The sequence below is a fragment of the Coregonus clupeaformis genome, unplaced genomic scaffold (genome assembly GCF_020615455.1).
Source record: "Coregonus clupeaformis isolate EN_2021a unplaced genomic scaffold, ASM2061545v1 scaf0959, whole genome shotgun sequence".
Lineage (NCBI taxonomy): Eukaryota > Metazoa > Chordata > Actinopteri > Salmoniformes > Salmonidae > Coregonus > Coregonus clupeaformis.
Window position 1 is genome coordinate 24,227 of NW_025534413.1, and position 72,089 is coordinate 96,315.

Below are 72,089 nucleotides of genomic sequence, written 5' to 3' on the forward strand. Positions count from 1 at the left end.
TCAGTACCTGTATAAGTGTTCCCTCTGCCCCCTTGTCTTTGTGTGTGTGATTGTTTATTGTGGAGGTTAGTTTAGCTCGGTGGAGCTCCTTGTATTTTGTATCGCCGGGATATTTCACCTGTGTGCCTTGTTGTTTACCAGTGCGCCTGATTACGCACTGGAGTGTTTGACACATTGCTGCGTACTGCTGTGTTTTCGGAATAAGACCTTTTATTCTGTGATTTACCCTCCTGCGCCTGACTCCTTCAAAATCACTCACCACACCATGTGTATGGCGTTGTGTAGGCGAGTGGTTTGCTGATGTCAACGTTGTGAACAGAGTGCCCCATGGTGGTAGTGGGGTTATGGTATGGACAGGCATAAGCTACAGACAACGAACACAATTGCATTTTATCGATGGCAATTTGAATGCACAAAAATACAGTGATGAGAACCTAAGGCCCATTGTGAGGCCCTTTTTTTTAAAGGTATCTGTGACCAACAGATGCATATCTGTATTCCCAGTCATGTGAAATCCATAGATTAGGGGGTAATATATTTATTTCAATTGACTGATTTCCTCATATGAACTGTAACTCAGTGAAATCTTTGAAATTGTTGCATGTTGCGTTTATATTTTTGTTCAGTATAAATGGATTTATGTTATTTCTCTATCTTTTCAAGTTCCATGGTCTGTTCCTGTTAAATGAGATACAATAAAACATTGTCCACATTTGTGGCTTTTGTTCTTTTTGTGCATTCAGAATGCACACTGTATCTTTGAAATTGTAAAATCTCTGCTTAATGACATTCTGTTTTCAAGACCAGAAAATAATATTATGTACGCAGTCATGTGATCAAACACACCATTGTGTGGTCACAGTCATGTGATCAAACACACCACTGTGTGGTCACAGTCATGTGATCAAACACACCATTGTGTGGTCACAGTCATGTGATCAAACACACCATTGTGTGGTCACAGTCATGTGATCAAACACACCATTGTGTGGTCACAGTCATGTGATCAAACACACCATTGTGTGGTCACAGTCATGTGATCAGACACACCATTGTGTGGTCACAGTCATGTGATCAGACACACCATTGTGTGGTCACAGTCATGTGATCAGACACACCATTGTGTGGTCACAGTCATGTGATCAGACACACCGTTGTGTGGTCCACTTGCAATAAGAAGCAATAAGCAAGCTGTAATTGTCGACATATTTATTGATTAGTCTGTCACTAGTTTTATGATTATCTTTTTAATTTCATGAGATATAACAATTCCAAAATGATACAGTATTCCAATGTAAAGACAATTACCACCGTATACAAGGAAAGCAAGATTATGGGTCAGTGAAGTCAGTCTCGGAAGAGTACACAAGTATTGTCACATTTACTGTTCAAAAGTATTATCTTTGACAAGTTAAACCAAAGACAAATGATCAAAATTCAAAGTAACAAAATGTAGAACACAATGACATAGTTGTCTCTGTATCTATTTATTTAACCTTTATTTTTGCAGGGAATTCCCTTTGAGACCAAAGTCTATTTTTCAAAGGAGCTTCAGAAAAATGCAGCAAATACAAAGTACATCATAAGGAACATTTTTTACATTTACATTTCAGTCTTATCCAGAGCTACAAGGAACCATTGATGAATTACAGCAAACAAAGGCAGGAGAAACAAAACAATAACAAAATGATAAAAAACATTTGTATGAGAACAGGTAATGAGGTAATTTACAAAGACCCTAAAATGCCCCAAAGACACTAATGTTAGTGCAATTGTTGACATACATCAGTATTTGAAAACTGTGGCCAGGTAAACAAAAACCAAAGCATGGATTGCTGACATACCTTGTCCATTACAGGGTAAAGAAACCAATGTGCCATTTTGTAATTTGTGTTGGCTATCCTTAATGGACATAGTTGTGTTGTTCCCAATACAACCACAGGATGTATTTGCAACACAATCTCCTACGACTCATCCATGGGCTCATCATCATTATTTTTCAACAATAACTCTTTCAAAGCTTCATTTCCTGCTGTATTCATTTTTTCCCTTACTGACTCTGAATTTAGCAATTTTTTAACCTTTTTTTGCAATATGAGATGGTTCTCATTTTCCTCAACTGTTTCCCAGACTGCTGTCAAGGCTTCACTGTATGAGGGCTTCCATTCCATTACCAGGTAGTGGATAAAACTGGAAATGAAATCAAACAACAGTGAGCATTTCAAGGCTTTGCTGGTGAACTTGGTCAGTATTTCAACTTTGTTTCTGTCCTTCATTTTGATCAGAAAGTCCTCCAGTATGGTGAAGAGTGGGATGGCATACTCAATCACACTCTTCACTCCTTCATCTAAATAGGGAAACCCTCCAGTGTGCATGGCTATCACCTGGCAGGATTCATCAAAGACTGGGGAGCCAGAAGCTCCATGGAAGAGGCAGGTGTCATAGGTCACTTCAGTGCTGCCTGGCTTCAGGAGCGTGTCATACATCTCTTTGTTCTTTTTATGGAATTATTGATCAGCATATCCATTCTGTCATTTTCCCCAGTCTCTCTTTTGAAAGCCTCGCCTCTACTTTCTCTCTCAATAATGGTGGTGAAATCTGTTTTTTTCACTCCTCCAGCTGGGTGTCCAATGAGACAGACTCCACCTTTCTTTGGAACTGGGCTATAGCTACAGAGAAGACTGGTGGAGGTAGGAACGTCCTGAAGCTCTAGTACAGCAAAGTCCACATATCGATTTAAGTAATCTAATCCATATTGAAAGTCAATGACTTCTGGTTTCACCTCTATACCCTTCGGATGTGACTCGATGGAACGTTCTTTGTTGAATGTGGCAGTTACATTGACTGAAATCTGGTAATCATCAACATAGCAGATGCCATTATTAACAAACAAATGTGCATTTGTCAGAATGTAATGATCAAACAGCAGGAAGCCAGTGCCTTGCCCGACCTTCTCGACATTGATCAGACAGACTGAGTCACTCAGTTCCATCAGCTTCTTTATTGTGTGGACTTCAGAGAACCCCTGGACGCTCTTTCCAAATTCCCCGCTTAAATGACTTAGAACGCCTGAATATTTTCTTTTTTTGTACCTTTTCTTCATCTGCTCAACCAAAACAGCAAACTGGTGGCGAAGAATCTTCAAAATTTCAGCAGAATCTGGTACTGGATGTTTCTGTTTTCCGGGGGGTTCCCCTGCAGCTGATGTTTCATTGCTTCTGTTAGACATGGGGAGTTGTATGGAGTTGGCCTCATCTTCTTTCTTTAGGCTAGAACCAGCTTGTGGATGGGCAGTTGCAGCCTGTGTGGTCTTTTTATCTTCCAAGATCATTTCGAAGGTTCGTTTATTCAGATTGTCAACTAGTACATTCATCTCAACACGCCGCGGTGGATCTGATTCCGTTTCAACAAGAGTGCAAGTTTTAATGAACACATTGTCATGGAAGCGTCCATCTCTTTTTAGTGCTGTCTCCACTGTCTCTCCGCAGATGGCGTAGATGCATAGAGGGCCAAACTTTTTAAGTTTGTTGTTTTTCAGCAGTTGCTTGGTTATGGTTTCCGTACCACCTTTAGATTCAATGTAAAAAATGACATATTTCTCATTTTCTTTATAAATCTGTGTGGGTTCAGTTGTGGCCTCTTTACTATCATTGAAAATGATTGATATGGTGAGCGGGTCATCCTCCTCAATCAGATGACAAGGGAAGTGTGTTGCTATTGGTTTCTTTCCTTTCACTGTTTGGATAACAAGGTCTTGTCTTATCGTTGTGTTCTTTTGTTTTCTTGTCTTCATCCTCTGTTTCTCAGTCTTTTCCTTTAGCTCAAGGAATTTGGGACTTGTTTGAAGAGCCTGTAACACGCTGCCAAGGCTTTTACAGGTGATTTCATACCGGTCTTCTTTTTGGAATTTGAAGACAATGTGGTGAAGATGTCCCTTCTGTGGGGAAATCTATGAAAATGGCAATATGAATACACATACACATTAATATGAATACACATACACATTAATATGAATACACATACACATTAATATGAATACACATACACATTAATATGAATACACATACACATTAATATGAATACACATACACATTAATATGAATGCACATACACATTAATATGAATACACATACACGTATGTCACTTACAATGACACAGGTGTACACTGAACATACAGTGCATACGGAAAGTATTCAGACCCCATCCCTTTTTCAATTTCGAGTCTGATAGCAAAGGTTCTGAAATACTTACAGTGGGGAGAACAAGTATTTGATACACTGCGGATTTTGCAGGTGTTCCTACGTACAAAGCATGTAGAGGTCTGTAATTTTTATCATAGGCACACTTCAACTGTGAGAGACGGAATCTAAAACAAAAATCCAGAAAATCACATTGTATGATTTTTAAGTAATTAATTTGCATTTTATTGCATGACATTAGTATTTGATACATCAGAAAAGCAGAACTTAATATTTGGTACAGAAACCTTTGTTTACAATTACAGAGATCATACGTTTCCTGTAGGTCTTGACCAGGTTTGCAGACACTGCAGCAGGGATTTTGGCCCACTCCTCCATACAGACCTTCTCCAGATCCTTCAGGTTTCGGGGCTGTCGCTGGGCAATACGGACTTTCAGCTCCCTCCAAAGATTTTCTATTGGGTTCAGGTCTGGAGACTGGCTAGGCCACTCCAGGACCTTGAGATGCTTCTTACGGAGCCACTCCTTAGTTGCCCTGGCTGTGTGTTTTGGGTCGTTGTCATGCTGGAAGACCCAGCCACGACCCATCTTCAATGCTCTTACTGAGGGAAGGAGGTTGTTGGCCAAGATCTCGCGATACATGGCCCAATCATCCTACCCTCAATACGGTGCAGTCGTCCTGTCCCCTTTGCAGAAAAGCATCCCCAAAGAATGATGTTTCCACCTCCATGCTTCACGATTGGGATGGTGTTCTTGGGATTGTACTCATCCTTCTTCTTCCTCCAAACACGGCAAGTGGAGTTTAGACCAAAAAGCTATATTTTTGTCTCATCAGACCACATGACCTTCTCCCATTCCTCCTCTGGATCATCCAGATGGTCATTGGCAAACTTCAGACGGGCCTGGACATGCGCTGGCTTGAGCAGGGGGACCTTGCGTGCACTGCAGGATTTTAATCCATGACGGCGTAGTGTGTTACTAATAGTTTTCTTTGAGACTGTGGTCCCAGCTCTCTTCAGGTCATTGACCAGGTCCTGCCGTGTAGTTCTGGGCTGATCCCTCACCTTCCTCATGATCATTGCTGCACCACGAGGTGAGATCTTGCATGGAGCCCCAGACCGAGGGTGACTGACCGTCATGTTGAACTTCTTCCAATTTCTAATAATTGCGCCAACAGTTGTTGCCTTCTCACCAAGCTGCTTGCCTATTGTCCTGTAGCCCATCCCAGCCTTGTGCAGGTCTACAATTTTATCCCTGATGTCCTTACACAGCTCTCTGGTCTTGGCCATTGTGGAGAGGTTGGAGTCTGTTTGATTGAGTGTGTGGACAGGTGTCTTTTATACAGGTAACGAGTTCAAACAGGTGCAGTTAATACAGGTAATGAGTGGAGAACAGGAGGGCTTCTTAAAGAAAAACTAACAGGTCTGTGAGAGCCGGAATTCTTACTGGTTGGTAGGTGATCAAATACTTATGTCATGCAATAAAATGCAAATTAATTACTTAAAAATCATACAATGTGATTTTCTGGATTTTTGTTTTAGATTCCGTCTCTCACAGTTGAAGTGTACCTATGATAAAAATTACAGACCTCTACATGCTTTGTAAGTAGGAAAACCTGCAAAATTGTCACGCCCTGGCTCTGGGGACTATGTTATGTTGAGCCAGGGTGTGTGGTTCTATGTTTGTTTTTCTATGTTTGCCGGTGTGACTCCCAATCAGAGGCAACGAGTGTCAGCTGTCGGCTGGTTGTCTCTGATTGGGAGCCATATTTAATCTGTCGGTTTTTCCTTTGGTTTTGTGGGTTCTTGTTTCAAGTCTGTGTATGTTTTTACCGTGAACTGTCACGTATCGTTTTATTGTTTTGATCGTGTCTCTATTAAAGAGTATGTTTGCATTCAACGCTGCGCCTTGGTCCTCATCTATTGTAGACGATCGTGACAAAAATCGGCAGTGTATCAAATACTTGTTCTCCCCACTGTATGTAAAGAAGGTATCTGTTGTTGTTTTTTAAGAAATTTCAAAACATTTCTAAAAACCTGTTTTCGCTTTGTCACTATGGGTGTAGATTGATAAGGAAAAAAAGTTATTTAATCCATTTTAGAATAAGGCTGTAACATAACAAAATGTTGGTTAGAACAGGTTTTTAGAAATGAAATATTTCTTAAAAATAAAAAACAGATACCTTATTTACATAAGTATTCAGACCCTTTGCTATGAGACTCGATATAGAGCTCAAGTGCGTCCTGTTTCCATTGATCACCCTTGAGATGGACTCCAATCTTCAACTTGATTGGAGTCCACCTGTGGTAAATTCAATTGATTGGACATGATTTGGAAAGGCACACACCTGTCTATATAAGGTCCCACAGTTGACAGTGCATGTCAGAACAAACACCAAGCCATGAGGTCGAAGGAATTGTCCGTAGAGCTCAGAGACAGGATTGTGTCGAGGCACAGATCTGGGGAAGGGTACCAAAAAATTTCTGCAGCATTGAAGGTCCCCAAGAACACAGTGGCCTCCATCATTCTTAAATGGAAGAAGTTTGTAACCACCAAGACTCTTCTTAGAGATGGCCGCCCGGCCAAACTGAGCAATCGGGTGAGAAGGGCCTTGGTCAGGGAGGTGACCAAGAACCCGATGGTCACTCTGACAGAGCTCCAGAGTTCCTCTGTGGAGATGGGAGAACCTTCCAGAAGGACAACCATCTCTGCAGCACTCCACCAATCAGGCCTTTATGGTAGAGTGGGCAGACGGAAGCCACTCCTCAGTAAAAGGCACATGACAGCCCGCTTGGAGTCTGCCAAAAGGCACCTAAAGACTCTCAGACCATGAGATACAAATTCTCTGTTGATGAAACCAAGATTGAACTCTTTGGCCTGAATGCCAAGCGTCATGTCTGGAGGAAACCTGGTACCATCCTTACGGTGAATCATGGTGGTGGCAGCATCATGCTGTGGGGATGTTTTTCAGAGGCAGGGACTGGGAGACTAGTCAGGATCAAGGGAAAGATGAACAGAGCAAAGTACAGAGAAATCCTTGATGAAAACCTTCTCCAGAGCGCTCAGGACATCAGACTGGGTGAAGGTTCACCTTCCAACAGTACAATGACCCTTAGCACACAGCCAAGACAACACAGGAGTGGCTTTGGGACAATTCTCTGAATGTCCTTGAATGGCCCAGCCAGAGCCCGGACTTGAACCCAATCGAACATCTCTGGAGATACCTGAAAATAGCTGTGCAGCAACGTTCCCAATCCAACCTGACAGAGCTTGAGAAGATCTACAGAGAAAAATGGGAGAAACTCCCCAAATACAGGTGTGCCAAGCTTGTAGCGTCATACCCAAGAAGACTCGAGGCTGTAATCGCTGCCAAAGGTGCTTCAACAAAGTACTGAGTAAAGGGTCTGAATACTTATGTAAATGTGATATTTCAGTGTTTTAAAAATAAATAAATGTGTAAACGTTTCAAAAATCCAGTTTTTGCTTTGTCATTATGGGGTATTGTGTGTAGATTGATGAGGGGAAAACAACTATTTAATCCATTTTAGAATAAGGCTGTAACAAAATGTGGGAAAAGTCAAGGGGTCTGAATACTTTCCGAATGCACTGTACATGACTATACAGAAATAATCTCATTGCAATGCACTTATTTGAACTCATATCTATAGTATTTATCTATAGTATTTGTTTTGTAGATTTGCAATAAACATCTTATTTTTTTATATGACTTCAAAGCAATATACTCAACAAATAGCTTATTTTGTATTGCCCTCATACATACTATTTGTACTCATGGTGGAATCCTTTAGAGCTGCAGCGCTTTCAGAAAATATTCATACCTCTTGATTTATTCCACATTTTGTTGTGTTACAGCCTTAATTCAAAATGGATTAAATTGATGTTTTTTCTCACCAATCTACACACAATACCCCATAATGCAAATGTATTGAAAATGAAATACAGAAATATCTCATTTACATAAGTATTCACACCCCTGAGTCAATACTTTGTAGAAGCACCTTTGGCGGTGATTACAGCTTTGAGTCGTCTTGGGTATGTCTGTATCAGCTTTGCACATCTGGAATTGGGGATTTAATCTCATTCTTCCTTGCAAATTTTCTCAAACTCTGTTAAATTAGATGGTGAGCAGAGGTGAACAGCAATCTTCAAGTCTTTCCACCGATTTTCAATGGGATTCAAGTCTGGGCTTTGGCAGGGCCACTGTCACGAGAATTTCTATCTCTAATTCAACCTAAGCTTGAATCATTACCAGCGGTTGTAAGGCTCTGGTTTTAATCATAAATGATTCAAGGTCCACAACCAGCAAGAATGATCTGTATGTTTAATCATGGAGAGCTCTGGCGCCAAAAAACATACATACAGCTGTTATATCCCTTGACACACAAAGGCACTTTGCTCCGCCCACCTTTAAACAGTTTCTCAGTCCCCTTCACCCTGGAATGCTTTCTCAACAGTTTCTAACTCCCCCCTACAATATAACTCTAACACCGTTCACACATTTATACTGTATTTGGGGTGAAATCCTTTAGTCATTATTCTTAAAATACAAATTAATCTATCAGCCACTTAAGGACTTTCACATTCTTGTTGTGAAGCCATTCCAGCGTTGCTTCCAGCGTTGGCTGTATGATTGGGGACATTGTCTATTGGAATGTAAATCTTCGCCCCAGTGTAAGGTGCACTCTGAAGCAGGTTCTCATCAGGCCAAAGAGGAAAATGTTTGTCTCATCAGACCACAGAATCTTTTGCCTTATGATCTCAGAGTCTTTCACGTGCCTTTTTGCCAACTCCAGGCGTGCTCTCATGTGCGTTTTTCTCAGGAGTGGCTTCTGTTTGGCACCCCTCCCATAAAGCCCAGGTTGGTGTCGCGCTGTAGAGACTATTGTCCTTCTGGCAGGTTCTCCCTTCTCAGCCAAGGAACTCTGTAGTTCTGGCAGAGTGGTCATTGGGTTCTTGGTCACCTCAATTTCCATATGATGGAGCCTGTGCTCTTGGAAACTTTCAACATTCTAGCAATTGTTTTATACCCTTCCCCAGATAGATATATGCCTCATTACAATTCTAACTCGGAGATCTACGGACAGTTCCATGGACTTCCTGGTATAGTTTCTGCTCTGAGATGCACTATCAACTGTGGGAACTTACAGTACCAGTCAAGAGTTTGGACACACCTACTAATTCAAGGATTTTTCTTTATTTTTTACTATTTTCTACATTGTAGAATAATAGTGAAGACATCAAAACTATGAAATAACACATATGGAATCATGTAGTAACCAAAAAAGTGTTCAACAAATCTAAATATATTTTAGATTTTATATTCTTCAAAGTAGCCACCCTTTGCCTTGATGACAGCTTTGCACACTCTTGGCATTCTCCCAACCAGCTTCATGAGGTAGTCACCTGGAATGCATTTCAATTAACAGGTGTGCCTTCTTAAAAGTTAATTTGTGGAATTTCTTTCCTTCTTAATATGTTTGAGCCAATCAGTTGTGTTGTGACAACGTATACAGAAGATAGCCTTATTTCTTTGTAAGGACGCTGGGAGACGAGAAGCAAGAATGGACGGAAGACGATGGACAAAACAACATCAAACTGAGGAACAGACAGATATAGGAGAGGTAATTAAACAGTGATGAAGTCCCGGTGAGTCCCATAATTAAGTTCAGGTGCACGTAACGATGGTGGCAGGTATGCGTAACGATGGTGGCAGGTATGCGTAATGATGAGTGAACTGGTGACAACGAGCGCCAGAGAGGGGGAGCGGGAGTAGACGTGACACTCTAGGCATTCTCTCAACCAGCTTCACCTGGAATGATTTTTTTAACAGTCTTGAAGGAGTTCCCACATATGCTGAGCACTTGTTGGCTGCTTTTCCTTCACTCAGGTCCAACTCATCCCAAACCATCTCAATTGGGTTGAGGTCAGGGGATTGTGGAGGCCAGGTCATCTGATGCAGCACTCCATCACTCTCCTTCTTGGTCAAATAGCCCTTACACAGCCTGGAGGTGTGTTTTGGGTCATTGTCCTGTTGAAAAACAAATGATAGTCCCACTAAGCGCAAACCAGATGGGATGGCATATCGCTGCAGAATGCTGTGGTAGCCATGCTGGTTAAGTGTGCCTTGAATTCTAAATAAACACTGACAGTGTCACCAGCAAAGCACCCCCACACCATCACACCTCCTCCTCCATGCTTCACGGTGGGAACCAAACATGCAGAGATCATCCGTACACCTACTCTGCGTCTCACAAAGACACAGCGGTTGGAACCAAAAATCTCACATTTGGACTCCAGACCAAAGGACAGATTTCCACTGGTCTAATGTCCATTGCTCATGTTTCTTGGCCCAAGCAGGTCTCTTCTTATTATTGGTGTCCTTTAGTAGTGGTTTCTTTGCAGCAATTCGACCATGAAGGCCTGATTCACGCATTCTCCTCTGAACAGTTGATGTTGAGATGTGTCTGTTACTTGAACTCTGTGAAGCATTTATTTGGGCTGCAATTTCTGAGGCTGGTAACTCTAATGAATTTATGCTCTGCTGCAGATGTAACTCTGGGTCTTCCTTTCCTGTGGCGGTCCTCATGAGAGCCAGTTTCATCATAGCGCTTGATGGTTTTTGCGACTGCACTTGAAGAAACATTTAAAGTTCTTGAAATGTTCCGTATTGACTGACCTTCATGTCTTATAGTAATGATGGACTGTCATTTCTCTTTGCTTATTTGAGCTGTTCTTGCAATAATATGGACTTGGTCTTTCACCAAATAGAGCTATCTTCTGTATACCACCCCTACCTTTTCACAACACAACTGATCGGCTCAAACACATTAAGAAGGAAAGAAATTCCACAAATTAACTTTTAAGAAGGCACACCTGTTAATTGAAATCCATTCCAGGTGACTACCTCTTGAACCTGGTTGAGAGAATGCCAAGAGTGAGCAAAGCTGTCATCAAGGCAAAGGGTGGCTATTTGAAGAATCTCAAATATGAAATATATTTTGATTTGTTTAACACTTTTTTGTTACTACATGATTCCATATGTGTTATTTCATAGTTTTGACGTATTCACTATTATTCTACAATGTAGAAAATAGTACAAATAAAGAAAAACCCTGGAATGAGTGGGTGTGTCCAAACTTTTGACTGGTACTGTATATAGACATGTGTTTCTTTCTAAATCATTTTCAAACAATTGAATTGGCCACAGGTGGACTCCAATCAAGTTCTAGTGATCTCAAGGATGATCAAAGGAAATTGGATGCACCTGAGCTCAATTTGGAGTGTCATAGCAAATGGTCTGAATACTTTCTGAAGGCTCTGTATATGTTTCCAGCTCATGCATAGCGATATAGCATGTGCTTTTATAATATAATATATGCCATTTAGCAGACACTTTTATCCACAAAAGATACATTTCTCTCATTTAAAAAATAATGCATAAAGCTGTCAATAATTATCTATTACTTGTATTATTAGCTGAAAACAAAACATGTATTGATCAATACTTAAAATGAATGTGTTATAAACATTATTACTGACCATGCTATCGTTAGGCTCAGGCATCTTCATCTTCTCCATCTTTGGAGCCATTTGGTCTGACGGTGAATCACTCTGAAACAGAAAAATAACAGGAATTTGAAGGTTCTAAAGAAAATAAAATATTGACTTTTAGAACATGAAATACCATGTTTATCATGATAATATGGATACACATTCGCTATATATACAAAAATATGTGAACACCCCTTCAAATGAGTGGATTTGGGCTATGCCCGGTCAACTGTAAGCGCTATTATTGTGAAGTGGAAACGTCTAGGAGCAACAACGGCTCAGCAGCGAAGTTGTAGGCCACAAAAGCTCACAGAACGGGATCGCTGAGTGCTGAAGCACGTAGCACGTAAAAATAATCTGTCCTCGGTTGCACCACTCACTACAGAGTTTCAAACTGCCTCTGGAAGCAACGTCAGCATAAGAACTGTTCGTCGGGAGCTTCATGAAATGGGTTTCCATGGCCGAGCAGCCGTACACAAGCCTAAGATCACATTTTAGTCATTTAGCAGACGCTCTTATCCAGAGCGACTTACAGTTAGTGAGTGCATACATTTTTTCATACTGGCCCCCCGTGGGAAACGAACCCACAACCCTGGCGTTGCAAGTGCCATGCTCTACCAACTGAGCTACAGGGGATGCACCATGTGCAATGTCAAGCGTCGGCTGGAGTGGTGTAAAGCTTGCCGCCATTGGACTCTGGAGCAGTGGAAACGCGTTCTTTGGAGTGATGAATCACGCTTCACCATCTGGTAGTCTGGACAAATCTGGGTTTAGTGGATGCCAGGAGAACGCTATCTGCCCGAATGCATAATGCTAACTGTAAAGTTTGGTGGTGGAGGAGGAATAATGGTCTGGGGCTGGTTTTCATGGTTCGGGCTAGGCCACTTAGTTCCAGTGAAGGGAAATCTTAACGCTACAGCATACAATGACATTCTAGACGATTCTGTGCTTCCAACTTTGTGGCAACAGTTCGGGAAGGACCTTTCCTGTTTCAGCATGACAATGCCCCCGTGCACAAAGCCAGGTCCATACAGAAATGGTTTGTTGAGATAGGTGTGGAAGAACTTGACTGGCCTGCACAGAGCCCTGACCTCAACCCCATCGAACACCTTTGGAATGAATTGGAATGCCGACTGCGAGCCAGCGCCTAATCGCCCAACATCAGTGCCCGACCTCACTAATGCTCTTGTGGCTGAATGGAAGCAAGTCCCCGCAGCAATGTTCCAACATCTAGTGGAAAGACTTCCCAGAAGAGTGGAGGCTGTTTTAGCAGCAAAGGGGGGGGGGGACCAACTCCATATTAATGCCCATGATTATGGAATGAGATGTTTGATGAGCAGGTGTCCACATACTTTTGATCATCTTCACAACACTGTCCTATCAAAACTCCTCTTCACAACACTGTCCTATCAAAACTCCTCTTCACAACACTGTCCTATCAAAACTCCTCTTCACAACACTGTCCTATCAAAACTCCTCTTCACAACACTGTCCTATCAAAACTCATCTTCACAACACTGTCCTATCAAAACTCCTCTTCACAACACTGTCCTATCAAAACTCATCTTCACAACACTGTCCTATCAAAACTCCTCTTCACAACACTGTCCTATCAAAACTCACCTTCACAACACTGTCCTATCAAAACTCCTCTTCACAACACTGTCCTATCAAAACTCATCTTCACAACACTGTCCTATCAAAACTCCTCTTCACAACACTGTCCTATCAAAACTCATCTTCACAACACTGTCCTATCAAAACTCCTCTTCACAACACTGTCCTATCAAAACTCCTCTTCAGATCACTGTCTTGTCAAAACTGCAGGTGAAATCTGTGATGACTCCGTCTCTGCACATTGTGACTTATCATTGATATTTAACTTAAATTGTATTTTATTTTACCAGTCCTTGTTTTGTGCGGTATTTGATGTGTGTAAGTAATGAAGCTCATATCTGGGGTTGTAATTCTGCACCAGAGGAGAACAACCTAATTGCAGCCAGGCTTGTCATCATCAGCCAACACAGTAGGCCCAAGCTATGAGGGCTTTTCTCTTAGTCAGAAATTAATATGAAACAACAAACAATCTGAAATGCAAAAATACATTCATGTAGCACTTTATTTTGGTGATAGATTTTCAAAAGAGATAGCCCTTCATCTAAAATACTTAGATTATGTAAAGTCTGACTTGATGTTTGAATTCTTGCTATTAAATAACGTATTCTTACCAATCATGTTTGGCTCTATTCTGTCTATGAAGCTTCATGACACATGTATGCATGATGTGTTAAACTAAACAGCTAACACAGGAGATATGAATAGCATATAAAGTATGTACCACTGTCTGTCTGTCTCACCCTGCACTGTTTAGAGTTGAGCCTCCTCTGTCTGTCTGTCTGTCTGTCTGTCTGTCTGTCTGTCTGTCTGTCTGTCTGTCTGTCTGTCTGTCTGTCTGTCTAACCCTGTACTGTTTAGAGCTGACCACCCATCTTATGTCAAAGAGAGGGTTGCTTCTTCTGTTGTAGTCTAGTGGTAAATCACCACTTCTATAGCTATCATTCATTCCTGCCATAGAAATCCATTCATTAAAATTCATGAAATATAGAAAATACATTCATGAAAACTTTTATGTAATCTTTCATTCTTGAATTTCATTACACTTTGACTCGTGTCTACTCTTGAAAAAAAAAAGTATTTTTCAAATAGCTGTTATTTCATGGCCTGTTTGATTAAATTAAAGATGACATAAACGTTTGTTCACATTTGTGGGTAATGTTATTTTTCCTTTGAATTTACTGAATCGTATTCACAATATCCAACTGATATTTATGTACTGCAGTGAACATAATGTGAAGGTATGTCTTCTCCATAAGAAAAGTATTTCTCAGTAAGAAAGATTCAAACAACAACAAGCTACAAGTAAGCAGTGTTTATTTCTCAAACGCACACAGAGCTCACAGGATACACTTCATAGGTTGTGTTTACACAAGCAGACCAATTCGGATCTTTTAACTAATTATTTTGCAAAAGAGCTGATCTGATTGGTCAAAAGACCAATTAGTGAATAAAAAGATCAGAATTGGGCTGACTGTGTAAACACAGCTTAATAAACCCAAGCAGATGATCTAACACCTTATTGTTTCCCCACTTATACCCCACAATCTCAATGTAAAGTTTTATAGTCTAAACAACCTATAGTGCTTGGGCTCAACAACAAGGTCTAGAGGGAGAGAGGGCAGTCCTGCTCCTAACAACAAGGTCTAGAGAGAGAGAGGGCAGTCCTGCTCATAACAACAAGGCCTGGAGAGAGGGCAGTCCTGCTCATAACAACAAGGCCTGGAGAGAGGGCAGTCCTGCTCATAACAACAAGGCCTGGAGAGAGGGCAGTCCTGCTCATAACAACAAGGCCTAGAGAGAGGGCAGTCCTGCTCATAACAACAAGGCCTAGAGAGAGGGCAGTCCTGCTCATAACAACAAGGCCTGGAGAGAGGGCAGTCCTGCTCATAACAACAAGGCCTGGAGAGAGAGAGGGCAGTCCTGCTCATAACAACAAGGCCTAGAGAGAGGGCAGTCCTGCTCATAACAACAAGGCCTGGAGAGAGAGAGGGCAGTCCTGCTCATAACAACAAGGCCTGGAGAGAGAGAGGGCAGTCCTGCTCATAACAACAAGGCCTGGAGACCTGCTCTCTGTACAATACAATCAGTAAATAATTGAAGTGCACTAATCTAACAAAGCAAAATAATAAAGGACAGGATTCCATAAATTAATTCAAGACATCACCACCATGATTCAATACAACATTAGCAACAAAAAAAACGAATAATGATTCTCCATAATCAATATACCAAAATGATTACTTGATCAACCCTGTGTGTCAAACCTGTATCCTTTGATGAGTCTGTACACTCTGTTATGAAGTTCTGGCCAAAGGAGAGGGTTTCCATTCTGGCTCTCATGCTTTATTGCTGCATTACAAAGTAAACATCTGCAGTCTATAGAATACATTGTCGTTGTCTGATGAAAACCTAGTAACTTTTTTTTTGCCCATTTTCATTTTTTATATGTTTTGAAAGCAGTAACTTTCCTCAATGTAGGCGGAACATTTCATGACTCTAGGATCAAGAAAATGTATACAAAATAGCTTCTGAAGTTTCGAAATTGTATGTTCGTTAATGGTCAAATATGGCAGTTTTCCTGAGAAGTGTGTTTTGGAGATAAGAGGTTTTCGCCCGACAGCGACGATATGTGATACCGTGGCTTTCCTAAATAAAATGGGCACATCACCATATCCCTCTATAGCTGATGTCTACAGTTGAAAATAAGCGAAGGGGAAATATTTCCTCTTTGGGCGGCAGTTAGCCTAGAGGTTAGAGTGTTGTGCTAGCAACTGAAAGGTCGCTGGTTCGAATACCTGAGCCAACAAGGTGAAACATTTGTCGACGTGCCCTTGAGCAAGGCACTTAACCCTAATTTGCTTCAGGAGCGCTGTACTACTATGGCTGACCCTGTAGAACAACACATTACACTGCACCTATCTACTGTGTGTGACAATAAAAACATTATTATTATTTGATTTAGAGCTGCTTCCCAACTCACAGGTGACGTCTGCAGCCTGATAAAACATAGTTCAGAACCTAATTCCCATCCTTGCTATACGTTGTCTTTAGTTCAGAGATCAATTTAAGCATCCCATCTCTGACCACTGGGGTATTAGTGTTTGCAGGTAGCTATGTGGTCTTCATTTTAGTGATAAGACAGTCAATGAGCTCAGACAGATGTTGGTTTTTCTTGGCAACATTGGTGAATCCTGACAACATTTTACAATTGTTTGTCTCCACCAAGTAGCACAATACGTTTTCTAGAATGATTCTGAGAGGGATTGCATATTCAATCACACTCTGAGTTTCTTGAGTTTCCGGAGATTTGTAAGAAAACCCACCAGTGTGCATGGCAACCACCTGGCAGCCATATACTTCAGTGCCACCAATGACTTGACGATGACAGGGATTTATAACCGGAGACCCAGAGGCTCCATTCAAGCAGAAGGTGTTATAGGTCAGCACAGCACATTGCCCCTGCGTTATCTGCTCATTAAACTCTTTGTTCAACTTATTACCCTCCATGTTTTCTTTTATTAACATGATGGAGCTCTCGTTTTCTCTTAGATGTTTTCTCTCAGCTGCCATTCTTTGTTCTACCGATATTATGGTCGTGGAGTCCATCTTTTTAATCCCTCCATTTGGATGGCCAAAAATGTAGATCACACCTGTCTGAGGGACTGGGCCATACTTCTGAAGGAGACCTGGAGGAAACTCGCAATTGGATGGGTTACAACACTCCAGTATGGCATAGTCAACCAGACGCCCCCACTTATCAGATGGATATTGGAGGGCAACCACTTCTGGTTTAACATCTAACTTTAGCTCACCAGTTTTATTAAGTGGGTTGTCCAAATGAAACGTGACAGTTGTGGCAACCGACAGTTTCTTTCCAGTCAATACACCTTCATCCTTAAACAAATGAGCATTTGTCAGGATGAAGTTATCGAACAGCAGGAAACCTGTGCCTTCAGTCAATTGCTGTCCATCAAATAATTCGACCTTACAGACTGAGGTGGTCACTTCTGCCAGCTCTGTTAACCTGTACACTTCAGTAAAACCCTCAGATTTCTTATCAAATTCCTTCCTCATCAACTCTATCACTTCAGACTCAGATTTTGCCTGTGGATACCTACTCTTCATCTGATCTAGTAAACCTTTAAACTGGTCACGTAAGATCTGCTGAATTTCACTAGAATCTGGCATGGGAAAGTATTTTTGTTTCTTTTTTGCCTGTTTTTCTTGTTGCTCCTGTGTGTTTCCCATCGAGGGCCCCTCCTCTGATGTTGAACTTGGGTTGGACTGAGAGGGTTGTGTGGTGTCACCTTCAGATTTTAAACTTTTGTCAGAAATCGTTGGTTTTGTGGTTCTTTTAAGAATAATTTCAAATTTGCGATCTTTTAGGTTATTTACTACAGCGGACATATCAATAATCACTTGTTTTTGTGGTAACTCACAGAGTGTAGATGTTTTTTTAAACACAATGTCTGAGAAGCGCCCATCTGTTTCCAGAGCTGACTTGACTGTATCCCCATATTTTGCATAGATACACAGAGGGGTAAAATGCTTTAATTGTTTGTTTTTAAGCAGATCCTTGGTTTTGGTGTTTTCCCCACCTGTTGTCTCAACACAGAAAGTGACAAATTTTGATTTTTGCTGTTCAAGTTCTTTTCCCTGTTCAAATTCTTTTCCCTGTTCAAATTCTTTTCCCTGTTCAAATTCTTTTCCCTGTTCAAATTCCCTTTTCCCATCTATGGCTGGTGTTTTTGTTGTAGAGAGAGCAGAGATTTCGAGTGTCTCACCCTCATTAATTAAGAAACATGGAAAGTGCTCCGCTATGGCCCCTTTTTCATTCACAATGACAACTTCTCTCCTTTCCACCTTATCAATTAGTTTACAGAATATCTCATTTCTTTTGAGAACTTCTAATATGGTGCCAGGTTCGGTACAGGTGATTTCCACTTTCTTTGTCAAGTTTCCACTAAGAAAGTAGAATTGGTGACAGTGTTCTTCCTGTGGAGGAATTTATAAAGAATGTTACAATTCTTTATAAATATTCTGTTTGTCTGGTTAAATTATAATAGATCATGCCCCATAACGTTTCTGCATTCCCAAGATTCTTGGGGGTGTTAAAACTTGCTTATTAAACCCTGATAGTCATTATCAATATACTAAACAAATACTTCATGATGGATTAGAAATGCGTTATTAACATTATACTGACCTTGTTATTATGAGGCTCAGACATTTTCATAATTTTGTTATTTGAAGCCATTTGATCTGACGATGGATCACTCTGGAACTGAAGAACAACAGGAGTTTGACGTTGTAAGAAAAGACAGAACATGATTATGATATAGATGCACAAGACCAACAACATATTTATAATTCATATTAGTTATCCTGAACAACAGCTCTTGATCTTTGATCAAATAAAGTTAATACAGTATGTCAGAGCAGGTGAAATCGTCAAGGTATCTGACGTAAGTCAATGGCTCAGTGTTTGTTGTTGACAGCTACAGCCTTCATGGGTAACACTTTCGTATAGTCTATCTGTAGAGGTTCAACAATAGATCATTCATGTATAAACATGTGTTTACTCTCCATAAATGTTGGTTTATTGCTAAAGTTACTCAAGAACAAAAATTGTTATTTGTCATAATTCTATTCTTTTTGTTTTTGAGACTTAATTAGTCTCGAAGGGGGGAAATATGTAGTGTCTGAGGGTCTATGATTTTGCTGACGTTTGCAAAAAGTGTGTTAGAGGAAACTTGGCTCTGCTTGCGGAAACATCTGGAAAGCATTACTACATAGGCTTCTTGGAATAGAGGATATGGGGAGATATGTGGAAGGCCAGGGATTGGTTTATTAAAATCACGCCATATTATGTTACATAGGATATAAATACCAGGTTCTGAACAAAGGGAGGGGGAGAGACAACATATTGGATCAACAGATTGGCCGTTTCTCTCCAGATATAACTGCAGATATCTGTAAATTAATACTGTGAACTTTGATACAATAAAATCTTTATAATCAAAGAACAGTGTAAGCGGACTTCTTATCATCACAGCATAATTAGCAACGTTGTCTTGGACACCACATTAATTGGCGACGAGGATTGGGGCGTGTTGCATCTTTTCTCAGCGTTCCATTCATGGGCTACGAAGTGACTCCCGCTCAAGAGGCATGCAGATACGGTGAGCTTTCTCACAAATTTGGGCGCTGGTCAGTTCGTGTGGCTGTGTGTGTGCGCGCTGGGGGGATGTACCGTCAAAGAACTTGTGTGCGCGCTTTGCTGTTATTTGCTGTGTGATGAGAATCCGTTCTAAAATTCTAAATTTGTTTGCGTTGGGAACAACGCAAACAGGGGGGAATGTATATAGGAATTATTGACACTGGGCACACATATTTTGGCTTGGAAAAAAGTGTGAGTGTCCAGGAAAAGCATGAAGGAATAAGGCCAGGAAATAAGGAAAAAGTATACTTTTAGGACGTCGCTGATTAAGGAAAGCCCTCAAAGAGGCGATCATTAAGATGGGCCATAAATCCTAGGACAGTCATTAGATTGACTGTCGGGTCAGTTCCGGGAACTGGAGATTGTGGAAGATATATTCAATTGTATGTTACCTCTCGGAATATATTTGACGAAGTATATATCCGAAGTAACCTCTCATTGAATGTCTACAACTAGAGGTAGCAGAAATTTAGGAAGGAACAATGAGAAATAAGGAGCGACGGTAGCATGCTTAGTGTATTGTATGAACAGATGCATTCTTGTTTAAACTATGTCTCTGTGTGTGTGTGTGTGAGAGCCTATGCATGTGTATGAGTACATGGAGAGGTCTCTAATGTGTTCCAGCTGTGTGTCGACTAGGCTATGACAACAGGGGTTTTAGTTTTTTTGTAAGGAAATATGTTAGTTATGGTTAAAACCTTATGAGAACTTTTCATACTTGTTAAAAAAAAATATATATATGAGCCCCTGGGAGGATGATTATTTGTAATGGATTAGAAAATAACTAAAATAACTATGAATCTGCAGATTAGAATAATTAAACATAACAAACTTTGAAGTAGGATTTCTGTTCTGTTCTGTTGGTTTGTGAGTTTTGTTAAGTGTTACTGTTGTCAAAGGGGGGAGAGATCGGAGCGACAGCGGGTCTGTCTACTCTGTTGTTTAGCTGGGAGAGAGCTGCTTGGGAGAGCTCTGTTTACCCTGAAATCGCATTGGTGACTGAACTACGCACGCGTGGGATTTTATGAGTTTAGAGTTACGTAGAACAAATGTGCCACTCCCCTGCCTGCAGTCTCAGAGCAGACAAAGAGGGAGGGGGAGACTTGCACGAATGTTCTGTTTGTTGAATTAACTGTTGCTTGGCTGTGGAACTGTTTGGCTGACATCGGTTGAGTTGATGAATGAGAGATATGTTGATGGATAAAAAAATATAAATAATTAAATAAATAAATAAAATTAAATGTTATTGAGCTATTTATAGTATTCCTGAGTTAAGCTGTTTGCTTATTTCTTAGCGCGAATGTGAACATAGGTATGCATAAAATACTAAATTATTGTCTGTTTCTTTGTTCTTCTGTCATGTGAGAGACGATGAGAAGGAGGAGAGAGAGAGAGAGAGAGGAGGTGCTGACGAGTGCGTCACGTGACAGGGGTGTGCTGACACGGATCAACTCCAACTAAGGCCAGTACTGTTTATCCACAAAACCCACTCTCCCTTACAGGATATAATAGATGCATTGTGTATGCATAGAATATTTCATGTTGTGACCATTTTACAGGAACTTGGCAACAGACTGATGAATTGATGTAATTGATAATTCCACATTAGGGTTTTTGTGAATGAATTGTTTTGATTAGAGTTGTGTTGGAAATCCAGCACTGACATTATTCTGTAAAATTAAGGTAATTGGGTGATTATTAAGCAATGGGTTTGTGAGTGCTGTAGTGTTGCAGGATTAGAGGTCTTTATTTTTTTGGGGGTTGCTCTGAAGGTGACTACTTTCATTTACTTTTCCTGATCGGATGTGGTAAGATTGCCACTAATCAATAATCTGGTAAAATAAAATAAAATGAATAAATAAGTAAATTGATGAATAAATTAATAAATTATATAATATATAAAAAAATTAATAAATATATTACAAATAAAATAAATAAAAAGGAGAGACACAAATAAAAGAGTCGTTACAATGGGGGAAAAGGACATCAAAACTACAAAAGCAATTACTCCTCTTGATGTAGTACAGAATAGTAATCCTCTAGTTAATGGTATTGCAAGGTTATGTGGAAAATGGAATAAACGTTGGCCTGACATTGAACAACCATGGCCAGTGGAAGGGACTCTTAACCCAGACGTCATCAAGATAATGCAAGTGCTTGTATCCACGTATAAGGCAGATCAAAAGAAGGGGAAAAAGGGACACCAACATAAAGAAAAGAGACAAAGAGAGCTGGGTGTTCTTAAGCTGTTTGAAAATGAAGGACAAAAACTGATAAAAGATACAAAAGATAAAAGAGACCGAGGTATAGAGAAAATGGCAAAATAAGTGAAGGTAACAGAAAAACTAATGGCAGAAGTCAATACACCTTTCTCACATATGGATTCAGCAAAAACACCCCCACCTTATGAGAATGAAGTCAAGTTTAAGGACGTCTATCCTCAGCTTCCAGTGATCATTCAGGAGGGTGATTATTGCATCAGAGATGAAGATGAACGAATAATAGAGAGAGGACAAGCAGAAACGACCATAAAGATGAATCCAAACTCCAAAAGTAGGAAGAAAACGAGATGTCTGGAAACTAAGGGTAGAGTGAGGTTCAGGAGGATGGAACTTGATGATGATGATGATGATCAGAGTGATTCAGAAGAGATCATGGGTGGATATGACTCCGTGATCAGAAGGAAGTTGGCAAGAGAGGAAAGAAGAAGGATACTAGAGATTTGATCTCTGATGGAAGTTGAAGGAAGAAGGATACTAGAGATTTGATCTCTGAGGAAAGTGAAGATGGAGAAAGCAATGAAGACTTGGAGATTAAAGGTGCTTCATATTCAAGAGGATTTTATCCTACAATGACTAGCACAGAAGAAATAGAACAAGATATAGATCGATGCATATCATGCCTGGATAAGGCCAATAATTTAGAAGAAGTAAGACAATTGGAAGAACAACTCAAGAAGCTGAAGATACAGAAGAAAAAACGGATGGAAAAAGGATCCCAAGAATTGGAGAAGAAGTATACATTGAGGCCAAGGAAAGAGGGCACCAGTAAGAAGATGATGCAAAGTGATCATTCAAGGACAAAACTTAGAATATAAGCCTTTGAAGAATACCGATATGTCAACAACTAGAAAGAACAGGACCAAGAAACTCTCAGAAAACTCAATGAAATACAACTGGTGGAGAATAAGAAGGAGAAGAAAAGCTTTGGTTATGAAGAATCAGTGTGAACCAAATCAACAATCACTGCTACAGCTTCAACTGAACAAGGTCAAATGCAATTGTACCAGCAACAACTAGTGGTACAAGTTGTTTCCTATTCAATAACCAGTTTCTGGACAGAGACAGAATTGGAGAGGAAGAGGACGAGAAGGTTTAGGAAGAGGAAGAGGAGGAACATTTAAGCTATACTTCCAGCAATCTTGAAGAAGTGTGTTATGATTGTGGACAGGTTGGTGATTTTGCCTGTGAGTGTAATGGGCCAGAAGGAAACACAAGAGGGAATTTCAGAGGAAGATACAGGAGCAAGTGAAGATCATCTGGAGGACAGGTGAACCCTATAGGGGAAAGGAGCAAGGATTCTAGGGGTGCCTAGAAGAGCCGAAAGTGGGGTTTCAGCTGGTAGCACCAGTTAGGGAAAAAGATCCAACAATTGAAGTGAAAATAAACAATGGACTATGGGAAGTGATGATGGATAGCGGAAAGGCTTTTATCTGTGTTCAGCCTGAAGATGCTACACATCTCCCTATGTCCAATCAACTAATTAGGACAATCGGATTTGAGGGAGTGAAACAGCTGATTCCTCTTACGGAACCAATTGAGCTCTGCTATGAAAATCAGTTAATAAAGCAACTGGCTTTTTGGTCAAGCTATAGAAGGCAATGGAGAGAGAGAGAGAGATATAGTTATAATAATAATTATAAAATGTCCTTGTTTTACATTTTACAATTTGGTTGAGTTGACATTCATATGTGAAAATCCCAAATGATTACTGTAATGTGAACCAAACAGTCTCTTATGATGACATGACTAGTACCTACAACAGGTATGTTCAAAAGACAGTGGTCAATTTTCGAAAGGTTTTGGATTGATAAACTTGTGTTATTACCAACGATACTATTATGTACAGGGTGTGTTCGTAAATGCAATCTGGAGTGCCAGAGTGCGCTCTGGGCGTTCGTAAATTCAGAGCGTTGTCATATTGTCCGTTCATAATTTTAGAGCGTTTCGGCTCTCGGAGGGTTCAGAGGTCATACTGGCCGCTCTGGCCGAGGAGTTGGGTTGACCCGAGCCTTCTGACCTCACAACGGCAGTCAAGCACACAAGCTAACTGGCTAACTTGCTAGCTACTTCCAGACACAAATGAGAGAACACCGCAATCTAACCATTTTACTCGCCCTAGCAGAGCTGGTTAGGCAGTTTTCATATTATACAGAGCGTTGGTGACTGTAACTGTGCTGCTGGCAACAATTTAATTACGCTTTTGTTGCCGACGTTTACTGACACCGGCCATATTCAACGGGTGTTGAGCGGTCGTAAATTCATCAGTTATTCTGCGCGCTGGTACACAGACGAGAGTGCCCTGAAATCGGAGTAGATAGCCAGAGTGAATTTACGAACGCACCCTTAATGTGACATTCAGGGCCCTATTTTAACAAACCTAACACAATGGTACATCTTAGCGCTGGCGTTAGCGTTATAGGTTCGGGGGTAGTGGCCGAAATATTTTGTATATTTTCACAACCTGAAAGGGCAGGATTTTCACTAAAGAGCTGGGTTTTCACTAAAGAGCTGGGTTTTCACTAAAGAGCTGGGTTTTCACTAAAGAGCTGGGTTTTCACTAAAGAGCTGGGTTTTCACTAAAGAGCTGGGTTTTCACTAAAGAGCTGGGTTTTGATGAATAAACAAGTTATGGGTGTGGACTGTAGTGTATTAAGATTATGACTTTCTTAATGGGTTTAAGTGGAACCTTTGAGGATGTTTATTTTAGTATCAAGAGGGAATGTTTTAGTGTAACGCCACATACAACAGACAGGAAGTGTGTGTGTTGTAGACAGGGGATTGGACAGTAGAGGGAGCCACCCACATCTTGGGAAGATTATATATACTGGGTAAAAAGCGAAGAAGAGGTTAGAGCAGACATTACAATTCGAGGACACTGCTCTCCGGGTGGGCATGACATCCGTCACTTATGCTGAAATCTTGTGATATGAATAAAACGTATGATCAAGGTTCAGTATGAGCGGACTCCTTTGTTTATCAGCAATAATTGCCAGCATTTACTCGATACTACAAATGGCGTCACGAAAAGGGAGGGTCTGCATCTCTTCTTTGTTCCATTCATTCAGCCGCCAAGCTAACTCGTTCTGAAGTCATGGCCAGATAAGGGTGAGTTTTTTCTCACCGCTTTGGGAGTTTGTTAGTTTGGATGCTATTTGAGTGTGTACTGGAGAGATGTACCGTTAGGACCGATGTGCTTTATGTTGCTTTATTGCTGAGAACTTGGGGTCTGGCTAATCATTATAAAAAAAATTGCACTGGTAAACAGCGCAAAAGGGGGGAGAGCCTATAGATTGGCTATAGAGATATGTTGCTTGAATAGTAAGTCAAGAACAATTGATGGAAGTGAATAAGGCAGATATACAGTGGGGAGAACAAGTATTTGATACACTGCCGATTTTGCAGGTTTTCCTACTTACAAAGCATGTAGAGGTCTGTCATTTTTATCATAGGTACACTTCAACTGTGAGAGATGGAATCTAAAACAAAAATCCAGAAAATCACATTGTATGATTTTTAAGTAATTAATTTGCATTTTATTGCATGACATAAGTATTTGATACATCAGAAAATCAGAACTTAATATTTGCTATAGAAACCTTTGTTTGCAATTACAGAGATCATACGTTTCCTGTAGGTCTTGACCAGGTTTGCACACACTGCAGCAGGGATTTTGGCCCACATCTCCATACAGACCTTCTCCAGATCCTTCAGGTTTCGGGGCTGTCGCTGGGCAATACGGACTTTCAGCTCCCTCCAAAGATGTTCTATTGGGTTCAGGTCTGGAGACTGGCTAGGCCACTCCAGGACCTTGAGATGCTTCTTACGGAGCCACTCCTTAGTTGCCCTGGCTGTGTGTTTCGGGTCGTTGTCATGCTGGAAGACCCAGCCACGACCCATCTTCAATGCTCTTACTGAGGGAAGGAGGTTGTTGGCCAAGATCTCGCGATACATGGCCCCATCCATCCTCCCCCTCAATACGGTGCAGTCGTCCTGTCCCCTTTGCAGAAAAGCATCCCCAAAGAATGATGTTTCCACCTCCATGCTTCACGGTTGGGATGGTGTTCTTGTGGTTGTACTCATCCTTCTTCTTCCTCCAAACACGGTGAGTGGAGTTTAGACCAAAAAGCTCTATTTTTGTCTCATCAGACCACATGACCTTCTCCCATTCCTCCTCTGGATCATCCAGATGGTCATTGGCAAACTTCAGACGGGCCTGGATATGCGCTAGCTTGAGCAGGGGGACCTTGAGTGCGCTGCAGGATTTTAATCCATGACGGCGTAGTGTGTTACTAATGGTTTTCTTTGAGACTGTGGTCCCAGCTCTCTTCAGGTCATTGACCAGGTCCTGCCGTGTAGTTCTGGGCTGATCCCTCACCTTTCTCATGATCATTGGTGCCCCACGAGGTGAGATCTTGCATGGAGCCCCAGACCGAGGGTGATTGACTGTCATCTTGAACTTCTTCCATTTTCTAATAATTGCGCCAACAGTTGTTGCCTTCTCACCAAGCTGCTTGCCTATTGTCCTGTAGCCCATCCCAGCCTCGTGCAGGTCTACAATTTTATCCCTGATGTCCTTACACAGCTCTCTGGTCTTGGCCATTGTGGAGAGGTTGGAGTCTGTTTGATTGAGTGTGTGGACAGGTGTCTTTTATACAGGTAATGAGTTCAAACAGGTGCAGTTAATACAGGTAATGAGTGGAGAACAGGAGGGCTTCTTAAAGAAAACCTAACAGGTCTGTGAGAGCCGGAATTCTTATTGGTTGGTAGGTGATCAAATACTTATGTCATGCAATAAAATGCAATTTAATTACTTAAAAATCATACAATGTGATTTTCTGGATTTTTGTTTTAGATTCCGTCTCTCACAGTTGAAGTGTACCTATGATAAAAATGACAGACCTCTACATGCTTTGTAAGTAGGAAAACCTGCAAAATCGGCAGTGTATCAAATACTTGTTCTCCCCACTGTACGTATACATTAGGACATTGCGGGATTTGATAAGCCCTCGGAACGAACGAGGCGACCTCTAGGGTGGGCCATAAATCCTAATAACGCATTCGGTGTGATTAGGTCAGTCTAGGACTGGAGTTTTGGTTATACATTTTATTGTAAGTTGCTGCTCATCTTCTATCCGACGAGGTATCTGCTTGGGGGGACCTCTCATAAAATATCCATAATTCACGGCAGCCTAAAGTTATTGAAAAAGGAAAAAGTAATTTAAGAAGCAATGTCGGGTGCATTGTTTTCATGCCACATGGTACTTACATGCTAATGCTAAATGCTAATGCTATCTGCTGCATGCTAACATGTGACCTTAGAGGTCCACTGCGATGGAATAAAGCCTCTTAAATTATGTTTGTGTGTGTAGAATTTAGGCTCTATGCTTTGTGAGTTCTGTTAAATGTTGTTTGACTATGAGGGGAAAACGGAGTTACAGCAGGACTGTTAACTGTGTGTTTGGGTTGGAGAGAGAACTAAAAAGCTGCCGTCCACGGTGAAATCGTATGGTTAAATGTATTTGCGCATGCGTTTGATTGTACTACACTAGGTTACGACACGTGGGAGTTTACGGCACGAGATTATGACACGTTTGATTTTACGGTACTAAACTACAACACGTTGTTTACTAGAACTACAACAAGGGGGATTTTGGGTAAATGGGTCATACTTCTGTTGGATTGTACTGCAGGGGGAGACAGAGAAACAGACGAGAGGGAACAAAGAGAAAATATTTGAAAATGAATGGAATCTTCTAGTTGTTAAAGCGGCTGTTGGTTAAAGATGAAACTGGTTTTGTGACCTATTGAATTGATAAATGAGAGAGATATATGTTGACTGATTAAGATAAATAAAATAAAATGACGGATTAAAATAAAATAAAAATGTTATTGAGCTATCTATATTTATTCCTGAGTTGATTCTTAGAGCGAATGTGAACGAAGGAATATTGAATGCTGGAAATAACTCAGTGACTGCATAGACTGCTAAATTCTTTTTCTGTGTCTCTGTTCTTTTGTCATATGAGAGGAACGATAGGACGAGAGGAGAGAGAGAGAGAAAGAGAGGAGGGGCTGGCGTGTACGTCACGTGACAAGGATCGAGTCAAAAAGGTTTTGGTACTGTTCTGTTTACAAAATCTTCCCCTACAGGATATTTGATGTTATGACAATTTCACAGAGGCTTGGCAAATACTGATTCATTAAAAATTTGCATTTTGGAGTTTCTGTGCATCACTTGGGTTGATTGGAGTTGTGTTGGGAATCGAGTACTGACATTATTCTGTAAAATTAAGATAATTGGGTGCTTATAAAGCAAGGGAGTTTATGGGTATTGTAGTCTGAAGTTGACTACTTGCATTTACTTTCCGGATGGGTTGTGGTAAGATAGCCACTAATTGATAAATTGGTAAAATAGGAATAATAGGAATATAGAAATAAAAAATTGTTTTAATTATTCATATTTTTTTTATTGATATTTAGTATTTTATTTTTTTGCTATTTTTTTAAATAAATTTTATTTAAAAAAAATATATATATTTGAATTTTTTAATATTCATATTTTGGTTGATTGATTTAAAAAATAATAATAATAATAATTCACAATAAAGGAATATAAAAGGGTTGTTACAATGGGGAAAAAAGACATCAAGGCTATGAAGGTAATTACACCTGTTGATATAGTACAAAATAGTAATCCTTTAACTAAAGTATTGCTAGGTTATCCGGCAAATGAAACAAAAGTTGCCCTTCATTCTCAAACAAAAACTGATAAAAGATTCCAGCAATAAGATAAACAAAGGTATAGGGAAAAGGCTAAAGGAAGAGAAGGCGACAGAAAAACGAATGGCAGAAGTTAGTACACCTTTCTCACATACGGATTCAGCAAAAACACCCCCACCTTATGAGAAGGAAGTAGAGCTTAGGGATGTTTATCCTCAGCTTCCGGTGATCATCCAGGAGGGTGATTATTGCATCAGAGATGAAGATGAACGAATAACAGAGAGAGGAAAAGCAGAAACGACGATAAAGATGAATCCAAAACTCCAGAAGGAAGAAAATGAGATGTCTGGAAGAGAAGAGTGAGGTTAAGGAAGATGGAATTTGAAGAAGATGATGGTGATGAAGATGAGAGTGATTGAGAAGAGATCATGGGTGGTATGACTCTGTGATCAGAAGGAAGTGGCAAGAGAGGAAAGAAGAAGGATACTAGAGATTTGATTTCTGATGAAAGTGAAGATGGAGAAAGCGATGAAAATTTGGAGATTAAAGGTGCTTTATGTTCAAGAGGATTTTATCCTACAATGACTAGCAAAGAAGAAATAGAGATATAGACCGATGTTTATCATGCCTGGATAAAGCAAATAGTTTAGAAGAAGTAACACAACTGAAGATACAGAAGAGGAGAAAAACTGCTGAGAAAAGAATCCCAAGAATTGGAGGAGAAGAATACATTGAGGCCAAGGAAAAAGGCCACTAGTAATAAGATGATGGAAGATGATATTTCGAGGACAGAACTTAGAATATAACCTTTTGAAGAATACTGATATGTCAACAACAAGAAAGAACAGGACCAAGAAACTCTCAGAAAACTCAATCAAATACAACTGGAAGAAGAAGAAGAGAAGCTTTGGTTATGAAGAATCAGAGTGAACCAAATCAACAATCACTGCTACAGCTTCAACTGAACAAGGTCAAATGCAATTGTACCAGCCACCAATGGCGGTACCAGTTGTTTCATATCCACAGCCAGTTTCTGGACAGACACAGAATTGGAGAGGAAGAGGACGAGAAGGCTTAGAAGGAGGAGGAAGAGTTCAGCTACACTTCCAGCAACTTTCAGAAGAGTGTTATAATTGTGGACAGGTTGGTTACTTTACCTGTGAGTGCAATGCGCCAGGAGGAAACAACAGAGGGAATTTCTGAGGAAGATAAAGGAGCAAGTGAAGATCACCTGTTCTCTAGGTGAACCCTTCAAGGATTCTAGAGCCTAGAAGATCCGAAGGGGGGTGTCAGCTGGTAGCACCGATTTAGGGAGAGGAAGAAAATATCCAACAATTGAAGTGAAAACAAAGGACTATGAGAAATGATGGTGAATAGTGGAAAAACTTTTATCTGTGTTCAGCCTAAAGAAGTTAAACATCTCACTATGTAAAATTAACTAATTAGGATAGGATTTGAGGTAGTAAAACAGCTAATTACTCTTAAGGAACCAATTGAGCTCTGCTATAAAAATCAAAGAGAAATTAAAATAGACATACTAATATTAGAACATATACCTATTGCATTGTTGGGAAGAGATGCATTGTGTAAATTGAACTGTACAATAAGATGTACACTAAACGGCTGTCTGGTAGAATATTTTAAAAGAGTAGGGTTTTGGGAATCTATTAGACTGCCTATTAGACAATCTGTCTGAAAAATAAAGTTAAAAGGGGTGACTGTTATTCTTGGTTACATTTCTACACCAAGAGATGTCAAACTAGGCTAAAAGATGTTTAGTCGTTTGCCAAGTCTGTGTGTAAAGAAGTCAGAAGCAGGTGGGGAATTCCCGATCACATATTCAAAAAATTGGTGGTAAAGGGATTTTGTGAATAAATCAGTGGAAAAGGTTTTTAAAGGTTAGGAGAAAATATTAGATTAAAAAAAGTTAGGAGAACTAGGGTTGAAGGAACTCTAAGACAGTAAGCTAAGGTTTAAAGTTAGTAGTAAGAGAGAGAGAACAGTGGTGAAGAACATTTTAGAGTTTAGTGGGAAGATAGATATGGTAGGAGTTTAGATCTGTTAGGAGCAGATGCATTGAGAAAGTATGCGTTGCTGAATGATAAGAGAAGATTGAGGGTGATTGAGTAGCTATATTTACAGTTCCCAGCAGGAAGATCAAGGTAATTGTAGGTGTATGTTTTATAATCAAAAGTTTGAAAGTGAGGGTTTCGAGTAGGAAGAGAGAGTTAATGTAGGGACACTAGTGGTGATAGATGGAAGTACAAGTAAACAGTTCAAAGCTTTGGGGAAACTAGATGAAACAACAACAAGGACAATAACACTTCAGCATATTAAAACAACAGTGACAAGCAATTTAACTCTTTCAACATTGATAGTTATTAAAGCCATAAATATATCACATTTGATTACAAGGGAACCAATAGCTCCAGCACCAATTTTAGAAGAAAAGACTGTTATTAAGGTTAGGAGGGGTGAGACAGCTCATCTTCCTTGTAGCTGTGAGAGATGGAGTGGGGGAGGGGACGTTCCTCCCACATGGAGAGATAATTATGGAGAAGAAGTATTGTTATCAGGACCAGATGTAGAAGCGGTGCCCCCTAGTCAAAGGAAGTATATTTTGTACAACGATATGAAGTGGAAGAGGGTTATGAGTGATTGTTCACTTATTTTGCGTAATGTTACAGAGAAAGATCAGGGAGAATATATGTGTACTTATCTAGTGCAAGCATTAAAATTTATTCCGGTTAAGAATTATTGGTTAAAAGGCTATGTAATTCGTAAAGTGACGCGTATAATGGAAGAGTTGAAGTCTGTTGAAGCTTCCACAGTCACCAAAGGAGTTCAGGAGAAGTATATTACAGTAGCCACTCCAGCAGTAAATAATACACAGAGGATATCGGTAGCTTTCCCACTAGAAGTAGTTAAGGGTGTTAATACATCAACTAAATCAACAACTTTAATGGTAACTTTGGAAGGGATTAATGGTAGGACGGCAATAACAAATGTAGGAAGTATGACACCGACACCAACAACAACTTTTCTGTTGTATCAGCAACAATCATTAACAGATAAAATAATGTCGTTGTCAAAACATTTGTTTAAGCCTAGGTTTAAGTGTTATTGGGTTAAGTGAAATAACCTATGTGAATTTGTTAGATGGGAAGGAAAATCAAGTAACAGCGAACCCTGAAGCATTGGAGGTGAAACCAGTGAGGGTTAAAAGTTGTTTTTGTTCTAATAAAACATATGATGTAAGGGGTATGTTTATGGGAATATCAGATTGTGATGATTATATGAGGACTTTGGGTAAGCATGACCTTAAGGGTAGTAATGAGAAATATAATGTTACTTTTTATGTTCCAGTTAGTAAGAAGAGCAGGACTTTGATGGTGAAAGATTAGCTTTTGCCTGGCAATGTGACTATTGGGAATTTTAGAGATATTTGGAGGGTTTGTGGTGATAAAGCGTATATATTCTTACCCTATGGATGGACAGGATGTTGTTACATGTCAGCGTTGAAGCTTCCATATGAGTTTTTTACCATTAAAAGAGGGGTAGCACCGGACACAGATAAATCTGATTCTAGGTTTGGAAATAGGGTGAAAAGGGACATCATTTCATAGTCTTGAAGCCTATCATTGGAGGATAAGTCTAAGAGAGAAGGGGGGACTTTTTCCATGGTATGGTGTAACATTTTTGGCAGATCATATTGATAATATTAGCTATACTTTGATTCCAGATAGTTATAGATTCATGGAAATATAAGGGATGCGTTTGGTAGATCTGAAGGAGCTGGATGGTCAACGAAGTCTTGGTTGCAAGATCAGTTAGGCCCAGTGGGAGCAGTGATGGATTAGATTTTAATAGCAGTTTTGATAGCACTGTGTGTAATGTTTGTAATTTGTTACTGACCTTTGCGAAAGCTATGATATTAAGATGGGTTGGAGTTGTGATGCCTGGAGACAACACTCAGATGCCGTTGTTGACTGTTCCTGATCTGGAAGAAGATGGACAAGGGGGTCTGGATGGAGTATTAATGGATAAATATCCTTTTTGATTATTTGATAATTTTTCAACAAAAAAAAATCAATATTAGTGTGATTTTAGTATGATTTTATGAATCAAAGGGGGGAATAGGATAATGTGATTCATACATCATTTATATATAATTTTTATATTCTTAGTTGATATTGATGTTTAATTTGAAAGTGTTGTTTTGCAAAAGATACTGTTTGGTCTTTTCTTTTCTTCCAGAAGCATATGGGGGAATATGTAGAGATTGAAAAACGCAAACAAGGACAATATGAAAGGACAATATGAAAGGACAATGACTGGAGGAGATGGAACAAGGAAGGGGTGGAAAGGTTCCGATTCCATCATCAACGATGCATTGGAAGTCGAGACTACGGAGGAGATGAAGTGTAGTGGACTACATTCCAGTCTCTGCAATGAAATATAGACATATTTGCATGTGTAAATACATAATTTGTGTCATATTCTTAGGTATTACTTTTTGTAGAATGATATTTGATGTTATTGAATACATGTGGGGATCTTAGATGTTTTTGTTTATTTCGTGAATGCTTAGGGACATGGAGTCTAGGCAGGGATAGAGATTCACTGTAGGGTCCGATGGGTTGACCAGCCTGAGAGTGGACATTTTTTGGATAGTATTTTGTTTGCAGGGGCTTACATGTGTATTTAATTGCATCATAGTTTCAAATGCATTGATAAAGATTTATGAATTCATCGGGAGTACCTAGGTGGTTGCCTGGGGCAGAGGGACCGTGAGAGAATTTTACTGTCTTGATTGATGGATGGATATTTGGAACGAAGGTTGCCAGACAGTTTTTCGCTCTCACACTCCATAAAGATTTGTTCATATTTCATAGTAATGTATTCACACTTCATAAACATTTGTTCATATTTCATAGTAATGTATTCACACTTCATACACATTTGTTCATATTTCATAGTAATGTATTCACACTTCATAAACATTTGTTCATATTTCATAGAAAGGTATTTACACTCTAGAGGAAAATGTTTTTGGTTTAATGTTAAAGATACTCAATAAGATAAATTGTTACTTGTCATAATCCTATTCTGTTTGTTTTCGAGACTTATAGTTCGTCTCGAAGGGGGGATATGTAGTGTATTAAGATTATGACTTTCTTAATGGGTTTAAGTGGAACCTTTGAGGATGTTTATTTTAGTATCAAGAGGGAATGTTTTAGTGTAACGCCACATACAACAGACAGGAAGTGTGTGTTGTAGACAGGGGATTGGACAGTAGAGGGAGCCACCCACATCTTGGGAAGATTATATATACTGGGTAAAAAGCGAAGAAGAGGTTAGAGCAGACATTACAATTCGAGGACACTGCTCTCCGGGTGGGCATGACATCCGTCACTTATGCTGAAATCTTGTGATATGAATAAAACGTATGATCAAGGTTCAGTATGAGCGGACTCCTTTGTTTATCAGCAATAATTGCCAGCATTTACTCGATACTACAGGACGCTTGGCCCCACACTGGCCAATCAGAACGTGCTCCAAGGCTAAATATGTGGTTGCTTCAAGTTGTGTCCTTACGGTCTTTTATGTATTGCGTTGTCATCAACTCCAATGTTTGTCCGTTATGGCCTAGTTTGTTAAATAGCCTGCCCATATTTGCTAAATATGTTTTACATTTTTTGCAGTCCACATTGTTCTTATTACATTGCTTCAACAAGTCCGGGCGATAACGGCCTACACTATTAACTCGAGCTTTGTTCCCAAGTTTCTAAACCATCCCAAACCATCTTCGGTATAGTGTCGCCATGATATTTGAATTGAGGAAGCGTGATCATAAATCATTAGGATATTTTAGCGATCCGCAGTAGCCGTCCTAAATGGGCGCCAGCCTTCAGATGTGAGCTAAACAGCGTACTTGCACTTGATACAGTGGGGAAAAAAAGTATTTAGTCAGCCACCAATTGTGCAAGTTCTCCCACTTAAAAAGATGAGAGAGGCCTGTAATTTTCATCATAGGTACACGTCAACTATGACAGACAAAATGAGAAAAAAAATTCCAGAAAATCACATTGTAGGATTTTTAATGAATTTATTGGCATATGATGGTGGAAAATAAGTATTTGGTCAATAACAAAAGTTTCTCAATACTTTGTTATATACCCTTTGTTGGCAATGACACAGGTCAAACGTTTTCTGTAAGTCTTCACAAGGTTTTCACACACTGTTGCTGGTATTTTGGCCCATTCCTCCATGCAGATCTCCTCTAGAGCAGTGATGTTTTGGGGCTGTCGCTGGGCAACACAGACTTTCAACTCCCTCCAAAGATTTTCTATGGGGTTGAGATCTGGAGACTGGCTAGGCCACTCCAGGACCTTGAAATGCTTCTTACGAAGCCACTCCTTCGTTGCCCGGGCGGTGTGTTTGGGATCATTGTCATGCTGAAAGACCCAGCCACGTTTCATCTTCAATGCCCTTGCTGATGGAAGGAGGGTTTCACTCAAAATCTCACGATACATGGCCCCATTCATTCTTTCCTTTACACGGATCAGTCGTCCTGGTCCCTTTGCAGAAAAACAGCCCCAAAGCATGATGTTTCCAACCCCATGCTTCACAGTAGGTATGGTGTTCTTTGGATGCAACTCAGCATTCTTTGTCCTCCAAACATGACGAGTTGAGTTTTTACCAAAAAGTTATATTTTGGTTTCATCTGACCATATGACATTCTCCCAATCCTCTTCTGGATCATCCAAATGCACTTCAGACGGGCCTGGACATGTACTGGCTTAAGCAGGGGGACACGTCTCGCACTGCAGGATTTGAGTCCCTGGCGGCGTAGTGTGTTACTGATGGTTGGCTTTGTTACTTTGGTCCCAGCTCTCTGCAGGTCATTCACTAGGTCCCCCCGTGTGGTTCTGGGATTTTTTGCTCACCGTTCTTGTGATCATTTTGACCCCACGGGGTGAGATCTTGCGTGGAGCCCCAGATCGAGGGAGATTATCAGTGGTCTTGTATGTCTTCCATTTCCTAATAATTGCTCCCACAGTTGATTTCTTCAAACCAAGCTGCTTACCTATTGCAGATTCAGTCTTCCCAGCTTGGTGCAGGTCTACAATTTTGTTTTTGGTGTCCTTTGACAGCTCTTTGGTCTTGGCCATTGTGAAGTTTGGAGTGTGACTGTTTGAGGTTGTGGACAGGTGTCTTTTATACTGATAATAAGTTCAAACAGGTGCCATTAATACAGGTAACGAGTGGAGGACAGAGGAGCCTCTTAAAGAAGAAGTTACAGGTCTGTGAGAGCCAGAAATCTTGCTTGTTTGTAGGTGACCAAATACTTATTTTCCACCATAATTTGCAAATAAATTCATTAAAAATCCTACAATGGGATTTTCTGGATTTTTTTTTCTCAATTTGTCTTTCATAGTTGACGTGTACCTATGATGAAAATGACAGGCCTCTCTCATCTTTTTAAGTGGGAGAACTTGCACAATTGGTGGCTGACTAAATACTTTTTTTCCCCACTGTATGTGTTTTTAGGCTATGGACGAGAAAGTGAACTTGTCATTTCCAAACGCTTAGCTCAGTTGTATGCTGCTTAGCGATCTATTAACAGCAAGGGTTGCATTAAATAGGCTCAATATTTTTTTCACTTTCATTTCACTTCCCGCCCTCGACATCGTGTCCAGCTCACTGTTTCTACTTGCCACCAGCTCAGTTGTATGCTGCTTAGCGATCTATTAACAGCAAGGGTTGCATTAAATAGGCTCAATATTTCTTTCACTTTCATTTCACTTCCCGCCCTCGACATCGTGTCCTGCTCACTGTTTCTTCGGTTATATTAACCAGTACACACTTCACAACTCTTATACAGACTCGTCTACATATAGCTAACATTGTCCAATTACTATTTTGTAACATTATGTTTGTTTACAGTACCAACCTGTAAAACAGGAGCAAAGTTGCGACAGGATAACGTTTGCTTCTTTCCAGTTAGGCTTCTCTCAGAAGAATGAGGAAGTTCCAGCAGTTCGTTCAAAACCGTTCCAGATGTGAAGACAAAACGTACCGTTATCTCCTTCTACTGGCAACAATAGGTATATGTGCATTTCAATTGGAAACCATTGGGAGGCCTCAAGTAATACCTAGAATGAATCAGAACGTGAAATATTCCTCTTAAACAAAATAAAAACACAAATAAAAAAACAAACGTGACCATACATTTCACGTGCGTCACAAATGCAATTGAGATCCTCCCTTTGATTCCTTGTTCTGTACAGTGTAGGCTACTCTTCACTGATAAACTGTGTTCTGTTGGGGATGGTCTGTGTTCTGTTGGGGTTTGTCTGTGTTCTGTTGGGGTTGGTCTGTGATCTGTTGGGGTTGGTCTGTGTTCTGTTGGGGATGGTCTGTGTTCTGTTGGGGATGGTCTGTGTTCTGTTGGGGATGGTCTGTGTTCTGTTGAGGATGGTCTGTGTTCTGTTGAGGATGGTCTGTGTTCTGTTGTAGATGGTCTGTGTTCTGTTGGGGAGGTCTGTGTTCTGTTGTTGATGGTCTGTGTTCTGTTGTAGATGGTCTGTGTTCTGTTAGGGATGGTCTGTGTTCTGTTGGGGTTGGTCTGTGTTCTGTTGGGGTTGGTCTGTGTTCTGTTGGGGATGGTCTGTGTTCTGTTGGGGATGGTCTGTGTTCTGTTAGGGATGGTCTGTGTTCTGTTGGGGTTGGTCTGTGTTCTGTTGGGGTTGGTCTGTGTTCTGTTGGGGATGGTCTGTGTTCTGTTGGGGATGGTCTGTGTTCTGTTAGGGATGGTCTGTGTTCTGTTGGGGATGGTCTGTGTTCTGTTAGGGATGGTCTGTGTTCTGTTGGGGATGGTCTGTGTTCTGTTGGGGATGGTCTGTGTTCTGTTAGGGATGGTCTGTGTTCTGTTGGGGATGGTCTGTGTTCTGTTGGGGTTGGTCTGTGTTCTGTTGGGGTTGGTCTGTGTTCTGTTGGGGATGGTCTGTGTTCTGTTGGGGTTGGTCTGTGTTCTGTTGGGGATGGTCTGTGTTCTGTTGGGGATGGTCTGTGTTCTGTTGGGGATGGTCTGTGTTCTGTTGGGGTTGGTCTGTGTTCTGTTGGGGTTGGTCTGTGTTCTGTTGGGGTTGGTCTGTGTTCTGTTAGGGATGGTCTGTGTTCTGTTGGGGTTGGTCTGTGTTCTGTTGGGGTTGGTCTGTGTTCTGTTGGGGATGGTCTGTGTTCTGTTGGGGATGGTCTGTGTTCTGTTGGGGATGGTCTGTGTTCTGTTGTAGATGGTCTGTGTTCTGTTGGGGATGGTCTGTGTTCTGTTGGGGATGGTCTGTGTTCTGTTGGGGATGGTCTGTGTTCTGTTGGGGTTGGTCTGTGTTCTGTTGGGGTTGGTCTGTGTTCTGTTGGGGTTGGTCTGTGTTCTGTTGGGGTTGGTCTGTGTTCTGTTGGGGATGGTCTGTGTTCTGTTGGGGATGGTCTGTGTTCTGTTGGGGATGTATGTATTAAGCCTCTCAGAGTAGGAGGGCTGTTCTAGGTTCAGTTTTGTCTTTTAGATCGTAATGAATAATATTATATGGAAAGATCCTAGATTAGCACTCCTACTCTGAGACTCTTTGTGGATAAGTGCCCAGGTCCCCCCTCTGTCCTGTAATCTTATTAATTGTGATCTTAAATGCAAAACTGATCCTTAATCAGCAGTCCTTCTCTGAGACGCTTTATGACATCTCTATCGGCTGGCCGAGCTACCCTTCCTCCTAGACTTTGTTGCTTTTCATGATATGGTTATTTTACTTTTTTAATTAAAAATAAATGCATCTAGTTGATCTTTAATTTTATGCACTTTGAGATTTTTCTTGTATAATGGAAAGCGCGCTTTTGCAAATGTAATACATTATTATTACATAGCATATATCTATCTGAACGTTCCAAAACGTTGCTTTCCGCTGAACGCGCCCCAGAACAGCAGAGTGGAGGAGGAGAGTCAGCATGTGTTGTAGGACAAACAAATAAAAACGTTTAAAAAAAATAACAAAATGTTAACAATTGCCTGGAAAATAAACATGCTCCATAACACATGATTGAGGGAAAATATTTGCACTGAAGGCTACTTTTTATTGAAAAGCAAAAAGCACTGACGTACACAGTGTATAAAGGCACTGCATCGCAGCGCTAGCTGTACCACTACAGCTTCCTGGTTCGAGTCCAGGCTCTGTCGCAGCCGGCCGCGACCGGGAGACCCATGGGGCGGCGCACAATTGGTCCAGCGTCGTCCAAGGTAGGGGAGGGTTTGGCCGGCAGGGATGTGGGTTCGTTTCCCACGGAGGGCCAGTATGAAAAAAAACAAAAAAAACTAAACAAACAAAAAAACATGCATGCATTCACTAACTGTAAGTCGCTCTGGATAAGAGCGTCTGCTAATTGACTAAAATGTAAAATGTAAGAACACCTATGCTTTCCATGACAGACTGACCAGGTGAATCCAGGTGAAAGCTATGATCCCTTATTGATGTCACCTGTTAAATCCACTTCAATCAGTATAGATGAAGGGGAGGAGACAGGTTAAATAATGATTTTTAAGCCTTGAGACAATTGAGACATGGGATTGTGTATGTGTGCCATACAGAGGGTGAATGGGCAAGAGAAAATATTTAAGTGCCCTTGAACTGGGTATGGTAGTAGGTGCACCGGTTTGTGTCATGAACTGCAATGCTGCTGGGTTTTTCACGCTCAACAGTTTCCCGTGTGTAGAATGGTCCACCACCCTGTCACGTTCGTTCAAGGACGGGTCAGACCAAGGCGCAGCGTGATATGCATACATGTTTATTTAAACTTAATAAACACAACGACAAAACAATAAACGAAACGTGAAGTCCAAGGTAGATACAAACAACATACCTTTCACGGAACAAGATCCCACAACCCACTAGAGCCAATAGGCTGCCTAAGTATGGGCCCCAATCAGAGACAACGAGCGACAGCTGCCTCTGATTGGGAACCACACCGGCCAACATAGCTCTAGAAAACCTAGATCACAAACATAGAAAATCACACCCTGGCTCAACAAATAAGAGTCCCCAGAGTCAGGGCGTGACACACCCAAAGGACATCCAGCTAACTTGACAGAACTGTGGGAAGCATTGGAGTCAACATGGGCCAGCATCCCTGTGGAACGCTTTTGACACCTTGTAGAGTCCATGCCCCGACGAATTGAGGCTGTTCTGAGGCCAAAAGGGGGATAAGCAACTCAATATTAGGAAGGTGTTCCTAATGTTTTGTACACTGTGTAGATGCATTCCTCTGTGCTGTGAAAGGGAAACATTTAAACTGTGAAATGTTATTTCCAAAGTACACTCCCCTATGTATTTATTTGGACAGGGAAGCTAAAGCATTTAATTTGGCTCTATACTCCAGCATTTTGTACAGGACAGAATGTCATCTTTTTATTTGAGGGTATTTTCATACTGTTTTACTGTTTAGAAATTAAAGCACTATTACTTATATGTGTATTAAAGTAGTCAAAAGTTTAGTATTTGGTCCCATATTCCTAGCACGCAATAACTACACTGTCCTATCAAAATTCTGCAGGTGAAATCTGTGATGACTCCGTCTCTGCACATTGCGACTTGTCATTGATATTGAACATAAATTGTATTTTATTTGAACAGTGCTTGATTTGTGTGGTATTTGATGTGTGTAAGTAATGAAGCTCATATCTGTGGGATTGTAAATCTGCACCAGAGGAGAACAACCTAATTGCAGCCAGGCTTGTCATTTGTCAGCCTATACAGTAGGCCCAGGCTATGTTGGCTTTTCTCTTAGATATGATCAGGAAATGAGCAAAACTGATCAATCCAGATGTGATTGATGAGAAGAAATGTTGAACTTTTTTTAATCTATTTTTTAAATCGCTTAGATTATCAAGTGCATTCTCTTTTGGTTTTTAAAAAGACATCACCAAAATAAATAAAGTCTGACTTAATGGTCGTTGAACTACTTGTCATTAATACCAATAATTTCCTGTTCTATTCTTGTCTAAAAAAAAAGCTGACATGATATTTGTATGCATTCAATATTCTGCTAATTTATCACTTTACTGAAACTAGATGATGTAAAAGTCATGTACCACTGTCTCACCCTGTACTGTTTGGAGCAGACCATCCAATCTAATGTTGAAGAGAGGGTTGCCTCTTCTGCTGTAGGTTGAGGGCTAAATCACCATAAAGATATTTCTAGATAAATCACAAGCTCTACAGCCAGGACATTAGATCACGTGACGGATTCACGTTATTTCTCTCTCCTCAAATTCCATGGTCTGTGCCGGTTAAATGATCAGACACACCGTTGTGTGGTCCACTTGCAATAAGAAGCAATAAGCAAGCTGTAATTGTCGACATATTTATTGATTAGTCTGTCACTGGTTTTATGCATGGTTGTTTTCATTTCATGACTTTGTAACAATTTCTAAATGATACAGTGTGCCAATGTAATAACAGTTACCACCTTGTACTCATGATGAACCTTTACAAGCTGTCAAACCAAGAAAGCAAAAATGACGGGTCCATGAAGTAATATAATAATATGCCATTTAGCAGATGCTTTTATCCAAAGAGACTTAACAGTCATACATGCATAACATTTTTTTTTTTTTTTTTTTTTTTTTTACTTATGGGTGGTCCCGTGAATCGAACCGACCAACTGATGAGTTGGTCGAGCAACTACAAAGAAGAGTACAAAAGTATTGATCTATTACTCTATTCAACGTGATCTATTGAGACGAGTTAAAGCAAAGACAAGTGATGAAAACTGAATCAAGTCATCAAAATGTAGAACACAATAAAACTATAGTTTGATTGTTGCAATCTGATCCAGGTAGTTGTCTTCATCTGTTTATTTACTGAAACGTTTATTTTTGCAGGGAAGGCCCCACTGAGACCAAAGTCTCTTTTTTTCAAAGAAAGCCCTGCTTCACAGAATTGCAGAGGACATAATAAGGAACCAGTGATGAGAATTACAGCAGACAAAGGAGAAATAAAACAATACAAAATGTTAAAAAAAATATGTACATTTGTCTGAGAACAGGTCATCTATCAATACCCTAAAATGCCCGAAAGGCACTAGTGCAATGGTTGAACATAAATACTGACATTACAGTATTTGCGGCCTATCTCTGAATTCTTAATAGATGTTGTGTTGTTCCCAAGACAACCACTGGGTGGCATTGTTGTGTTGTTCCCAGGACAACCACTGGGTGGCATTGTTGTGTTGTTCCCAGGACTTAACTGTATTTGCAACAATCTCCTAGGACTCATCCATAGGCTCATCACCATCTGTCTTGAAAAGAGCTTCAAACAGGAAGAGGTTGTTCTGTGCCTCTTCATGAACTCTTTTCAAAACTGCCTGATTGTTGTCCTCCTTCAAACGGATGACAAAGTTCTGTAAGATGGTGAGCAGTGGGAGGGCGTACTCTAGAACACTCTCTGTGATCTGTGTTCGCTTATCCTTATAGGCAAAGCCACCAGTATGCATGCCGAACACTCGACCAAGGTAATCAAAGACTGGAGAGCCAGAAGATCCATGGAAGGAGGTGTTATAGGTCACAAAGTCGTCCTTCTCCTGCATCACCTCATCATAGCGCTTTTAGTTTTTTTTTAATTTCATCATTTATTGTGAAGATTGCATGTCCATTTTCCCGTTTATATTTATTTGCAGCCTCCTCTCTTATCTCACTGCCAATGATGGAGGTGGGTTCCATTTGTTTCGGTAGTCCACTTGGGTGTCCAATGAGGCAGGCCTCAACCGCCAAAGTTGTGCTTATTTGGACAACAGTTCTAGAACCATGAAAGGGCTTTTAGATGTTTTATTCTTCTTCAGTGTCTTATAAGAGAACATTATAGTGTTTCTATGCAAAAGGAAACATGCTTTCTTTGACCGTGGAAAGATCCAGTATCTCCTATACGTATTCCAAAGGACTTGACTTTGCAATGGGACCATGGAAGATTATCAGCCTGTGGATGATGTGTTTTATAAAAGGCTTTAATAAAATAATACTCTGGATCCATGCATGTGTATGTCTGTTTACCTTAAGCCATGAAATGGAGGAAGAACCTTGAATAAGACATAGGCGGCTTTGAACAGTGATACAATTCAGATAGTGGAATCAGTGACCTCTGCTGGTGGAAATATGACATTGCAGGATGTTGATGAATCAAGGGGAGACTGACTGGCTGGCTGCTGAAGGATGGATGAACTAACACAATGGAATCAACTTCCACATTGTTCTCTTCATAACTTATCACTCTTTGGTCTACAAACACATCAAGTATCTACTATTAAATGTGGGCTGGGTTTTCACTTTTGGAAATGGATGGACACTGTTTCAGGAATAACCTTCAAGTCACATATCTTAGATGCAATCTGAGACTTACTGAACCAGTTGGCTTAATTGTAAAACAAGAACCATTACTGACCACCTACTTCTGTCTTGGACTACTAGGTGAAACAGCCATTCTGTTTTAGAAGGAGCAACAATACAATGTGTTGGACTACTAGGTGAAACAGCCATTATGTTTAGAAGGAGCAACATTACAATGTGTTGGACTACTAGGTGAAACAGCCATTATGTTTAGAAGGAGCAACATTACAATGTGTTGGACTACTAGGTGAAACAGCCATTCTGTTTTAGAAGGAGCAACATTACAATGTGTTGGACTACTAGGTGAAACAGCCATTCTGTTTAGAAGGAGCAACATTGCAATGTGTTAGATATCAGGATCTCCAAGGTGTCTTTCATCTGAGCTTTACTGTATGACTCCAAAGGCTTTTATGATGGTTTATAGTTTTTAGCTAAATTCATGCATTCAATTATGTTGTTTTTTTTCCTTCTGAAAGGAATGTTGTCCAGGGCCTCCACTGCCACCCTCTGGTTGCCCCTGCCGCTTCTCTCTTCCTGGTCGTACATGGGGCACATGTAGGCAGGGCGCAAATGTCCACCTCGTCCTCGTCGTCCCACGGCTGGTAGGGCCGCTGGGAGGGAACGGCCGACTTGACCAGACGGGGCCTCATCATCGCCATCTCTAGGTCACGGGGGATATGCCTCAGGCCCAGGCTAGACCTCTGGACTCTGACTCCTTTCATTTACATTACATTAGGTTAGATTCATTCATAAATAATTCATTTGTGAATGGTTATGAATCATCTTCCTGGTTGTACATCAGCTAAAAACATACATTATACAATATTGACAATACATTCAATAGGAAAAATGTGTCATTGCACAAGGAGAAGTGCTAACCTTTCTTGCCCTTCTTCTTGGTGCTCTCATCCCAGGTGTTGGCACTGACCAGGGACACGTTGCCCTGGCCCAGGGAGGGAAGCAGTTTGGGCCGGGGGGCAATCGGGGGTTTGGGGACCATCTTTGGAGGAGGAGCATCCCTCTGGGCTCTCCTGGCCAGCAGGGGTCCTGTCCGGACGAAGGCCTCAGGCCTGGTGATGTCCCTGGGGGGGCTGGTTGTCCGTCTGGCTACCTCCTCTGGCTGGGCAGCCTCCGGCATGGAGAGAAAAAAACACATAGAAAAATTACTGTGTTGTTCTTGGGTACTGACTCATAAAAGTAAGAATGAACAGATTGGATATCATCATCAGTGGAGGAAAAATAAGAATGCCTCACATTGCCCTCCTCAGAATGGAGGCTTTCTAGTTTTCCTGAGACCTGCCAGTCTGTCCATATCCAGGGCTCTGTCGCTGCCCAGCCTCACTACAGTCAAAGCTCATGTGGCCCGGAGAAAAGCACTTGAAGCACAGCTGGTGCATCTGACAGTGAGCTTTGGTCCAGTGATTAGTGCTTCCACAGACAGCGCACTCACGCTGATGTTTGTGGAACTGTTTACAGGGCCCTCTGTTCACAGACTGAGTATTGCTGACCAGAGCATTCTCTAACAAAGTCAAAACTTTCATTAATGTCCCACCCTCAGATACAGATGGTGCCTGGTCTGGTTCACGGCCACATTGAGAAAAATATGAAACATTAGGTCTTTTCACAGGACCCACTCCCTCCTGAGGGCAGTCAAAAACGGCAGCCACCTGCTGTGAAAGTTGTGTTCTACATGCTTTACCTTCCCTTAACAGTTCATCCAACCGATCCTGTACCTCACTGGCTGTCCAGTCACGAATGGGTTTGCTCTTGAACACTTGGGCCAACTCTTTATCAGGACAGTTGCGTACAAACATGACTGCCAACTCTGAGCACTGATTGGGTAAGGTCCTGCCCTCACTCACAAGGTACTGTTCGGCTGCCTCTGCAGCTTTGTTAAGCCTAATCCAGAAATCTATTGGACCCTCATTAGCATATGGTTTGATTGAATAGAAATCAGCTAATGGCATACCTGAGCAGACAGTATCCCCAAAGTGTTGCTTGAGAACACTGAACACCGCCTTAACATCTGTGACAACAAGGTTGTTACGCTTCCAGACTTTGGTCACATCCCGTGCCCTCCCCATGAGCCTAGACATCACCTCCCCAACATTCCCAGACCCAGTGTAACCCCTCTTCTCTAGGTAGACTTCCATTAACTCCTCCCACTCCAGGACAGAGTACTTATCTGAGCCATCACCCCTAAAAAGAGGTGGAGCACTAACATCTGACTTCACAACCAGATTCAGCTTGGACGCATCAATAAAGTTTGACCCACACTGCTCAGGCAGGGGAAACTGCTGGGGTTGGTGAGGGGGACGGGCAGGAGAAAGACTTGAAACCCCAGGCTGCAGTAAACTCGCTCTGATAGATTCTCCTATCTCTGAACCAATCTGCTTAATAAGGTCACTAAGCTGACTCGGAGGCGTCCCATTATAAATAATTGGTCATTTAGCAGACGCTCTTATCCAGAGCGACTTACAGGAGCAATTAGGGTTAAGTGCCTTGCTCAAGGGCACGTCGACAGATTTTTCACCTAGTCGGCTCGGGGATTAGAACCAGCGACCTTTCGGTTACTGGCACAACGCTCTTAACCACTAAGCTACCTGCCACCCTATTATCACCGAGTACTGTGGATGATGGTACATCAAAAGACAGAGGTGGGATACCCTGGTCAGGTGGAACAAACAGCCTACCCCTCCCAGTGCTTGCAAACTCAGGACTAGCAAACGCTCTACTCCCAGGAGCTGACTGTACAATTGGTGTAAATGGAAGGACACCCCTCCCTCTACCCACACTAAAACCCCCAGCATTACACGTCTTATGGATTTGAGAATCTTCCATGGCTCAACAGAGCACTAAAATACAATGTAATTTAGTGCATTCAAATACCCCAAAAAATAAATGCAATAAACAAATTCATCCAAAACATACAAATAAGCACGAATACCTGTATCTAATGAATATGCTACATTCACTTTCACTGTTTACAGTATATATTCACTTACAGTAAACCATCAACAAATTCACATGCGCAGGTCGTGCACCTCATCCACATGCACAGCTCCGGCGGTCGGCTTGAGCTGACCAGTCGGCAGGTCACGTAATTAGGACACTGCCACAACTGGAATTCTGATGGTTGGATAATTTTTATTCGACCTGCACACGAAGAGACAACACACAATATGTTAGCTCTTGGTGCAGCCACAGCTCTCGGGCACCTTGCTAGTTGAAGGTCAGGCAAAGAGAACAGGTGCTGCATGCACACATTCAGTGCCTAACAACACACTATACAATACAAGTAAAATGATATACAACATAATTCTGACAAAATAAAAGACATACCTGCACACGAAGAGACAACACACAATAGGTTAGCTCTTGGTGCAGCCACAGCTCTCGGGCACCTTGCTAGTTGAAGGTCAGGCAAAGAGAACAGGTGCTGCATGCACACATTCAGTGCCTAACAACACACTATACAATACAAGTAAAATGATATACAACATAATTCTGACAAAATAAAAGACATACCTGTACACGAAGAGACAACACACAATAGGTTAGCCCTTGGTGCAGCCACAGCTCTCGGGCACCTGCGTGAGCACATAGAAACTCACTCAAACACTGCCCCAAATACTCCCGAGTTACAAAAGGTACCCTAATTAGCGAGCTCGGTGAAAGTTGTTAACATACATCTTTATATTGTCCACATTGGAACAAAACCTGTAGTTGCGTAACAGCACTTTGTGTTTCTTTACCACAGTTTTATATTGACAAATTACGGCGCCAAGGACAACATACCTTGCTAGTTGAAGGTCAGGCAAAAGACAACAATAAGAGGGTACATAAATACAGATAACCCGCGATGGACCAAACCAAAATATACACACCTTTTACAATTAGGTGTATTTACAATATAGATACATAAAAATGTTTGTACACCAAAAAATAACATTAGCTATGGAGCTGTAATTAAATAAAGAAACCACATTGAATTATTATTATTATTAACTTATTAACATCCCCTCTTGACCTGGCCTACTTGAACTGTCCTTGTGTGCAATTTGGTGCATAATCTAGGGGAAACATCACACTACTACACGTATAATTCAAGTCATACCTTTATTGTCATTCATGCTCTTATTTTTAACCGAGTAGTTTTGCAAAAGTGTAACCTGCGTCAATTCTAGGAAATATTGGAATAACGTGCTTAAGAGGACACCTGACACGCACAACAGGATAACGCAACAACCACATGTTCAATTGACAATCATTGATTTAAATGGACGTGGTCAATAGATTTGTATAGGCATATATACTAATTTAATTTAACTTGTAAGGCAAGGTTGGATTAGTAGGTCTATGCAACATGCACCTGGATAACCACGTCATGAATCGGAACGGGCTCCAACGTCCACATATACACATTATGACAAAATAAAGATCTTAATCTTTCACGAAATAAAGACATAGAAGAAAACAGGTTCTAGAAACTCAATTTCTCCATGGCAATAGAATGTAAACATGTATATTGCGCCAAACATAACCAAATATCGCCTACAACTCAATTCTCAGCGCAGCAAATTGGACGACTCCACAGGCATTGATCATTCGCGACTTTAAGTCATTCCTGTTATCTCTAGAGCATCCCGTATATCTATAGCGCTGCATTTCGTCCCCCTCTGACCATGGATAGGGTTGGGAGCATTCCTGAGTTCACTTATGGTCCCACTAAGGTAATCTTAGGAGATATTCCTTTTGGCATACTGTAAATGCCTGTGCATAATGTACCTAATAAAGCATAATTATTTTAATTATCTTCAAAGGAATTCTGTAGAAGCAGCCTTTATTTTCAGACTCTGCAGGCCTGCTGGGAGGAAGCATATTACAATAAACAGGTAAGATTCATCCCACAAAAACAGTAACCACAGAAAAAAAGAGATTTAATCCAAAAACAAGAGTTTTATTTCAAGACAGTTTAGAGAAGATGGTCATAAGAGTTCTTAATATCACTTGCAAATTGTGAGACATGAGCAGTTGTGAAATGTTGCGAGAGGCCCTTCTGAAAGCACATTATATGGTCTTTAGTGGCACGGTCTCACACCTTACCTCATCTTGCAGAAGAAGCTCATGGTCCACTATCTGCTGCTCCAGAGTCGAGGCCAGGTCTCGCCACATGTCACCACGGAGCACATGAGCGACTGGCTGGTGTCTCAGGGCAAAAAATCCCTTAGGGAGAGGTGAGTACCACGTCAGCTCTCACCTTCACTGCCATTCTCTGTCACCAGCAGCACTCCAGGAGGTGTGGGTAAAATAAACAACAGATAAATAGGAAGCCAGGAAAGTTGAAATGCTTTGTGTTTTATTTGAAGGGTGTGGAAGGGAAACCCTGGAGGAGGGGGAACGAACTCGCTCGGCTGGTAAGAGAATGAGAGTTAGAGACTTAGACTATCAGTCAGTGAGCTCTTTTCTAGCCTTTCAACAACTAGTTAGTACAGCAGAATATATCTGTTGTGAAATTACACTAATGGGACTTCCTGTTTCCTACGGCAGACCTGGGAAGTAAACACCTGCCTAAAAATGATTGACATGGAGCACGAGGCTGTCTGCAAGCTCCGCCGCTCTATGCACCCCACCTCTCCAGCTGGCGCTGACATGTGAGTTCCATGTACTGCCCTGCATACGGCTTGCTCCATTCATCTACACATCTGGAGCTATGCAGAAAAAAACTAGGGCAGTGTTCTCTGTGTGAACATTGCACATCGTTTAGCTTTCTCTGCTGCTTTTTGTTGATTTCAGCGACCCCAAGGTCCACATCATCGTGGAGAGAGCTGTGAGGAGCATTCTGGACAAGCTGTCCAATAAGCCCTGTAGCAACCTGCTCAGCCCATCCCAGGTGGTGGTGGAGCTGGTGCCCAGGATCCTCCTGGCCCTGTGGCTTCAGCCAGAGGAAGGCCATTCAGATCACCCCCATCCTCCTAAGCGGGATGGCTGTGAGTATGGTGGTGGCCGTAGGGGAGAAGCTCTCCAGCATGTTGAAGGCCTCTTCTCCTCACACCCCTTTCTCCCGGGCTGCTGCTTTTGACTCTGTGAGGTCGATCCTCGGGAGAATCAGCCAGTCCTTCTCCCTGGATGACCTCACAACCCCTTTTTTTATGAGCTCTGTCTGTGCCTTTGTGGCGGACGAGGTGAAAAGCTACTTCCAGCCTACTGCAGACACCCTGCCAGTTCCCCTGTCCTAGTGGTGGCCGTCTCCGCCACACTACCAGCTGACATCCAAGCAGGTGAGTAGCACTCATAGAGAGCACTCTGACAGATGTATTTTGTCATGACATCCTGGTGCCTTGTAGTAGTAGATCCAATCAGGATGTTAATTGTCACCCCAAACACAGATGCAGACCAGGCTTCTTCCCACCTGGAGGTTGTGGAAATCCCCCTTAACACAGAGGCAGACCCGGCTTCTTCTCACCAGGAGGTTGTGGACATCACCCCTAACACAGAGGCAGACCCGGCTTCTTCTCACCTGGAGGTTGTGGACATCACCCCTAACAAAGAGGCACACCTTGCTTCTTCCCACCTGGAGGTTGTGGACATCACCCCTAACACAGAGGCACACCTTGCTTCTTCCCACCTGGAGGTTGTGGACATCACTCCTAACAAAGAGGCACACCTGGCTTCTTCCCACCAGGAGCTTGTGGACATCACCCCTAACACAGAGGCAGACCCATCTTCTTCCCACCAGGAGGTTATGGAAATCATCACTAACACAGAGGCAGATCTGGCTGCTTTCCACTTGGATCTTGTGGACATCACCCCTAACACAGAGGCTAAGAAGGCTTCTACTCACCTGAAGTTTGTGGTCATCACCCCTAACACAGAGGCAGACCTGGCTTCTTTCCACCTAGAGGTTGTGGACATAACCTTTAACACAGAGGCAGACCCGGATTATTCCCAGCTGGAAGTTGTGGAAATCACCCCTAACATAGAGGTAGACCCGGCTTCTTCCCACCTCAAGGTTGTGGACATCACCCCTAATACAGAGGTAGACCCGGCTTCTTCTCACTTGGAGATTGTGTTCGTCACACCTAACACAGAGGCAGAACCCGTCTCTTCCCACTTGGAAGTTGTGGACATCACCCCTTACGCAGAGGCAGACCCGGCTTCTACCCACCTGAAGGTTGTGGACATCACCCCTTACACAGAGGCAGACCCGGCTTGTTCTCAGCTGGAGGTTTTGGACCTCACCCCTAACACAGAGGCAGACCCGGCTTCTACCCACCTGAAGGTTGTGGACATCCCCCCTAACACAGAGGCAGAACCCGTCTCGTCCCACTTGGAAGTTGTGGACATCACCCCTTACATAGAGGCAGACCCGGCTTCTACCCACCTAGAGGTTGTGGACATCACCCCTAACACAGAGGCAGATCCGGCTTGTTCTCAGCTGGAGGTTTTGGACCTCACCCCTAACACAGATAAATACCCTGCTTCTTCACTCTTGGAGGTTGCGGACGTCACACCTGAAGAAAAGCCTCTCATGGTGGCCGTCTACGCCACTCTGCCATCTGCCATCCAAGCAGGTGAGTAAGACTTATAGAAAGCACTCTGACAGGTGCCGTTCATCATGATAACATGTAAAGTGTTGGTCCCATGTTTCATGAGCTGAAATAAAAGATCCCATTCAACTGGCCAGTGTTTAGAACCTACGGTTTGCATTTATTTACATTCTGCCCCGCTTTTGTCCCTTTCCAGAGGATGTTGCTGTGGTCACCCTGGACATCACCCCACACGTCACCAAGGACGTGACCCTGGATGTTCCATGCAGGGCGAGGAAAGGGGCAGTCCGGCGTTTTTTTTGCAGGCTTTGGAGGGCAGTGTGCTGCTGCGCTTGCCACAAGGAAGAGGAGAAACAATATTAATTATTCATTAGACCAGAAACAGGATTGAACCATAGACCATTAAATTCTTTGCATTATAGTTGCCTTCAATTCGGATTTTCTTCTGTTTAATTCTTAATTAATTTCAGAACATTTCTCTAAACTTTGTGGAGTAGGTTGTATAAATAAGTGGGAAACATCCCAATCCCAATTTTAATGCTTTTAATAATTAACTTATTACATTATTTGACAAAAAAGTGGAGGGCGCGACCAAAAAACTTTAATCATCATAGAAAACTCTTGCTCACTATTAAAAATGCATTGTTTTATTTAAGCAAGGTTAAAAGATTAACGTTTCGGCCTAGTCTATGACGATATGCAAGTTGTGTTTGCCCAGTTAAAGGGGGACCCAGACTCACCCTGGTTCTTGAGGGTTGCAGACACTGAATAATTATCATTTGAAATAAATGGCACTTTTCAAGTCTTGACTAAAAATCTTTAATGAATATGAATTTAAATACAATTCAATCAATCAATCAATTTTATTTTATATAGCCCTTCTTACATCAGCTAATATCTCGAAGTGCTGTACAGAAACCCAGCCTAAAACCCCAAACAGCTAGTAATGCAGGTGTAGAAGCACGGTGGCTAGGAAAAACTCCCTAGAAAGGCGAAAGCCTAGGAAGAAACCTAGAGAGGAACCAGGCTATGAGGGGTGGCCAGTCCTCTTCTGGCTGTGCCGGGTGGAGATTATAACAGAACCATGCCAAGATGTTCAAAAATGTTCATAAGTGACAAGCATGGTCAAATAATAATCAGGGAATAAATCTCAGTTGGCTTTTCATAGCCGATCATTAAGAGTTGAAAACAGCAGGTCTGGGACAGGTAGGGGTTCCATAACCGCAGGCAGAACAGTTGAAACTGGAATAGCAGCAAGGCCAGGCGGACTGGGGACAGCAAGGAGTCACCACGGCCGGTAGTCCCGACGTATGGTCCTAGGGCTCAGGTCTCTCAGTTGGCTTTTCATAGCCGATCATTAAAGAGTTGAAAACAGCAGGTCTGGGACAGGTAGGGGTTTCGTAGCCGGAGGCAGAACAGTTGAAACTGGAATAGCAGCAAGGCCAGGCGGACTTGGGACAGCAAGGTGTCATCATGCCCGGTAGTCCTGACCGTATGGTCCTAGGGCTCAGGTTCTCAGAGAGAAAGAGAGAACGAGAGAATTAGAGAGAGCATACTTAAATTCACACAGGACACTGGATAAGACAGGAGAAGTACTCCAGGTATAACCAACTAACCCCAGCCCCCCGACACATAAACTACTGCAGCATAAATACTGGAGGCTGAGACAGGAGCGGTCCGGGAGACACTGTGGCCCCATCCGAAGAAACCGGACAGGGCCAAACAGGAAGGATATAACCCCACCCACTCCGCCAAAGCACAGCCCCGCACCACTAGAGGGATATCCCCAACCACCAACTTACAATCCTGAGACAAGGCCGAGTATAGCCCACAGAGGTCTCCACCACAGCACAAACCAAGGGGGGGGCGCCAACCCAGACAGGAAGATCACGTCAGTAACTCAACCCACTCAAGTGACGCACCCCTCCCAGGGACGGCATGAAAGAGCACCAGCAAGCCAGTGACTCAGCCCCTGCAACAGGGTTAGAGGCAGAGAACCCCAGTGGAGAGGGGAACCGGCCCGGCAGAGACAGCAAGGGCTGTTCGTTGCTCCAGCCTTTCCGTTCACCTTCACACTCCTGGGCCAGACTACACTCAATCATATGACCTACTGAAGAGATAAGTCTTCAGTAAAGACTTAAAGGTTGAGACCGAGTCTGCGTCTCTCACATGGGTAGGCAGACTGTTCCATAAAAATGGAGATCTATAGGAGAAAGCCCTGCCTCCCGCTGTTTGCTTAGAAATTCTAGGGACAATTAGGAGGCCTGCGTCTTGTGACCGTAGCGTACGTATTGGTATGTACGGCAGGACCAACTCGGAAAGATAGGTAGGAGCAAGCCCATGTAACGCTTTATAGGTTAACAGTAAAACCTTGAAATCAGCCCTTGCCTTAACAGGAAGCCAGTGTAGGGAAGCTAGCACTGGAGTAATATGATCAAATTTCTTGGTTCTAGTCAGGATTCTAGCAGCCGTATTTAGCACTAACTGAAGTTTATTTAGTGCTTTATCGGGTAGCCGGAAAATAGAGCATTGCAGTAGTCTAACCTAGAAGTAACAAATGCATGGATTAATTTTTCTGCATCATTTTTGGACAGAAAATTTCTGATTTTTTGCAATGTTACGTAGATGGAAAAAAGCTGTCCTTGAAACAGTCTTGATATGTTCGTCAAAAAGAGAGATCAGGGTCAAGAGTAACACCGAGGTCCTTCACAGTTTTATTTGAGACGACTTTACAACCATCTAGATGAATTGTCAGATTTAACAGAAGATCTCTTTGTTTCTTGGGACCTAGAACAAGCATCTCTGTTTTGTCCGAGTTTAAAAGTAAAAAAGTTTTCAGCCATCCACTTCCTTATGTCTGAAACACAGGCTTCTAGCGAGGGCAATTTTGGGGCTTCACCATGTTTCATTGAAATGTACAGCTGTGTGTCATCCGCATAGCAGTGAAAGTTAACATTATGTTTTCGAATAACATCCCCAAGAGGTAAAATATATAGTGAAAACAATAGTGGTCAATTGACTTGAGGATCAGAGCAGGCAGGCTTACTGGCTTGCCCTGAAGGCCCTCTGCCTCTACCTCTGTGTGGTTAATCTCAGCCAAGAGGTTGTATGGGTTGTCTGTCTCTCTCTGGGTGTGAATCACTATCACTATGACCTCTTGCTCATCCTGCCCGTTGGCCTGATTAGAAGGCTTCCCCTCTCATTCCTTGCTCACAGGAGCAGGGGTGATGGCATCCGGGGTAACCTCCTCCTCTCCTGTATCTAACCCATCTTTCTGGCTGTGAGTTCGACTGAGGTCACTCGTTCTCTCTCCCAGGGTGTTGGATAGTTTCTCCTCCTCTGTGTCTTGTGTATTTTCTACATTGTAGAATAATAGTGAAGTCATCAAAACTATTAAATAACACATATGGCATCATGTAGTAACCAAAAACGTGTTACACATATCAAAATATATTTCAGATTTGAGATTCTTCAAAGTAGCCACCCTTTGCCTTGATCACAGCTTTGTACATACAGAATAATACGAAATGTTCTGAGACCAGGTTGCGCTTTCACCTCCCCGGTAAGAGGGGAATAAGGCAACCTCAGAGTTACATTCAAGGATACTTTATTGACACACACGGATGAAATGGACATGGAAAGGTAGTGGAATGATAGTGGTCCTGTAATGGACAGATAACAGGGGTAATGAATATGCACAATAACTGATAGCACAAGTAGAGCAACAACGCTATTAACAAAGGAAGGGCTGTATTAATGGCATAATGCTACCTGCGGAGTATTACACAACACAGTAAAACACAGAGAGGCAACTTACAATAGGCAATGGTAGTAACTATAAAGAACAACAAGCAAGAATGATATACATGTTACAAACTCACTTTGTGCACGTACACTATCCCACGGTATCTCTGTGCATTCAAATTGTCATCGATAAAATGCAATTGTGTTCATTGTCCGTAGCTTATGCCTGCCCATACCATAACCTCACTGCCACCATGGGGCATTCACAACGTTGACATCAGCCAACAGCTCGCCCATACGCTGCTTTACAAGTGGTCCGAAGTCGTGAGGCCAGTTAGAAGTACTGCCAAATTCTCTAAAGCCGCTTGGCTTATGGTTGAGAAATTAACATAAACGTATCTGGCAACAGCTCTGGTGGACATTCCTGCAGTCCGTAAGCCAATTGCACGCTGCCTCAAAACTTGAAACATCTGTGCATTGTGTTGTGTTTCAAAACTGCACATTTTAGAGTGGCATTTTATTGTCCTCAGCACAAGGTGCACCTGTGTAATTATCATGCTGTTTAATCAGCTTCTTGATATGCCACATTTGTCAGGTGGATGGATTATCTTGGCAAAGGAGAAATCCTCGCTTACAGGGATGTAAACAAATTTGTGTACACAATTTGAGAGAAATAAGCTTTTTGTGCGAATGGAACATTTCTGGGATTTTTATTTCAGCTCATGAAACATGGGACCAACACTTTACATGTTACGTTTATATTTTTGTTCAGTGTAGTTATTAGGTTGGGAGATTGGGATCCTATCTGGTCTAGCTAAAGCCAACTTCATGGTTAGTAGTATGACAGAGAAAAAATAACAAGACAAATTTAAACATCACAAATCTGAGGGGGCAAGTGACCCTGTGCCCCTTTGGGCATGGACGTCTCTGCTATCAACCACATCATTCTGTCTCCGTGAATATTCAAAACAGACACATTCATTCAGGTCTGGTACTGGTCCTACCATATAGATCAGGGATGGACAATTCCAGTCCTTGGGGGTCGGAGGGGTGTCACACTTTTTCCCCATCCCTAGCAAACCCAGATGATTAAACTTATTGCATTCTAAACTGAAGCCCATGAGTATTTGATTATTAGAGTCAAATGTGTTAGCTGGGGCTGGGGAAAAAGTGTAACACCAATCAGGTCCCGAGGACTGGAGTTGCCCATCCCTGCTCTGTTTGCACGCATCGAGGGATGTGGTGACAGTGGAGACAAGGGAGCACACAGAAACAGCTTTGTCCTTTTAGAAAGTCGTCATAATCCTTAAATAAATATGATATGTATGCAAGAAATGCAAGAAATGCAGAGCCACTTCCAAAAACATATTGACAGAGTCTAGTATCTAGTAATCTAATCAATTAGTTTTCAACCCCTTTATTATGGCAAGCGTAAATAAGCTCAGGAGTAAAAATGTGCTTAACAAGTCACATAATCAGTTAGATGGACTCACTATGTGTGCAATAATAGTGATTTTTGAACGACTACATAATCTCTGTACCCCACACATACAATTATCTATAAGGTTCCTCAGTCGAGCAGTGAATTTTAAACATAGATTCAACCACAAAGACCAGGGAGGTTTTCCAATGCCTCGCAAATAAGGCACCTCTTGGTAGATGGGTACAAATAAAGCAGACATTGAATATTCCTTTGAGCATGGTGAAGGTATTAATTACGCTTTGGATGGTGTATCATACACCCAGTCACCACAAAATACAGGCGTCCTTCCTAACTCAGCTGCCGGAGAGGAAGGAAAAACGTCAGGGATTTCACCATGAGGCCAATGGTGACTTTAAAACAGTTAGAAAGTTTAATGGCTTTGATAGGAGAAAACTGAGGATGAATCATCAACATTTTAGTTATTCCACAATACTAACCTAATTGAGCAGAGTATGCACTCACTAACTGTAAGTCGCTCTGGATAGAGCGTCTGCTAAATGACTAAAATGTAAATGTAAAAGAAGGAAACCTGTACATGCATTGTGTTTGCAATAAGGCACTAAAGTAAAACTGCAAATAATGTGGCAAAGAAATGAACTTTATGTCCTGAATACAAAGCGTAATGTTTGGGGCAAATCCAACACAACACATCACTGAGTACCACTCTTCATATTTCCAAGCATGGTGGTGGCTGCATCATGTTATGGGTATGCATGTCATTGGCAAGGACTAGATACTTGTTTAGGATAAAAAATAAACGGCACAGAGCTAAGTACAGGCAGATTCCTAGAGGAAAACCTGGTTCAGTCTGCTTTCCAACAGACACTGGGAGACAAATTCCCTCTTCAGCAGGACAATAACCTTAAACACAAGGCCAAATATTCACTGGAGTTGCTTACCAAGACGACATTGAATGTTTCTGAGGGCTTAGTTACAGCTTTGACTAATTCGGCTTGAAAACCTATGGCAAAAAGAAATGGCTGTCTATATAATGTATATTGCATATATTTTACAATCCAGTTGTGCAAAAGCTCTTGGAGATTTATCAAGTAAGACACAGCTTTAATCCACTCAGGGGTGGGGAATACTTATGTAAATGAGATATTTCTGTATTTCATTTCCAATTCATTTGCAAAATTTCAAAAGCGTGTTTTCAATTTTGTCATTATGGGGTATTGTGTGTAGCTGCGTGAGAGAAAATATTATAATTGAATCCATTTTGAATTCAGGCTGTAAGAAAAACAACATGTGGAATAAGTTAAGGGGTATGAATACTTTCTGAATGCACTGTATATCTGCAAGAAAGTGATAAATAAGTGACTGTTTGAAAGGGGGTCATATAAACATTGCCTTATTTATATTTTTACATATAACATAAAGTTAATTCTGTCTGAAATAGTCATGCTATAATGGGCGTCGTTTCTCAGACCAAATTTCCATTCTGGCTCAAACAAAGCAATCTGATCATGCTCCAGTCAAAAACAGCTATAGGGAATGCCTATACATTGTCCAATCTCCTTCCACACATTGATTTCATCTTATTCAGAAAAAAACAAACTTGAAATTAAGTGTTGTTTCAGTGTCTTGTTGCAGGTTGTGCAATGTTCAAAAGTGTGTGAGAGAAAAAGCATTAACTTGTGTGTGTGTGGTGTCAAGTGTGGATGGTCCTATGTATGCAAATAGCCGAGATTGGATATTTCAGCACCATGGACAGCAGCGACATTGGGATAGCGAGATCTGTAATTCAGCAACACATGACACTGGATAGTGGCTGTCTCAGGTGAAGTTGGCATTGGGAAAATCCCATCTAATGGGAAACGAGGCATAGGAGGCAAAAAGACTGAAGGAGAAGACTCCCACAGGAACTCTTGGCTTAACTGTTCTGCCACATTCATTTCAAATGTTACATTTTTTCGATTTGTAAATAAAAGGGAACACATCTGCAAATAATGTAAACTGACTTTTCTAACTACACTGTACAGCTTTAGTGTGTCTGTGCATCATTGGTACAACTGCAAGCAATTCGCTTCTCAAATCCTTCTCAAATGTCTGTTCAATGTGAGAAATAAAATGAAAAACAACTGTTAGACTAATACAATGCGTACTGTCATGAATTATTACTATTCCCAACAAGACAACGAAGTGATGGTCTTTACCCGCCATGGAGACTTATAAAGGCTACTTCCCCCCCACCAAAAGTTCCCACGCTGAGCGATATTGTTTACTACGTCATTATGCATATAATTCAAATCATACCTTTATTGTCATTCATGCTCTTATTTTTAACCGAGTAGCTTTGCAAAAGTGTAACCTGCGTCAATTCAGAGCTAGGAAATATTGGAATAACGTGCTTAAGAGGAGCCCTGACACGCACAACAGGATAACGCAACAACCACATTTTCAATTGACAATCATTGATTTAAATGGACGTGGTCAATAGATTTGTATAGGCATATATACTCATTTAATTTAACTTGTAAGGCAAGGTTGGATTAGTAGGTCTATGCAACATGCACCTGGATAACCACGTCATGAATCGGAACGGGCTCCAACGTCCTCATATACACATTGTGACAAAATAAAGAGCTTAATCTTTCACGAAATAAAGAAATAGAAGAAAACAGGTTCTAGAAACTCAATTTCTCCATGGCAATAGAATGTAAACATGTATATTGCGCCAAACATATCCAAATATCGCCTACAACTCAATTCTCAGCGCAGCATATTGGACAACACCACAGGCATTGATCATTCGCGACTTTAAGTCATTCCTGTTATCTCTAGAGCATCCCGTATATCTATAGCGCTGCATTTCGTACCCCTCTGACCATGGATAGGGTTGGGAGCATTCCTGAGTTCACTTATGGTCCCACTAAGGTAATCTTAGGAGATATTCCTTTTGGCATACTGTAAATGCCTGTGCATAATGTACCTAATAAAGCATAATTATTTTAATTATCTTCAAAGGAATTCTGTAGAAGCAGCCTTTATTTTCAGACTCTGCAGGCCTGCTGGGAGGAAGCATATTACAATAAACAGGTAAGATTCATCCCACAAAAACAGTAACCACAGAAAAAAGAGATAGATTTAATCCCAAAACAAGAGTTTTATTTCAAGACAGTTTAGAGAAGATGGTCATAAGAGTTCTTAATATCACTTGCAAATTGTGAGACATGAGCAGTTGTGAAATGTTGCGAGAGGCCCTTCTGAAAGCACATTATATGGTCTTTAGTGGCACGGTCTCACACCTTACCTCATCTTGCAGAAGAAGCTCATGGTCCACTATCTGCTGCTCCAGAGTCGAGGCCAGGTCTCGCCCCATGTCACCATGGAGCACATGAGCGACTGGCTGATGTCTCAGGGCAAAAAATCCCTTAGGGAGAGGTGAGTACCACGTCAGCTCTCACCTTCACTGCCATTCTCTGTCACCAGCAGCACTCCAGGAGGTGTGGGTAAAATAAACAACAGATAAATAGGAAGCCAGGAAAGTTGAGAGGCCTGTAATTTTCATCATAGGTACACGTCAACTTTGACAGACAAAATGAGAAAAAAAATTCCAGAAAATCACATTGTAGGATTTTTAATGAATTTATTTGCAAATTATGGTGGAAAATAAGTATTTGGTCAATAACAAAAGTGTCTCAATACTTTGTTATATACCCTTTGTTGGCAATAACACAGGTCAAACGTTTTCTGTAAGTCTTCACAAGGTTTTCACACACTGTTGCTGGTATTTTTGGCCCATTCCTCCATGCAGATCTCCTCTAGAGCAGTGATGTTTTGGGGCTGTCGCTGGGCAACACGGACTTTCAACTCCTCCAAAGATTTTCTATGGGGGTTGAGATCTGGAGACTGGCTAGGCCACTCCAGGACCTTGAAATGCTTCTTACGAAGCCACTCCTTCGTTGCCCGGGCGGGTGTTTGGGATCATTGTCATGCTGAAAGACCCAGCCACGTTTAATCTTCAATGCCCTTGCTGATGGAAGGAGGTTTTCACTCAAAATCTCACGATACATGGCCCCATTCATTCTTTCCTTTACACGGATCAGTCGTCCTGGTCCCTTTGCAGAAAAACAGCCCCAAAGCATGATGTTTCCACCCCCATGCTTCACAGTAGGTATGGTGTTCTTTGGATGCAACTCAGCATTCTTTGTCCTCCAAACACGACGAGTTGAGTTTTTACCAAAAAAGTTATATTTTGGTTTCATCTGACCATATGACATTCTCCCAATCCTCTTCTGGATCATCCAAATGCACTCTAGCAAACTTCAGACGGGCCTGGACATGTACTGGCTTAAGCAGGGGGACACGTCTGGCACTGCAGGATTTGAGTCCCTGGCGGCGTAGTGTGTTACTGATGGTAGGCTTTGTTACTTTGGTCCCAGCTCTCTGCAGTTCATTCACTAGGTCCCCCCGTGTGGTTCTGGGATTTTTGCTCACCGTTCTTGTGATCATTTTGACCCCACGGGGTGAGATCTTGCGTGGAGCCCCAGATCGAGGGAGATTATCAGTGGTCTTGTATGTCTTCCATTTCCTAATAATTGCTCCCACAGTTGATTTCTTCAAACCAAGCTGCTTACCTATTGCAGATTCAGTCTTCCCAGCTTGGTGCAGGTCTACAATTTTGTTTCTGGTGTCCTTTGAAAGCTCTTTGGTCTTGGCCATAGTGGAGTTTGGAATGTGACTGTTTGAGGTTGTGGACAGGTGTCTTTTATACTGATAACAAGTTCAAACAGGTGCCATTAATACAGGTAACGAGTGGAGGACAGAGGAGCCTCTTAAAGAAGAAGTTACAGGTCTGTGAGAGCCAGAAATCTAGCTTGTTTGTAGGTGACCAAATACTTATTTTCCACCATAATTTGCAAATAAATTCATAAATGTGATTTTCTGGATTTTTTTTTCTCAATTTGTCTGTCATAGTTGACGTGTACCTATGATTAAAATTACAGGCCTCTCTCATCTTTTTAAGTGGGAGAACTTGCACAATTGGTGGCTGACTAAATACTTTTTTTCCCCACTGTATATATATACATACATACATACATATACACATACACACAAACACACATATATATACATACATATATACACATACACATATATACATACATATACATATACACACACACACACCATTACACATCACTATTATTAAAATAACAGTGGCATTAAAATAAAGATTAGTTGTAAACAAATTAATAAGAATGGCCCAAAAAATAAGTACAATGCAATCTGCAACCCTGTGTGTGTGTGCGTGTGTGCGTGCGTGCGTGTGAATGAAAGGGTCTGTCTATCCCAGTAGTCTGCATATTAGTTGCAGTAGTTGGGGCACCTCTCCAATCTCTGATAGTTCTAGGTGTCTTTTGCCAGAGGTTACCTCAGCATATGTAGGCTGATGATCTGAATGATACATGGTGTGGACTGCATCATGTGGTGTACTTCTCTGAAGGACAGTGTTCTGCCCGACCCTGGAGTAGTGGGCAGTGCTGTGTTGTGATGGGCCAGGTCTAGTAGAGCTGTGTTGTGATGGGCCGCGTCTAGTAGAGCTGTGTTGTGATTGGCCGGGGCTCTGTTGCTGAGGTGATGGGTGTGTGGGTCCCTGCCAAGTGTTGCATCCTTTAGATCCTTGGCAAAGGGTCTGATACTGTCCTGATCAAGATGTACATTATCGTATAAATGTTCACATGTCAGAGTGGGGTGGTGAGCCGTTCTGACGTTGAGCAGTGAGGCACAGTCCACAGTGATCTGTTGATTTATTTTTTCGATCAACTTTCCTGGGAAGTGTGGATGATGATGTTGTCGGGGGTGTCCATCCTGGTCTGACTGAGTAGCTGCATTGCACTCTCAGTTGTAGAACTTATACACCTGGTGTCTAGGGAATAATCTTTCCTGGAATAAGAACTTCCCATTTGAATCAATAAGGATTGCAGTTGTGGGTGACTGTCTGGGTGGAGCAGACTGGGAGACTGGTATTCTGACCTGGGCTGGAGCAGACTGGGAGGCTGGTTGGCTGACCTGGGCTGGAGCAGACTGGGAGACTGGTATTCTGACCTGGGCTGGAGCAGACTGGGAGGCTGGTTGGCTGACCTGGGTTGGAGCAGACTGGGTGGCTGGTTGGCTGACCTGGGCTGGAGCAGACTGGGTGGCTGGTTGGCTGACCTGGGATGGAGCAGACTGGGTGGCTGGTTGGCTGACCTGGGTTGGAGCAGACTGGGAGGCTGGTTGGCTGACCTGGGCTGGAGCAGACTGGGAGGCTGGTTGGCTGACCTGGGCTGGAGCAGACTGGGAGGCTGGTTGGCTGACCTGGGTTGGAGCAGACTGGGTGGCTGGTTGGCTGACCTGGGCTGGAGCAGACTGGGTGGCTGGTTGGCTGACCTGGGTTGGAGCAGACTGGGTGGCTGGTTGGCTGACCTGGGTTGGAGCAGACTGGGTGGCTGGTTGGCTGACCTGGGCTGGAGCAGACTGGGTGGCTGGTTGGCTGACCTGGGTTGGAGCACACTGTGCTGGAGCAGACTGGGTGGCTGGTTGGCTGACCTGTGCTGGAGCAGACTGGGACGCTGGTTGGCTGATCTGGGCTGGAGCAGACTGGTAGGTGGGTGCAGTGTCATCAGGCTGTGTGGTGGAGGCCATGCTGGTCTCAGGTTCTGCTTGTGTTGTACCAGGCTGGTGGACATGTTCTCTAGATGCAGAGGACATATTGACTAGCTGCTGGTTGAGGGTGTCAATGTACCTCTCTCTTTGTTCTAGCTCCTTTCTTGTTGTGCTCAGATGGTCTCTGAGGTCATCATTTGTCTGATTGAACTGTTTCATCTCTTCTTTTAGTTTCTGGACAGTGTCCTCCTCCCTCTCTCTGAATTCTATGACCTCTGCTTCAATTAGAGAGAGGATGTTGTGGAAACGTTGCATAGCAGGTGTTCTTGGTGTTGTAGGCATGTCCTTGGCTTTGTCTGCTGCAGGTGAGGTAGGTAGAGGGACACTGAGGGCTTCTTGCTGTGTCACAGAGACCGTTGGGGCCTGCTTTCTCCATCTCCCTCCTTGACTTTTTTCCTCAGTTTCTGAGATGAGTTCAGCTTCTGCTTTTAGGGTAGCAAACATATTCTCAAAATCCTGGAGGCTTGAATCATTGCCTTGTATCAATACAGTTCCATTATTATAGAAGTTTACTGTTTGATACGTGTTGCTCTGGTCAGCTTCTTCAAAAATGCTGATCTGACATCCTTGGCTGATGCCTCTCTTTTTTGAGAAAGGGAAATTGTTGCAAATAACCAGTTTTCATATGTGCCCTTGTTTGGTATTAAATATTACATTTGCTCTTGTTTTGCAACTGGTAAGATCTGCAAACAGGCATTCATGGTTCTGTCCCATCATCAAACCTTTGAAACTTTTCTTAGCTTTCTCCGTCTGGATGTCTGGTGGGTAAACAATTTCACACAATGTTGCAATAGAAGCATTGTTTCTTGTATTATTCTCTCTTGTGTCTTTTAGAGGACTGTTTTACTTTGATGTCCTTTGTCTTCTGTCCTTATTTTGTCTTATTTTGTCTTTCTTTTCTTCAGTTAACTAGATATTATTTGTTAGCTAGCTAGCTTCTTCCAGGAGAGTCCCTAGCAACTGCTTAGCAACTGGTAAACAATTCAGCTAGCTAAGATAACTGTACAGTTTTATGAAAAATAGTTACTTTTTCAAAAGCATTTCTTCTTTGTTTGTTGCTTGTTTTGTCTCTTATTCAGTCTTGCAGTTTTCTTTTGGTTTTTTTCCGATGTACTTCACTCTAAAAACCATGTACATTTCTCTCTCTCTCTAACTCTAGAGACTGGAGAGAGATCGACTGGAGAGAGAGAGGGGGACTGGAGAGAGAGAGAGGGACTGGAGAGAGAGAGGGACTGGAGAGAGAGAGGGACTGGATAGAGAGAGGGACTGGAGAGAGAGAGAGAGAGAGAGAGAGAGAGAGATACTATGTTACTCAAACTTGATCTTTATCCATAGATTACACATTAATTTTGGATTTTAGATTAATCCATAGATTAAAGTCCATACCAGACAATAGAATGGTTCAAGAGTGCGTCTGTTCATACCGCTAAACTGTTTAATGAGCACTAGGTGGCAGTGTTTCATCGTGTTTGTTTGTAATATAGTGTGTGTTACAGTTTTTAATTTGTTTATTTCACCTTTATTTAACCAGGTAAGCCAGTTGAGAACAAGTTCTCATTTACAACTGCGACCTGGCCAAGATAAAGCAAAGCAGTGCGATAAAAACAACAACAACACAGAGTTACATATGGGATAAACAAAACGTACAGTCAGTAACACAATAGAAAATCTATATACAGTGTGTGCAAATGTAGTAAGTTATGGAGGTAAGGCAATAAATAGGCCATAGTGCAAAATAATTACAATTTAGTATTAACACTGGAGTGATAGATGTGCAGAAGATGATGTCAGTTACTATTTGCCTGTCCAAAATTGTAATCAGTAACATAACTTTTGGATTACCCAAACTCAGTAATGTAATCTGATTACTTTCAGTTACATTTTGATTACTGTCCCTTTAAGAGGCATTAGAAGAAGACAAAAAGGATCCATCAAACGCATTTGGTGTGTCATCATAGTGGTCTCTGATTGGTGGTCATCATTTGGTGTGTCATCATAGTGGTCTCTGATTGGTGGTCATCATTTGGTGTGTCATCATAGTGGTCTCTGATTGGTGGTCATCATTTGGTGTGTCATCATAGTGGTCTGTGATTGGTGGTCATCATTTGGTGTGTCATCATAGTGTTCTATGATTGGTGGTCATCATTTTGTGTGTCATCATAGTGGTCTCTGATTGGTGGTCATCATTTGGTGTGTCATCATAGTGGTCTCTGATTGGTGGTCATCATTTGGTGTGTCATCATAGTGGTCTGTGATTGGTGGTCATCATTTGGTGTGTCATCATAGTGGTCTGTGATTGGTGGTCATCATTTGGTGTGTCATCACAGTGGTCTCTGAGGCGGGGAGATCAGTGACTAAATCAATGGACAGATGAGACCAGGGACGCTGAGGCACGGGATGGGGAAGGAGTTTTCCTGCTTGAGCGTGCCGGCGAGATTTAGATTGAGTACATACTGAACATGAGTTGACATAGTGTGCAACGTCCTGTAGCAAAGTGGGCCACCAGCATTTCTCAGAAAGGGATTGAGTGGTGCGGGTAATACCTGGGTGTCCAGCGGAGGAGGACCGACTGATGGGCTGGCGGACACTCACAGGGCCCTCCACCGACGTGGAACCACAGGGTGCGGGAAAACAGGTCCTCCGACATCCTGGTCCCCAGGCGGTAATTCTCCTCTCTGACCAGGAGATAGTGGGATTATGGAGTTGGAGCCACGGGAGGCCAAGGATGACTTTGTGCACGGTGCGGAGGTGATGAGGAAAGGCTTTCCTGGTGCTTGGGTCCCACGGTGAGGGTGAGTGGAGCTGCGACGTGCGTAATGGTGCCGGATCCCAATGGTCGCATATCCAACGCTTGGACCGGAAACAGAGAGGAGAGCGGGTATGAGGTGATGTACAGGAGGAGGCATGGGCCTGGTCAATAAAATCCCCCGAGGTACCAGAATCCACTAGAGCTGTAGAAACAATAGATGAGGGACAGTGAGATCAATACTAAAAAAGGTTTGGCGGAAAGTGATGATGATGGAGTACTCACGCCTAACCCAGGGAGACGGATGACCACTGGGCAGTCCCTCTGCTCTCATGGAGTCTGGGTTGGGACGTACCGGACACTGTTGAAGCTAGTTCCCCTCCTGGGCCGCAGTAGGGACAGAGCCCCAACTGTCTCCGACGGCGTCATCGCTCAGCCGCGGGGAGGCGTGTGGCCCCCTACCTCCATGGGTTCAGGCTCTGACTCAGAATGGTCAACAAAGGAGGGAGAGAGGCGATGGGGGTGCAGATGCTCACTAAGAAGGTTATCCAGATAGATGGCCATCACGATGAGCGTGTCCGAGGTTAGATTGTCGTCTCAGCACGCCAACTCCGTCTGGACCTCTTCGCGCAATCCTCTTCTGAATAGGGTGCAGAGTGCCGGCTCATTCCATCCGCTGGATGCTGCCACTGTCCGGAAGGTGATTGCGTACTCCGCCGTGGTCTGGCCATCCTTCCGTAGTTGGAGTAGGCGCTCAACCCCATCTCTGCCCTCCGGTGGATGGTCGAAGACCCCCCTGAACAGAGCCATGAACCCCTCATAGGAACCCAGCTCCTCCTCTCTCCCAGACGGCCGTAGCCCAGTCCAACGCCCGTCCGGTCAGCAGGGAAATAACCGTGGAAACCTTGGACCTCTCGGTGGTGAAGGCTCCCATCTGATGAGTGGGGAGCCCTCCCGGGGCGGCAGGTAGCTTAGTGGCTAAGAGCGTTGTGCCAGTAATCGAAAGGTCGCTGGTTCTAATCCCCGAGCCGACTAGGTGAGAAATCTGCCGATGTGCCCTTGAGCAAGGCACTTAACCCTAATTGCTCATGTAAGTCGCTCTGGATAAGAGCGTCTGCTAAATGACGTAAATGTAAATGTAAATGTAAATAGAGGGAGCACTGGAGTGGGAAGCCACGGCATTTGGAGGGAGACCCGTCATATTTGTCCAGGAGTGACAAATGGGCATCACTGACCTGGGCAGACTGTTGGATGGGCTGGGGTGCTGGCACGCTGGGTCGACTTGTGGTAGAGAATCCTCCGCTTTTTGGAGGTGATGCCCCTCGGGGGAATATGGAGACGTTGAAGAACGTGGAGGGCCTCATCCATAGCCGTCCCCAGTTGTGCCAGCTGGTCGTGGTGTTGGCAAGGTAGGTGTCCCTGTTCGCTGACCATCTGGGAGATGTCCTGTTGTGGGCGGGCACCAGCTCCCTGGGGACGCAGGGCAGAGAAGATGTCTGGTGCAGAGGAGGCTGGTTGGAGGAGCTATAGGAGGACGGGCTCATTGTAATGGCTGGAATGGAATAAATGGAACAGAATCAAACAAGTGGTTTCCATATGTTTAATGTGTTTGATACCGTTCCATTTCAGCCATTACAATGAGCCTTTCCTCCTATAGCTCCTCCCACCAGCCTCCTCTGGTCTGGTGGTATGAACTTGTAAATGCTAACCTCTCATGAGGGGAACTTAGCATTTTTTGAGGGTTATGATATTTGTGCGTCTAACTTTTTCACTTATCATTATTCCCATTTAATTCATGATTATCCGTAATCATGGTAGCGTCCACATTACGCCATCCCATCTGGTTCACGCTTAGTGGGACTATCTGTCATGAATCCCGCTTCCTGACTGTTTCTGCCTGTGTTGCCTGTTTTCTGTTCTGGAGTCTGTTTCCTGAGTTTCCTGAACGCACCCTGTCTGGTTGCCAGGCTACGAAGCTAGGCGGGAGATCTCTCTATTACCCGCACCTGCATCTCATCAGCTATCTGCACACCTGGTCCTGATCATCACCTGTCCACGTCATAAGCTCTGACCTGACATCCAATTGTGATGGCAGAATTCTCAATGAATAAATATCTCTGACTATGCAGACCGGGACTCTGGCCGTTACTTAAATCCCAAAAGACTTACAACCTTTTGGGAGACGCACAGAGACACTAAAATAGTTTGTTAAATAATTCACATAACACCTCCGCTGCCCGCTCCGTCTCCTGGATTATTCTGCTCCCACATTTGAGTCTGTAAATAAATACTCACCTTCGTTCTACTCACCTTGTCCTGGTCTGCTTCTGGGTTCTACTTTAGAGAATCGTGACACTATCATTTGTTTTTCAACAGAACAATGACCCAACACACCTCCAGGCTGTGTAAGGGCTATTTTACCAAGAATGAGAGTGATGGAGTGCTGCATCAGATGACCTGGCCTCCACAATCACCCGACCTCAACACAATTGAGATGGTTTGGGATGAGTTGGAACTCATAGTGAAGGAAAAGCAGTCAACAAGTGCTCAGCATATGTGGGAACTCCTTCAAGACTGTTGGAAAAGCATTCCAGGTGAAGCTGGTTGAGAGAATGCCAAGAGTTTGCAAAGCTGTCATCAAGGCAAAGGGTGGCTACTTTGAAGAATCTAAAATATATTTTGATTTGTTGAACACTTTTTTGGTTACTACATGATTCCATATGTGTTATTACATTGTTTTGGTGTCTTCACTGTTATTCTACAATGTAGAAAATAGTCAAAATAAAGAAAAACCCTTGAATGAGTAGGTGTGTCCAAACTTTTGACTGGTACTGTACGTCACAAATCCATAATCATGGTAGCATCCACATTAATGTAGAAACATTCTATTCTTATTTACAATAAAAGTGACTCCAAAAGGACACAATACATTATGTGCCATTCATTTTTATTGGGTACAACATAATCTGAAACACAACCAAAATAAACTGCAAATGCATCCAACACATTTGTAGTCACAAGCCTGATGTAGTTATTGCGTGCTAGGAATATGGGACCAAATACTAAACTTTTTGACTACTTTAATACACATATAAGTAATAGTGCTTTAATTTCTAAACAGTAAAACAGTATGAAAATACCCTCAAATAAAAAGGTGACATTCTGTACTGTACAAAATGCTGGAGTATAGAGCCAAATTAAATGCTTTAGCTTCCCTGTCCAAATAAATACGTAGAGGAGTGTACTTTGGAAATAACATTTCACAGTTTAAATGTTTCCCTTTCACAGCACAGAGGAATGCATCTACACAGTGTACAAAACATTAGGAACACCTTCCTAATATTGAGTTGCTTACCCCCCTTTTGGCCTCAGAACAGCCTCAATTCGTCGGGGCATGGACTCTACAAGGTGTCAAAAGCGTTCCACAGGGATGCTGGCCCATGTTGACTCCAATGCTTCCCACAGTTCTGTCAAGTTGGCTGGATGTCCTTTGGGTGTGTCACGCCCTGACTCTGGGGACTCTTATTTGTTGAGCCAGGGTGTGATTTTCTATGTTTGTGATCTAGGTTTTCCAGAGCTATGTTGGCCGGTGTGGTTCCCAATCAGAGGCAGCTGTAGCTCGTTGTCTCTGATTGGGGACCATGCTTAGGCAGCCTATTGGCTCTAGTGGGTTGTGGGATCTTGTTCCGTGAAAGGTATGTTGTTTGTGTCTACCTTGGACTTCACGTTTCGTTAGTTGTTTTGTCGAGTGTTTATTAAGTTTAAATAAACATGTATGCATATCACGCTGCGCCTTGGTCTGACCCGTCCTTGAACGAACGTGACAGGGTGGTGGACCATTCTACACACGGGAAACTGTTGAGCGTGAAAAACCCAGCAGCGTTGCAGTTCATGACACAAACCGGTGCACCTACTACCATACCCAGTTCAAGGGCACTTAAATATTTTCTCTTGCCCATTCACCCTCTGTATGGCACACATACACAATCCCATGTCTCAATTGTCTCAAGGCTTAAAAATCCTTCTTTAACCTGTCTCCTCCCCTTCATCTATACTGATTGAAGTGGATTTAACAGGTGACATCAATAAGGGATCATAGCTTTCACCTGGATTCACCTGGTCAGTCTGTCATGGAAAGCGTAGGTGTTCTTACAATTTACATTTTAGTCAATTAGCAGACGCTCTTATCCAGAGCGACTTACAGTTAGTGAATGCATGCATGTTTTTTTGTTTGTTTTGTTTTTTTTGTTTTTTTTCATACTGGCCCCCCGTGGGAAACGAACCCACATCCCTGCCGGCCAAACCCTCCCCTACCTTGGACGACGCTGGACCAATTGTGCGCCGCCCCATGGGTCTCCCGGTCGCGGCCGGCTGCGACAGAGCCCGAACCAGGAAGCTGTAGTGGTACAGCTAGCGCTGCGATGCAGTGCCTTTATACACTGTGTACGTCAGTGCTTTTTGCTTTTCAATAAAAAGTAGCCTTCAGTGCAAATATTTCCCCTCAATCATGTGTTATGGAGCATGTTTATTTTCCAGGCAATTGTTAACATTTTGTTATTTTTTTAAAACGTTTTTATTTGTTTGTCCTACAACACATGCTGACTCTCCTCCTCCACTCTGCTGTTCTGGGGCGCGTTCAGCGGAAAGCAACGTTTTGGAACGTTCAGATAGATATATGCTATGTAATAATAATGTATTACATTTGCAAAAGCGCTTTCCATTATACAAGAAAAATCTCAAAGTGCATAAAATAAAAGATCAACTAGATGTATTTATTTTTAATTAAAAAAGTAAAATAACCATATCATGAAAAGCAACAAAGTCTAGGAGGAAGGGTAGCTCGGCCAGCCGATAGAGATGTCATAAAGCGTCTCAGAGAAGGACTGCTGATTAAGGATCAGTTTTGCATTTAAGATCACAATTAATAAGATTACAGGACAGAGGGGGGACCTGGGCACTTATCCACAAAGAGTCTCAGAGTAGGAGTGCTGATCTAGGATCTTTCCATATAATATTATTCATTACGATCTAAAAGACAAAACTGAACCTAGAACAGCCCTCCTACTCTGAGAGGCTTAATACATACATCCCCAACAGAACACAGACCATCCCCAACAGAACACAGACCAACCCTAACAGAACACAGACCAACCCTAACAGAACACAGACCAACCCCAACAGAACACAGACCAACCCCAACAGAACACAGACCATCCCCAACAGAACACAGACCATCCCCAACAGAACACAGACCATCCCTAACAGAACACAGACCATCCCCAACAGAACACAGACCATCCCCAACAGAACACAGACCAACCCCAACAGAACACAGACCATCCCCAACAGAACACAGACCATCCCCAACAGAACACAGACCATCCCCAACAGAACACAGACCATCCCCAACAGAACACAGACCATCCCCAACAGAACACAGACCAACCCCAACAGAACACAGACCATCCCCAACAGAACACAGACCATCCCCAACAGAACACAGACCATCCCCAACAGAACACAGACCATCCCCAACAGAACACAGACCATCCCTAACAGAACACAGACCATCCCCAACAGAACACAGACCATCCCCAACAGAACACAGACCATCCCCAACAGAACACAGACCAACCCCAACAGAACACAGACCATCCCCAACAGAACACAGACCATCCCCAACAGAACACAGACCATCCCCAACAGAACACAGACCAACCCCAACAGAACACAGACCATCCCTAACAGAACACAGACCAACCCCAACAGAACACAGACCAACCCCAACAGAACACAGACCAACCCCAACAGAACACAGACCAACCCCAACAGAACACAGACCATCCCCAACAGAACACAGACCAACCCCAACAGAACACAGACCATCCCCAACAGAACACAGACCATCCCTAACAGAACACAGACCAACCCCAACAGAACACAGACCAACCCCAACAGAACACAGACCAACCCCAACAGAACACAGACCAACCCCAACAGAACACAGACCATCCCCAACAGAACACAGACCAACCCCAACAGAACACAGACCATCCCCAACAGAACACAGACCATCCCCAACAGAACACAGACCAACCCCAACAGAACACAGACCATCCCCAACAGAACACAGACCATCCCCAACAGAACACAGACCATCCCCAACAGAACACAGACCATCCCTAACAGAACACAGACCATCCCCAACAGAACACAGACCATCCCTAACAGAACACAGACCATCCCCAACAGAACACAGACCATCCCCAACCGAACACAGACCATCCCCAACAGAACACAGACCATCCCTAACAGAACACAGACCAACCCCAACAGAACACAGACCATCCCCAACAGAACACAGACCATCCCCAACAGAACACAGACCATCCCCAACAGAACACAGACCATCCCCAACAGAACACAGACCATCCCTAACAGAACACAGACCATCCCCAACAGAACACAGACCATCCCCAACAGAACACAGACCATCCCCAACAGAACACAGACCATCCCCAACAGAACACAGACCATCCCTAACAGAACACAGACCATCCCCAACAGAACACAGACCATCCCCAACAGAACACAGACCATCCTCAACAGAACACAGACCATCCCCAACAGAAAACAGACCAACCCCAACAGAACACAGACCATCCCCAACAGAACACAGACCATCCCCAACAGAACACAGACCAACCCCAACAGAACACAGACCATCCCCAACAGAACACAGACCAACCCCAACAGAACACAGACCATCCCCAACAGAACACAGACCAACCCCAACAGAACACAGACCATCCCCAACAGAACACAGACCAACCCCAACAGAACACAGACCATCCCCAACAGAACACAGACCATCCCC

At 42.4% G+C, this 72,089-nt stretch overlaps 2 protein-coding genes across 3 annotated transcripts; both read right to left on the minus strand.

Annotated features, from left to right (window-relative positions):
* Positions 1–2,381: 2,381 nt before the first annotated feature.
* LOC121555431 (serine protease FAM111A) lies at positions 2,382–36,939 on the minus strand. Of its 2 annotated transcripts, XM_045217186.1 has the most exons (4): positions 36,568–36,939; positions 18,595–18,672; positions 11,760–11,831; positions 2,382–3,949 (listed from the first exon to the last, which is right to left on the minus strand). In XM_045217186.1, exons 2-4 carry the CDS (start codon positions 18,643–18,645, stop codon positions 2,468–2,470), a joined length of 1,605 nt encoding a protein of 534 aa, XP_045073121.1. In that variant the 5' UTR covers positions 18,646–18,672; positions 36,568–36,939; the 3' UTR covers positions 2,382–2,467. The 2 variants fall into 2 exon arrangements, with proteins under 2 accessions (XP_045073121.1, XP_045073120.1); XM_045217185.1 differs by lacking the exons at positions 2,382–3,949; positions 11,760–11,831 and adding an exon at positions 16,282–18,383.
* Positions 36,940–41,924: 4,985 nt separating this feature from the next.
* LOC121555442 lies at positions 41,925–44,176 on the minus strand. The gene is made up of 3 exons (XM_045217184.1): positions 43,918–44,176; positions 43,583–43,753; positions 41,925–42,181 (listed from the first exon to the last, which is right to left on the minus strand). The coding sequence occupies exons 1-3, from the start codon at positions 44,174–44,176 to the stop codon at positions 41,925–41,927; spliced, it is 687 nt and encodes a 228-aa protein (XP_045073119.1).
* Between the last annotated feature and the right edge of the window lie 27,913 nt (positions 44,177–72,089).

Excerpts from the sequence above, each read along its gene's own strand:
- LOC121555431 (XM_045217185.1), bottom strand. The coding sequence starts at position 18,645 with ATGGCTTCAAATAACAAAATTATGAAAATGTCTGAGCCTCATAATAAC. Across the intron at positions 18,384-18,594 it reads CTGAGCCTCATAATAACAAG|GAAGAACACTGTCACCAATT; the intron begins GTCAGTATAATG and ends ATTCCTCCACAG.
- LOC121555442 (XM_045217184.1), bottom strand. The coding sequence starts at position 44,176 with ATGCCGGAGGCTGCCCAGCCAGAGGAGGTAGCCAGACGGACAACCAGC. Across the intron at positions 43,754-43,917 it reads CAAGAAGAAGGGCAAGAAAG|GAGTCAGAGTCCAGAGGTCT; the intron begins GTTAGCACTTCT and ends TGTAAATGAAAG. Across the intron at positions 42,182-43,582 it reads CCTGCCTACATGTGCCCCAT|TCTTTGATTACCTTGGTCGA; the intron begins GTACGACCAGGA and ends CTGGCTCTCCAG.